This window comes from Heteronotia binoei, chromosome 4 (genome assembly GCF_032191835.1).
Source record: "Heteronotia binoei isolate CCM8104 ecotype False Entrance Well chromosome 4, APGP_CSIRO_Hbin_v1, whole genome shotgun sequence".
NCBI lineage: Eukaryota > Metazoa > Chordata > Lepidosauria > Squamata > Gekkonidae > Heteronotia > Heteronotia binoei.
Window position 1 is genome coordinate 184,539,854 of NC_083226.1, and position 71,490 is coordinate 184,611,343.

General features: G+C 46.2%; 2 protein-coding genes, 1 long non-coding RNA gene and 1 pseudogene across 3 annotated transcripts in view; all 4 read right to left on the reverse strand.

Moving 5' to 3' along the window:
• Positions 1-15,029: 15,029 nt before the first annotated feature.
• On the reverse strand, positions 15,030-17,207 carry LOC132570205 (oocyte zinc finger protein XlCOF6-like; annotated as a pseudogene).
• Positions 17,208-17,250: 43 nt separating this feature from the next.
• On the reverse strand, positions 17,251-17,799 carry LOC132569824 (uncharacterized). Its single transcript, XR_009555290.1, has 2 exons — positions 17,690-17,799; positions 17,251-17,332 (listed from the first exon to the last, which is right to left on the reverse strand). It is a non-coding gene; the product is annotated as an uncharacterized LOC132569824 (long non-coding RNA).
• A 6,936-nt stretch (positions 17,800-24,735) lies between these two features.
• LOC132570206 (zinc finger protein 483-like) lies at positions 24,736-29,922 on the reverse strand. The gene is made up of 4 exons (XM_060236637.1): positions 29,481-29,922; positions 29,041-29,217; positions 27,203-27,339; positions 24,736-24,922 (listed from the first exon to the last, which is right to left on the reverse strand). The coding sequence occupies exons 1-4, from the start codon at positions 29,901-29,903 to the stop codon at positions 24,736-24,738; spliced, it is 924 nt and encodes a 307-aa protein (XP_060092620.1). The 5' UTR covers positions 29,904-29,922.
• A 29,375-nt stretch (positions 29,923-59,297) lies between these two features.
• LOC132570207 (zinc finger protein 239-like) overlaps positions 59,298-71,490 on the reverse strand; it is a gene marked incomplete at its 5' end in the record, with an annotated part of 21,400 nt that continues 9,207 nt past the window's right edge. Inside the window, 2 exons of the mRNA XM_060236638.1 lie at positions 59,298-59,360; positions 60,500-60,720. Of these exons, the coding sequence (XP_060092621.1) occupies positions 59,298-59,360; positions 60,500-60,720 (284 nt within the window). The remainder of the gene's footprint in view (positions 59,361-60,499; positions 60,721-71,490) is intronic.

The window sequence follows — 71,490 nt, forward strand, 5'->3', positions numbered from 1 at the left end:
TGCCTAGCAAAAGGCTGGTTGTCCCAGCTAATCACAACAGCAGCTCCACGGCCACTTCCAAGTAGGGATGTGCAAAAAAAAAATAATTCGGAATTACACGGATTCGGAAGTACACGGGGAAAAAAATTCGGATTCCCCATGCACTACTGAATACCGTATTCGGAATAGCCGCATATACGGTAGATGCACGGCTATTACCGAATATACGGCCCTATTATACCCTATGGGCCATTGAAATCAATGGCAAATAGGGTATATTTGAAGCCGCCTGGAGAGGGGGGGTTGAGGGAGAGCCCCCAAATTTGCAGGGGACCTGCAGGGGACTCTCCCCTCCAACCCCCCCAAGTCCCAAAAAGATTGGGCCAGGGGATCCCATTCCAGGGGCACCCAAAGAGGGTGCCCCTATTCCATCATTATACCCTATGGGCCATTGAAATCAATGGCAAATAGGGTATAATTGAAGCCGCCTGGAGGGGGGGGGTTGAGGGAGAGCCCCCAAATTTGCAGGGGACCTGCAGGGGACTCTCCCCTCCAACCCCCCCAAGTCCCAAAAAGATTGGGCCAGGGGATCCCATTCCAGGGGCACCCAAAGAGGGTGCCCCTATTCCATCGTTATACTCTATGGGCCATTGAAATCAATGGCAAATAGGGTATAATTGAAGCTGCCTGGAGGGGAGGGGGTTTGAGGGAGAGCCCCCAAATTTGCAGGGGACCTGCAGGGGACTCTCCCCTCCAACCCCCCCAAGTCCCAAAAAGATTGGGCCAGGGGGTCCCTGTCTTTGGGCTCCCCAAAAGGCCCATTGCCAACAATGATGGGGAAAGCCCAATTAGCCACTTCCTCCACTACAATTGCTGTGGGGAAAGTGGCTCTGGCCAGAGGGGGGTTTGAGGGAGAGGCCCCAAAACTGCAGGGCAGCTTCAGGGGACTCCCCAGCATGCAACCCCCCTGGCCCCAAAAGACAGCACCCATCTGTGGGCACCCCAAAAGGAACACTGCTCCCAATGGTGAGAAAAAACCAATTAGAGCCACTTCCTCACTGCAATTGTCATAGGAAAAGTGGCTCTGGGGAGCAGGAGGTTTTGAGGAGAGCCCCCCAAACTGCTGTGCAGCTTCAGGGCACTGTCCCACACAAAACCCACAAGGTCAAAAAAAAATTGGACGAGGGGGTCCAATTCCTGGGGCACCCAAAGCCAAACCTAACTTCACACCAGAGAATCTCTGTAGGCCCCAAATGCACTACATCCCTCTATCTAATCTATGAACCCTGCAGGCCTGGCACCAATATAAACCCAGTTGCCAACATCGCTGCCACGCAAAACACAATCTGCTCAAGGTCTGCTCTGCAGACCTAGCTGCAGCAAACCCAGATGCCAGCTCACACCCTCACCAACCCCCACACCAACCAGAGGCAATTTAAAAAACCAAAACTAAACCAGCAGAATCACAAAAGGCCAAGTGTTAAAAAAGTGGCCTTTTCACCAACAAGAAAAGGGGGACAAAAGTGGCCTTTTAAACAATGGAAATTAGGCCAAACAGCACCCGCCCCAAGAACCCAAAGAAAAGAGTAGCAGCAGCAGCACAACACAGCACAGCAGCAACAAATCAAACACTGAATACTTTTAAAACAGTAAAAAATTAACTTTTAACAATACAGGAACTTTGCCACCCCCTCCCCCCCAAAAAAACCCTTCACCCCAACCCCAAGAAATCCAAGCCACCCAAATCAGGAGAAGTAAAAGGACACTGCACTTTTAAAAGTCCCCTCACTAAATTAAGATATGGGCAAATTGGCAAACCCCCCCACCCCAGGCCCCCTCCCCAAGCAGAAACCCCCAAATAAGCTACCCCACCACCACCCAAATCTGGATAAGTAAAGGGACTCTAAGTCTTTAAAAAAAGTCCTTTTACCAACAATAAATAAAAACAAGAACCTAAAGAGTGTCTTACCTTGTCTTCTGTAGTCCAGGGAAGTCTGAGTGAGAGAGCTGCAGCTTAAGCGAAGGGCCAGCCAGCCACACACAGCATGGAGGAGTCAGCCAGGAAGGGAAGACTCCTTAGAAAGCCCTTCAAAGCATGCATTTGCAATGCATTTTGCAAATGCATGCTTTGGATTGGCTGCTGGGGCTCCTCTTCCCCCTCCCCCCCCTCCCTGATCCCAGGGAGGTTAAGGCAGAGGCGGGAAGAGGCCACTGAAGGTGCCAAAGCAGCTCCTTTGAAGCTCCAGAAGCTAATTGCCGCCTTTTGAATTGACAGCTGTGTGCTTAAGAATAGCTATTCGTAACTACACAGCGAGCCTATTCGGCTGCCGTATAATGGGTGCTTATGGAAGTCGGCTGCAGGCTATTCCGTATGCGGCCGAATCAGCACTGATTCGGCTGTAAATACGGCTCGGCCGAACCGAATGCACATCCCTACTTCCAAGTTGTACTTCCAAATAAAAAGAATTCCTTTTGGCTGCAATAAACACATTTCCCTGTGAAAAGATTGTCATGCATAAAGCACACAAACTCTACATGAACTCAAGAAAGAAGACCTTCTGTTGGACTAAGGGGGGAGGGGAACAAGAAATGAACAGTGAAATGGTTTTTATATTGTAATAATAAGCCAGTATGGACTGCCCATTTCTGGTCATGCTCTCACCTATGTCTGAATGTGTGTATCTTGATCACCTAGGCTACAATATGTTATCAAAGATTTCAGGTTTTCACGGCTGGCAACATCATTAGGATTTGTAGAATCTTTCGGGCTCAAGTGCCGTGTTCTACTGGAGAAAGTTTTCCTTCCAGACGTTTCATTCTCAGCTGCGGAGAACATCCTCCAGTAGAACACAGCACGTGAGCCCGAAAGATTCTACAAACCCTACAATATATTGTTTGCCATAAAGGCACATGAATTGATTCAGTTTATAACATGTCACTTGCATATGTCCCTCAGTATTGCTTATGTGCCTATAAGTTAAGACATTCATCTAATATTTTTGCAACATAGCTAGTAATGTTTATTGATAAAAAAATGTTTCAATACCAAGACACATAGCTTTCCCTCATACATATAGAGTTTACTTTTTGGTAATTGACATTCCCATCCCCCTCTTGTCTCAACTGCATTTTAACCCTGGTTGTTTGAAACCTAAATGAGAACACATCGTGCAATTTGGCCTACTCTCTCCAGGAATGGTACAGTGCAGGAAGGGGGAGAACTGATACCAGGGTGCTATTGTATAAAGAGGGTAACCTAGCCTCAAAAGACATGGTGGGCCCTCTCACGCTAGCCTGCATACCCAGCCCCATGATGGAGAATTAAACAGCTTTGTAGTGGAAGGCTGGCCTGCCTAGCCAAAAGTATGCCTCTGAATAACCCTTCTCCCCCTATAACATGCATCTTTTCTGGACGGACAAAAATTAAATACTAAGATGTGCCAGTGTGAATGCATGAATCCATCATTGTTTCCCACCTGTGGTTTATCTTTAACCCACCTCTATATTTCATTACCCCATTGTAATGTCATCCTGTTCCTTTCTGGGAATGTCAAAACCAAATTGCCATTTTTGCTGCCCCTTGTAAGCAGTCATATAAAAGAAGAATGTAGATATCATGTAATGAGAATGGCTACTTATACCCCCCAAAACTGGAAAGATCAGGTTTTGACCTAACGACCAGCTATCAAGAGATTTGACAAGCTTGCCAATCTCTGAGAAAAAACAGCAACCTTTAAACATCCCAGCATTCCTTCTGTTTCCTCCTTTCTGCTAATGGTACTTTGGGAAGCAACAACCAGACTATTGTGAATTCTTCCACGCCAGACCTTCCCGTGATGCTCTATTTTGTCATTGTATTTTGAGACTAGAATGGTTTTGAATAACTGGTGAACATATATAAAATATAGACTGCTTGCCCAGCAACCTGAATTTCATTCCCTCCTCAAGAACTCATGTCAAAGTCTTCATTGCAACAAGAACCACATTTACTCTTTTCTCTCTCTCCTGCTTCCAGTTACTGTAGCCTTAATGTGTTATCATCTCATGCTTTCATTTAAAGTCCAAAATGTTTTCATTAAGTCAGGGGTGGCCAACGGTACCTCTCCAGATGTTTTTTGCCTACAACTCCCATCAGCCCCAGCCATCACCCATGCTGGCTGGGGCTGATGGGAGTTGTAGGCAAAAAACATCTGGAGAGCTACTGTTGGCCACCCCTGCATTAAGACTTCTCTCTTCCTTTTCCTGTTGCTCTTCTACTTTCCGTCCACTCGCTCTGTAATAAATCCCACCAGCCAGTTCATGTAGTGTTTTGATTTCCGCTATTCTGTCCCTTCCAGAACACCGTCCATGTAGCACAAAAGCAGCAGTCACATAAAATTATTTTTACAGCCCCAAAAATCATGCAGTCAAAATTAATTGATAGAAAGTTTGTATTTATAAGAATAATCAGCTATAGGTCCATCCACAACCGCAATCTGCCTGCTAACCAAGTATACCAAATGCTAAACTCTTAATCCATTTCAGCAGCTCCCGTCGTCAGTTCCAAACTTCTCCTCTTCTCCGTCGCCGCACTCAGTTCACCCCCCTTTCATCGCCCAACCACAAATTCCAAGCCGCTGCATATTCTTTAGCACATAGTAAACCACATCTCTGTCTATTGCCTTTTGTTGGAAGTCTCTTCTCAGTTGTAAAAACCTTGCTGCCCTTTCTCCTCCTCTCCGGCATTCACAGTTTCTTCGCCGTTAAGGCGTCCACAAGAACCTGGGCTTTGGGAATACCAGGAAGCTCAAAATGCAGCCGACAGCCCCAACTAGACCCTCCTCTTGCTCCCCCTGCCTTGAGAACCCCCCGACTGGGGTCCTACTGGGTCTACCTGCTTCTGGTGACCCCAAAAGCACATCCCCCGCAAGAGCGATCGGGAATGCCACTGCTCGTCGCTATGCTGAACCCGGAAGCTTTTTGTGTAACTACTTTCTGAGATTTCAACACCTGGGTGTCTAAAGAAGACCCTCCTCAGAGCCAGATATAGGAATGTTTCACCCCTCTGTAGATCCTCTGAGGAATATGACAGTCAGATCTGTGCTTCAAGCTCTTGCCACACCCTGAGCATTTATGAAGTTGCAATCTTGTGTGGACTCCTCCAGGCTAAGGAAATGTGATCTGGTCTTGAATCTCTTTCAATTGGCAGAGCCCAACCCTGCATTCTTCCCTGTGAGATCTATTTGAGGGCTTCAAACATGGCTGAAGCGCCTTCCACAATCCAAGCATTTTTAACATTTCTTCCTAGTTAGGGTAAGATTTCTGTATAGATTTATGCTTTGTACAAGAATTAATATAGTGTCAACAGCCTTTTGATAAAGTTCCACATACTACCCTTGTTGACAAGTTGGTAAAATGTGGTTTGGATCCTGTTACCGTTAGGTGGATCTGTAACTGGCTGACAGATCGCACCCAAAGAGTGCTTGTGAGTGGTTCCTCTTCCACTTGGAGTGGAGTGACAAGGGGAGTGCCTCAAGGATCTGTCCTGGGATCTGTTTTATTCAAAATCCTAATACATGATTTGGATGAAGGAATAGAGGGACCATTTACTAAATTTGCATATGATACTAAATTGGGAGGGGTTGCAAATACAGTAGAACAGGGGCGGCCAACGGTAGCTCTCCAGATGTTTTTTGCCCTCAACTCCCATCAGCCCCAGCCAGCATGCTTGATTGCTTGGGCTGATGGGAGTTGTAGGCAAAAAACATCTGGAGAGCTACCGTTGGCCACCCCTGCAGTAGAAGACAGAAACAGGATCCAGGATGATCTTGACATGCTGGAAAACTGGGCTAAAACCAATAAAATGAATTTTAACAGGTATAAATGTAAAGTTCTTCATTTAAGTAGGAAAAGTTGGAAGGAACCTCCAGGGTCATCTAGTCCAACCACCTACTCTCTCTCGGCTTGGCTTCGCGAACGAAGATTTAAGAAGAGTGCAATAGTCCACGTCTGCTGCAGGCTCGCTGGTGGCTGACAAGACCAATGCGGGACAGGCAGGTCCGGCCACAGTGGCTGCAGGGAAAAGTCTGATTTAGGGTTGGTGCTGTAGCAGTGCGATTCTTCCTCAATCTCCTTTTGTCCTAAAGACCAGCTATGCGTGCGTTCTCAAAAGAAGAGACAGCCTGGTGGATGGTGTGCCTCCATGCTTTGCGATCTGAGGCTAGGTCAGACCACTGGTATGGTTGATGCGACAGGTGCCAAGGGATTTCTTCAAGGAGTCCTTGTACCTCTTCTTTGGTGCCCCTCTATTTCGATGGCCGGTGGAGAGTTCGCCATACAGGGCAATCTTGGGAAGGCGGTGGTTTTCCATCCTAGAAATATGCCCTGCCCAGCGCAGCTGCGTCTTCAACAGCAGTGCCTCGATGCTGGTAACCTCTGCCCGCTTGAGAACTTCAGTGTTGGTCACAAAGTCACTCCAGTGGATGTTGAGGATGGTGCGAAGGCAGCGCTGATGAAAGCGCTCAAGGAGTCGCAGGTGATGACAGTATAAAACCCATGATTCGGAGCCGTAGATGAGGGTTGTCATCACAACCGCTTTGTAAACATTGATCTTTGTGCCTTTTTTCAGATGCTTGTTGCTCCACACTCTTTTGTGCAGTCGGCCAAAGGCACAGTTCGCCTTTGCCAGCCTGTTGTCGATCTCCTTGTCGATCTTAGCATCTGAGGAGATGATGCACCCCAGGTAGCTGAACTGCTGGACTGTCTTCAGTACTGATTCACCCACAGTGATGCAGGGAGGGTGATAATCTTCCTGGGGTGCAGGCTGGTGGAGAACTTCTGTCTTCTTCAGACTAACTTCTAGGCCGAATAGCTTGGCAGCCTCTGCAAAGCAGGACGTCATATGCTGCAGAGCTGATACCGAGTGGGAGACGAGTGCAGCATCATCAGCAAACAGTAGCTCTCCAATGAGTTTTTCCATTGTCTTGGAGTGGGCCTTTAGTCGCCTCAGGTTGAACAGGCTGCCATCGGTACGATAGCGGATGTAGACACCATCGTCATCATCTAGATCTACTGCGGCTCTTTGAAGCATCATGCTAAAGAAGATAGTAAAGAGAGTTGGCGCGAGAACGCAGCCTTGCTTTACACCTGTGCCTATTGGGAAGGTCTCTGAGAGGTCGTTGCAGTGTCTGACTTGGCCTCGCTGGCCTTCGTGTAGCTGGATGATCATGCTGAGGAACCTTGGGGGACATCCTAAACGTTCCAAGATTTGCCACAGGCCTTTCCTGCTAACGGTATCGAAAGCTTTGGTAAGGTCGACAAAAGTCACATACAGAGCCTTGTTTTGTTTCCTGCATTTCTCTTGGAGCTGCCTGAGAACAAATACCATGTCGGTGGTGCTCCTGTTAGCTTTGAAGCCGCACTGGCTCTCTGGGAGGAGTTCTTCTGCAATGGCGGGCACCAGTCTGTTCAGGAGTATTCTGGCAAGGATTTTGCCTGCGATGGAGAGCAGGGTTATCCCCCGGTAGTTGGAGCAGTCTGACTTTTCCCCTTTGTTCTTGTATAGGGTGATGATGATTGCATCACGAAAGTCCTGTGGTAATTTGCCTTGTTCCCAGCAGGTGACAAGTACTTTGTGAAGTGAGCTATGTAGTACTGTGCCCCCATGCTTCCAGATCTCTGGTGGAATTCCATCAACTCCTGCTGCCTTGCCACTTTTCAGTTGCTTGATGGCTTTAACAGTCTCTTCTAGAGTGGGGATCTCATCCAACTCTGTTTTCACTGGTTGAAGTGGGGTGAGGTGAATTGCTGAATCTTGAACTACGCGGTTGGCACTGAAGAGAACCTGAAAATACTCCGACCACCGGTTTAATATGGATGCCTTGTCTGTGAGGAGCACTTGGCCGTCTGCACTACGCAAGGGACTCTGAGTCTGATATGATGGACCATATACTGCCTTCAGGGCTTCATAGAACCCTCTTAAATCACCAGTGTCTGCACACAGCTGGGTTCTCTCAGCAAGCTTGGTCCACCACTCGTTCTGAATGTCTCGAAGCTTGCACTGGAGGTTGCTACATACAGCGCGAAAGGTTGCTTTTTTCCCAGGACAGGAGGGCTGAGCAAGATGTGCTTCGTAGGCAGATCTCTTTTTCGCCAGTAAATCTTGGATCTCTTGATTGTTCTCATCAAACCAGTCCTTGTTCTTCCTTGTGGAGAACCTGAGGACTTCTTCAGAGATCTGCAGGATGGTAGTTTTTAGGTGTTCCCAGAGTGCTTCTGGAGAAGGGTCTGTGGGGCAACTGGGGTCCTCAATTCTTGACTGGAGTTTTGCCTGGAAGGCAGCTTTAACTTTGGCTGACTGGAGACTGCCAACCTGAAACTTCCTCCGAGGGATACCTCCTCTCCTGGGTGTGGGTTTAAAGTGAAGACGGAGATTGCAGCGTACAAGACGATGATCCGTATGACATTCTGCACTGGGCATTACTCGGGTGTGTAAGACATCTCGAAGGTCTCTCTGGTGCACCAGAATGTAGTCGATAAGGTGCCAGTGCTTGAACCGTGGGTGCATCCAGGTTGTCTTCAGACTGTTTTTCTGCTGGAAGATAGTGTTGGTGATGGTGAGCTGGTGCTCCATGCAGAATTCTAGCAGGAGGCGCCCATTGTCATTGCAGTTGCCAATGCCGTGTTTGCCAAGTACTCCTTTCCAGGCTTCCGAGTCTTTACCTACTCTGGCATTGAAGTCGCCAAGGATGATCACCTTGTCCTCTGTAGGGGTCTTCCGTACGAGGTTGTGTAGATCAGCATAGAACTTGTTCTTTTCTGCAGGATCTGCTTGAAGGGTTGGGGCATACACACTGAAGAGTGTTGCATGCCGCTTGTTTTGAAGTGGGAGGCGCATGGGCATGATGCGATCTGAGTGACCTGTTGGCAGGTTTTTGAGTTTGGAAGCAATGGAGTTCCTGACCATGAAGCCAACGCCAGAAAGGCGGCTCTCAGCCTCTGACTTACCTGACCAGTAGAGGGTATAGCCAGCACCATGTTCTTTTTTTTGTTTTTTTGTTTTTGTTTGTTTTTTAAGATTTTATTTAGAACACAAAATACTTTATCTAAATACATTACACGAATTGAAGTTGCTTGTGGCGTATACAGACATAGATAATTCCAACATACATTATCTTAGCAACCATTTCAGCATTTCAATCTTCTTATTACACTCTTTCCTCATTCATTTTAATAAATCAAGCCAATCATGAAATTTTTTCCATTTGTCAATTGCCTCTTTTTTTGATAAACCTCTGATCATGTTAGAAAGAATATCCATCTCCGCAATATTCAAAATTTTTTGTATTAATTCATCCCTTTGGGGAATAATTTTTTGTCTCCAGACCTTGGCATAGAGGATTCTGGCGGCCATTAGAATGTAAACTGTAATGTATTCGTCTTCTTTTGGTAAATTATCCCGGACTAAAGATAAAAGCATTATCTCAGCTTTTAGCTGTATGTTTACCTTTAAAATCTCTTTTAATAAATTATAAACCATAACCCAATATTTTTTTGCTAGTTCACATGTCCACCAACAGTGGAAAAAAGTGCCTATTTTAGCTTCACATTTCCAACATTTTGGTGACATTTCCATCTTCATTTTACTCAACCGGGACGGAGTGAAGTACCACCTATGAAACATTTTAAAGAAATTCTCTCTATAGCTGACCGGTTTGATTATTTTGTAATTGTTTTTCCATAAAATGTCCCATTGGTCTAACATGATGTTTTTCTCCAGATTCTGCGCCCACTTTATCATTGTGGTCTTAACTGCTTCATCTTCTAATTCCATATGTAAAACATAATTGTATACCCTTTTAATTAATCTATATGAGCCTGATAGTAGCAGTTTATCAAAATCATAGTTCGGTCTAGTAAATCCTAAAATTTTATCTCTGTTAAATTTCGCGGTGATCTGCATCATTAACCACCAGTCAATTTTCACTCCCTGGTTGGCCAACTCTTCGTTATTTTTTAATTTATCCATATCATCCAAAAGATCAGTATATCTAATTGGTTTTGTGACTTTCCATAAGCTAGGCTGAACTACTGCTTCCTCCGGTGATAACCATCTAGGGGTCTTCCCCCTGTAAATCTTATTTTTGATTTTCATCCAGCCTTCCAAAAGGGACTTTCTAATCAAGTGGTTTTTAAAATAGGTCTGTGGCTTCCCCACATACCAAAGGTTAGCGTGCCAACCGGCCTGGAGATCAAAGCCTTCTATTGCTAATATCCGCCTGTTCTCTAAAAGAACCCAATCTTTAAGCCATAAAATCGTGCAGGCTAGGTGATATATTTCCAGGTCCGGGAGGGCTAAACCTCCGTTTTGCTTGTTGTCCAACAGAATTTTCCACTTAATTCTGGGTTTCTTACCCTGCCATATGAAAGATCTGAACTGTTTATTCATTTTAGCAAAAAACGGCTTCTTAACAGCGAAACACACCGTTTGTAACAGAAATAGAATCTTTGGTAAAATACACATCTTAATCAGTGCTGCCCTCCCCATAAATGATAGTCCTAAATTATTCCACTTTTTAAGCAGTATTTCCGTTTCTTTTAACAACGGTATAAAATTATTGTCGTAGATGGTACTACATCTATTTGTGAGGCGTACACCTAAATATTTTATTTTATGTTCTAATTTGCAGCCCATCTTCCTTTCTAATTCCAAAGATGCTGAACCAGGCATGTTTTTCGTTAAAATTTTTGACTTCAGTTTATTAACTTTTAAGCCTGCCACCTCACCATATTTAATTAATTCTGTTAAAGCTTCCTCAGCTGAGTCAAGAGGGTCCTGCAAAATCAGAACCATATCATCTGCGTACGTCAAAATCTTGTACGCCTCTCCTTTTACTTTAATGCCTTTAATTTTATCATTCATCCGAATCGAATTACTCAGGACTTCCAAAGAGAAAATAAATAGCAGAGGGGATAACGGGCAACCCTGTCTTGTACCCTTCTCGAGTGTTATTTCATCTGTTAGCTCTCCGTTCACCACAATCCTAGCCAATTGTTTGTCATAGATCGCTTGAATATTTCTAAAAAAATCTCCTCCACACTTAAGTTTCTTAAAGGTTTCAAATAAAAAATTCCAGTCAAGATTGTCGAACGCCTTTTCAGCATCAATAAAAATAAAAGCAGCCTGCTTATCCCTACATAAATCCAAATATTCCATAATGTTAGCAAGAATACGAATATTATTACGTAAGTATCTGGATGGCAAAAATCCCGTTTGATCTGGGTGGATTGTGGTGTGTAAGATCTTTTTAAGCCTGTTAGCCAAAATTAAAGAATAAAGTTTATAATCTACATTCAACAAAGATATTGGACGGTAGTATTTAATGTCATCCAATTGTCCTTTCTCTTTTGGTATGAGTGTCACATTACTGCGTCTCCAAGAGTCCGGTATTTTTGCCGAACACCAGACCTCCTGTATTAGACTTTTGAATTGATTAATTATCAGGTCTTTAAAAGTAATATAATATTCTGCCGGAATACCATCCGGGCCAGCCGCTTTATTCTTCTTTAACTTAGACCAGGCTTCCTCTAATTCAAACATAGTAATTGGCTCATTTAAAGTTTTTATTTTATCTTCCGGTATTTCCATCAATGGCTTTTTATTCAAGTAAGCTTCTTGTTCTTCCCTACAAATATCCGCCTTTTTATATAACGCTGAATAAAATTCCTTTATTATCATCTTTATGTCTTCCGAACCGACTTTAGGTCTTCCTTCTTTATCCTTTAACACTTTAATTATTCTTTTTTCCCTTTCTATCCTTATTCTATGGGCTAACCATTTTCCTGGCTTGTTAGCGTTGTCAAAATACTGTTGCTTAGAATATGCTATTTTCTTTTCCATTTCCTCCAACATCAATAAATGTAGTTTATGTTTTAGGTTCTTAATTTCCTCTTTAATTCCCCTTTGTAGGGGATTTTGCTTTAATTGGGTTTCTTTGTTTTTAATTAGATCAGTCAGCTCGGTTCTTAATCTTGCATCTTCCCTTCTCTTATTTGCCAGAAAATTAATAACCAATCCTCTACAGATTGAATTTGATCAGTACTCAAAAGAGCGGGAAGAGGGAGAAGTGGGCCAAGAAGAAGAAGGCTATTATAGAGAAACTAGGCTGCAGAAAAAGAAAAAATCTCAGTGGAGGGAGTGAAGATCAAAACTTAAAAATAAAATAAAAATAAATTAAAGGCTAGAATTAACTGAACATAATGAAAATAATCTCAGTTAATATAAACGGCTTAAATCTGCCCCAATAAAGGAAACGTGTCTTTCATCAACTCAAAAAATTTAAGGCAGATATTATCTGCCTACAGGAAACGCATATAAAAAAGAAGGATGAGCATTTATTATTGAATAAGGGCTTAGGGAAGGCTATTTGTACATCTGAGGAGGGTAAAAAAAAGAGAGGATTGGTAACCTATATTTCAGGTGATATACAAGCGGAATTAATTTTTGAAGGGAAGGATGCCCGTTTTCAGGGCATTGAGATTGTTAGTCATGATGATAAATTTCTTCTAATAAATGTTTACGCACCCAATGAGTCACAAGGTACCTTTTATAGAGATTTATGTCATAAGGTGAGAAATTGTGAATATGAAAAGATAGCTATTATGGGAGACTTTAACGCTGTGAAAGATCCACATCTGGACAGAAGTGCTTTGAACAAGGATAGGGGGAAAACTAAAAGGAAAGGAAGTAGTGTCCTCCCTCAAAATTTTATTAATTTGGCCGAAGACTATGGCTTGACTGATATTTGGCGTATATTAAATCCAAACAGGCGGGATTACACATACTTCTCAAATAGGCACAATTCCTGGTCAAGGATTGACATGATGTGGCTTTCAGCGGGTATGCTCAAAACATTACAAGAGGTAGAAATCCTTCCCTCAACGATTGCAGATCATTGTCCCTTAATGTGTGAAATGAGAAGTAAGGAGAGGAGATCTGGTTGGCGAATGTACCATAATTTAACTAATAATAAGAGGTTTGTGGAATTTATACAGAAAGAAATGGCGTTCTTCTTTCAAGTAAATGCACAGGCTGAGGTGTCTCAAACGACGTTGTGGGAAACAAGCCAGCACCATGTTCTTGAAGACTACCTTCCTCAGGGAAACGGACCTCACTGAGAGCTGCTATGTCGATATTTAACCTGAGAAGTTCGTGGGCAACTAGAGCAGAGCGTCGTTCAGGGCGACCACTGTCTACTGTGTCAAGCATGGTTCTGATGTTCCAACACGCAAGCTTTAGTCTTTGCACACTTTGTGAGGCAGGTGCATGCCTTTTCTTTGTTGTTATTTTTTGACCGCAAGTAAGGATGCCCGTTGACCGCGGCTAGCCAATTGGGGTGGAGGAGACGAGCTTTGTTTAGGCCACCTTTTCTAGGCCCCTCTCCGTGTGGAGCAAGCAGTGCTGTCCCTAGATAAGGCTGCTTGGTCGTTCAGGGTGCTGCCGAAAAATGCTTTCGTCTCCGGGTTAGCATCAGGCGACCAATACCCTGAACCGCCTACATGCAGGATCGGGACTGCGGCTTCCAGTGGCACCTTCCACCTGCCGTTTCGCCCCTTGCCCATCGCTGCAGGACTTGATGCGTTGTGGGTTGTGTATGTGGATATGCCCTTCAGGCCTGCGCAGAGGAATTTTTTAGGTGAAGCCCAGTGTGCGCGGTACTGGCTCCACCCTTTCACCTGGGGATCATCTGCCATGGCCCAGTAAGCCGGGACGCCGGCAGCGAATCCTCCAGGTGGTTGGTGTTACATTAACGAGCTCTATCTGCCCAGGTTTGATGTTAGAGTTTTCCTTCTCTTAGGCTGGCAAGGTTGGTGGGCCCAACCTGCCCATCCGGTTATACCGCCGGACAATTCGGTCGCACCATGACGTAGCAAACTCTGTGAAAAACAGGGGGGACCAGCGAGAAGGTGTTGCTACGGATGCAGTAATGCAGGAGAGGCCATTGCAGTGACCATCTGCCAGGCATAGCCAGACAGTGACCACGCGGCATTCACTACACCGGGAGAGGAGAGGCTATGTATTGCGCATAAACTTTCCCTGGGGGGGTAGGATACCCAGAGGGAGCCCACCCCCACCCACCCCAAGGCTACCCAGAAACACAAAACACTGGCACCAACCACCTACACAATGCAGGAAACTCACAAACACCTCCCCCTAAATTCACAGGATCCTCATTGCTATCAGATGGCCATCTAGCTTCTGTTTAAAAACCTCAAAGGAAGAAGAGCCTACCGCCTCCTGAGGAAGCCTGTTCCATTTAGGTAGGAAAAATCCAATACATGGTTACAGGATGGGGGAGACTTGTCTTAGCAGTAGTATGTGTGAAGAGTCAGCGTATCTACGACCCCTAGATCCTTTTTGCACATACTACTGCTAAGACAAGTCTCCCCCGTACTATAACCATGCATTCGATTTTGGAACAGGCTTCCTCAGGAGGCCTCCTTCCTTGGAGGTTTTTAAAGACCGACTGGATGGCCATCTGACAGCAAGGAGGATCCTGTGAATTTAGGGGGAGGTATTTCCAAACTTCCTGCATTGTGCAGGAGGTTGGAAAATATGACCCTGGAGGGCCCTTCCGACTTTTCCTACTTAAATTAAGAACTTTACATTTATATCTGTTAAACTTCATTTTATTGGTTCTAATGATATATGTGAAGAGTAGTTGTTTTTTAGGTGTAAAATATGAAGAAAAACCTTTTTATGGGATAAGCATATTCACCGTTTCTCTTTCTGGTGGTTCTTAGATTTTCTAGACGATTTCCATGGTGAATTAAACTGCACATTTTGAGCATTTTCCCTCTGTATTGCTACTGAAGACTTCTATTGTTAATCAGTCTATCATGAATCAGTCACTCTGAGCACTCAAAATGTTTATTCCCTGTGGTTTCTTAGGTATGGTGAACGATGGCCACTCCAAATGAATCTCTTTCCACACTCTGAGAATTAAAAGGGTTTCTCCCATATGGGTTCTTAGATGCTGTTGAAGAGTGCGGCTCCAAGTGAATCTCTTTCCACTCTCTGAAAATTCATAAGGTTTCTCCCCTGTGTGGGTTCTTTGATGCTCTTGAAGACTACTACTCCAAATGAATCTCTTCCCACACTATGAGCACTCAAAAGGTTTCTCCCCTGTGTGGATTGTTTGGTGCTGTTCAAGACTGCGAGTGTGACTGACTCTATTCCCACACTCTGAGCACTCAAAGGGTTTCTCCCCTGTGTGGGTTCTTTGATGGACTTGAAGACTGCTACTGTGACTGAATCTCTTTCCACACTCTGTGCATTCAAAAGGTTTTTCTCCCGTGTGGGTTATTTGATGCCGTTGGAGACCACCACTCCAACTGAATCTCTTCCCACACTCTGAGCATTCAAAAGGTTTCTCCCCTGTATGAGTTACTTGATGCTCTTGAAGACTGCAACTCCAACTGAATCTCTTCCCACACTCTGAGCATTCAAAAGGTTTTTCCCCTGTGTGGGTTCTTTGATGCTCTTGAAGACTGCGGCTCCAACTGAATCTCTTCCCACACTCTGAGCATTCAAAAGGTTTCTCCCCTGTGTGGATTGTTTGGTGCCGTTGAAGACTGTGACTCTGACTGAATCTCTTCCCACACTCTGAGCATCCAAAAGGTTTCTCCCCTGTGTGGGTTCTTTGATGCTCTTGAAGACTGCGACTCCAACTGAATCTCTTCCCACACTCTGAGCATTCAAAAGGTTTCTCCCCTGTGTGGATTGCTTGGTGCTGCTGAAGATACCCACTTGTACTGAATCTCTTCCCACACTCTGAGCATTGAAAAGGTTTTTCCCCTGTGTGGGTTCTTTGATGGACTTGAAGATTGCTACTCTGACTGAATCTCTTTCCACACACTGTGCATTCAAAAGGTTTCTCTCCTGTGTGGGTTACTTGATGCCGTTGGAGACCACCACTCCAACTGAATCTCTTCCCACACTCTGAGCATTCAAAAGGTTTCTCCCCTGTGTGGGTTCTTTGGTGCCGTTGAAGATACCCACTCGTACTGAATCTCTTTCCACACTCTGAACATTCAAAAGGTTTTTCCCCTGTGTGGGTTCTTTGGTGCAGCTGAAGACTGATACTCCGACTGAATCTCTTCCCACACTCTGTGCATTCAAATGGTTTCTGCTCTGTGTGAGTTCTTTGATGCTCTTGAAGACTGCTACTCCAACTGAATCTCTTTCCACACTCTGTGCATTCAAATGGTTTCTGCTCTGTGTGAGTTCCTTGATGCTCTTGAAGACTTGTACTCCGAGTAAATCTCTTTCCACACTCCATGCATTTGAATGGTTTCTCCCCTGTGTGGGTTTTTTGATGCTCTTGAAGATGACTACTCTGACTGAATCTCTTTCCACACTCTGTGCATTCAAAAGGTTTCTCCCCTGTGTGGGTTACTTGATGCCGTTGGAGAGTGCCACCCCGACTGAATCTCTTCCCACACTCTAAGCATTCAAAAGGTTTCTCCCCTGTGTGGGTTCTTTGATGGTAGTCAAGACTGCTACTCTGACTGAATCTCTTTCCACACTCTGTGCATGCAAAAGGTTTCTCCCCTGTATGGGTTCTTTGATGCTCTTGAAGATAACTACTCCGACTGAATCTCTTCCCACACTCTGAGCATTCAAATGGTTTCTCCCCTGTGTGGATTGTTTGGTGCCATTGAAGATACCCACTCGTACTGAATCTCTTCCCACAATCTGAGCATTCAAAAGGTTTCTCCCCTGTGTGGATTGTTTGGTGCCGTTGAACATACCCTCTCGTACTGAATCTCTTTCCACACTCTGTGCATCCAAAAGGTTTCTCCCCTGTGTGGGTTACTTGATGCTGTTGGAGAGTGCCACTCCGACTGAATCTCTTTCCACACTCTGAGCATTTGAATGGTTTCTCCCCTGTGTGAGTTCTTTGATGCTCTTGAAGATGGCCACTCCTCCTGAATCTCTTTCCACACTCTTTGCAGGAAAATGGTTCCTCCCCTGTATGAGTTCTCTGATGTTCTTGAAGATTTCCAAACCTCCTGAATCTCTTTCCAGACTCGGTGCATTTGAATGGTTTCTCCCCTGTGTGGGTTTCGTGGTCCACAAGGAGCTGCGATCTACTTCTGAAGTGCTTTCCACACTGAATGGATTGACTTGTTTTCATTATCCTGTGCTTAGTTATGTTAAGCTTTCTTCCATCTTCATTCTCAGCCATATGGCCACCGTACTTTCTCTGTGGTAGGTCTTGATAACTGATGTTTCCTTTCAAGTCTTCATTTTTAACTCTGACTGGCATTTGCTGATGAAGTTCCTCATTCTCCTCATTTCTCTGATCATCCTCTGCTGGAATAAATAGAGAGGCTCTTTTAGTACCTGGGAGGTTTGTAAGGTCCAAAGGCATCTATGTGACTGCATAAGGAAAGGATTGACGGCCCCTTGGCCTCATCCAGCTTGGCTAATCTTAACCAACTTTCCCCAGAATATCTAGTATTGAAGAATACCTCAGCCCCTCAAGAGCCACAGCAGAGCTCTTACCCAGAATGAGTTTCTGCACCTCCAGATTTCAGGCCCCAGAACGCCATCCTTCCTCTCTCCCTCATTTCTCAGAGGGCTTTATGATTGTTGCTCAGTAGTAAACCAGAAATCCCCTGTGGCTATTCCTTGCCTCTTCCCTTGATAACCATAAAGGGTACTCACTCTCAGCCAGCTCATTTGGGAAGGAAATATTCTCTTCGGATCCTCTTGTTGAACTCTCCAGCCTTTCTTTGGATGCAAAGCCATGGTCTGTTTCCACCACTGTCTTTCTTATACTTCTCATTTCTTTTGCAGAAAGAAAGAGAGAGAGAGAGAGAGAGAGAGAGAGAGAGAGACTGATCATTCTTATATGGGAAAGGAAAGAAAGTCAAGAGTAAAAATTCTTCTGGAAGGATGAAGTCATAGTGAAGATCAAAGTGAAGAAGAAGAGGAGGAGGAGATTGGATTTAAACCCTGCCATTCACTACCCAAAGGAGTCTCAGAGCAGCTTACAATCCCCTTTTCCTTCCCCTCCCCACAACAGCCACCCTGTGAGGTGGTGGGGCTGAGAGAGCTCTGACAGAAACTGCTCTTGAGAGAACATCTCTGACAGAGTTAGGACTGACCCAACGTCACTCCGACAGTTTAACCTGGAAGAGTGGGGAATCAAACCTGGTTCTCCCAAATAAAAGTCCACTCACTTAACGACTACACCAAACTGGCTACAAGGGATACAGATCTCTGAGGCAAAGCACCCCCTCCCCAAGGGTTAATGTGATTATTAAGTCACTTGGTCCAACTTTCAGGTGTTTGAGATTTGTGTCTCTCTGCAGCATTGTCTTTCTCAGAGCCAGACTCCAGAATGTGGCAATTGGTTAAGCATGGGAACCTGTAACCAATAGTGTATCCTGGAGGGAGGTTGTCAAGCATGCGGGTTCAATCACGAGTCGAAGTTGATACAAAGACTACATTTATTGATAGACCGATACTTTCTGTGTAACAGTTTCTTGAGAGTAATGCTGCCAATAGGGACTTCCGGTAAAATGGTGCGGTGAAGAGCATTTTGCTGGGCTCCGGTAAACGCTTCGATTTGACAGGCTCTTGAGGGGGTCCTCTTAGGAGGATACCTCTTAAAAAAGTGTCTGGGGACACTTTGCAGTCTGGGGAGCTGGCAGGGGATTCGCAGGGGAAGCGGAGGCTTACCTTTTGATCCCAGCCTTTCCTCTGACCAGAGCTTGTTAACACTCTGGCGTTAAACTGGGCTGCCAGGAAGGAGCTGACAAGGCAATAGACTTTTTAAAACCAAGCCTGTCAGGACCTTTATCACGTGCAAACCAAGAACCGGCTGGAGACAGAAGAAATATTTACTAAGAAAGAGGTACAGCAGGTCGGAAGAGCGCATGAAGGAGAGATCTGAGAGGAGAACTGAGAAGACAGGAGGCTGGAAAGCGAAGCCTAAAGCAGCGCAGCCAAAAAGCGGTCTGGCGGAGCAGCGGAGAATGCAGAGTAGCAGAGAAGCGGAACGGAAAAGACAAGAACTAAAGGTATGAGTCTGGACTGGATTTAGATTTGTATGAGGACTGCATAAGGAAGAAAAGTGATAGCCTGGGACAGAGGCGGTGGTGGAAGAGCGAGTGGAGGGAGTTGGAAAGACGGAGTCGGACTGGAAACAGAGTAGACTAAACAACAGGAAACGGAGCGGAGAAGAGAAAGAAGAAATAAGTGGGAATGTGGACTATATGAGAAAGAGGCAGAATGTTTGCAAAGAAATAGAAGAAAAGAGGAAGGAAAGCTGGAACTGAAGAGATAAAAGGATAAAGAGAAGGACTGAGCAAGGGGAAAGGAGTGGTGGAAATGGCGGCTAATCTGAATGGCAAGCATTAAGAACGGAATTAGGAAGAAAATGGCGATGGCGTTGGGAAAAGGTCTGTGAGTAGAAGTACGTACTGATTGGTTATTGCAAGTAGTAGAGGGTTTGGGGAAGAAGTTGAACGGGACTAACGCTAATGAAGGTGTAAGAGGGGGAAGCATTCAGAAGCTACTAAAGAAGCACGGGCCTTTGAATTATTGAGAAGATATAGGAAGTTTAAAGGAGGGAGAGGTGGTTCTTAGCTATCTTGTATGGCGGCTACCTCTCCCTTGAAGAGTGGTAAAGGACAGTGCTAGAAAGAAACAGAAAATATTGGGACTTTGTGGAAGAGAGAATTGGGGAAAAGATAAAGACAAGTAGTTTAAAGAAGGGGAAAGGAAGGCTGAAGATAGAAGAAGAAGAACAGAAGAAAGAAGAAGAAAAAGGGGACTGAATTTAAACCTAGTAGTAATTTAGTATTAACTTGGCATTAATTAAAATAATAGCTTAACAGTTTAAGATCACACAGCTGACCTCCTGATAGTAGTTATTTATAGCATTTATAGTATAATAAGGTATTGATAAGAATTGATATAAATTGATTTTGATAAGAAACCTGATTAATGTCTAGCTAAATTTTTGGATGGTGATGATGATTTGAGAAGGAATTAACTGAAAACGAGTGGGGTGTTAACTTAGCAGCTAATGAATTGTATTTCTTTGTAATTCATTGCCTTAAAGGAATTTTAATCGAGTATAGTTTTAAACAATAAGAAAGTTCAGGGAACTGAGTGGTGGCAGAAGAATTGGTTAACTTGAAGGAAGTAAGAGTAACGGAGAGAACTTAAAAATTTATAAAAATGGATCCTAAAATTAAAAAACTTGGTCAAGGTACCCCACCAGGGGGAAGTAAACTGGGGACCCCAGCGACAAATCAGGATGTGTTGGAAAAATTACAAAACATAATGATTGCTGGGTTCAAGCAGAACCAGGAAGCTCTAGAAGAAATTAAGACTGAATTAATGGGGGAAATCAAGAAAACGAATGAACAAGTAACCGAATTCCAAAAACAGTTGCTAGTCAACACGCAGCAAGTACACGAATTGTCAGTCAAAGTAGGAGAACTGAAGGACCAAGGAGAAGCAACATCAATAGGGACACAAGAAAACAAAGCCAACCTACTAGAACTAGAAGACAGAGTAGCTAGGTTGGAGATGGAGAAACTGGCATATATACTAAGGTTCCAAAACACCCCTGAGGAAAAAGAGGAAAATATTGAAGATAAAATTGTTGAACTGCTAGCCATAGGCGGAGAACAATTGTTGGAAAATGGGAAGATGGAGATTGAGTGGGCAAGAAGAGTGGCGTCTGCGCATACTAAAAGACTAAACATCCCAAGAGAGATTCAGGTCAGATTTACGCAAATGGCGACTTATGAGAAAATTTGGATGGCAGTAAAGCAAAAAGGCCTGAAATGGGAAGCCAAGGACGTTAAAGTCTTGAAAGACATACCTTGGTCTATAAGGAAAAGACGGGTTGAATACAAAAAACTAACGAGTTGGCTTATGAAACATTCTATAAGATTCAGATGGTTGGTGCCAGAAGGAATTTTTTTCACCTATCAAACCAGGAGATACAATTTAACGACAGTAGCAAAGATGGAGGAATTTTGGGAGAAATATGTAGAAGTACAAGGACAGGAATCGGAATCTGGAGAAGACCAAGAAGATCCTGACCTTAACAGTGCGGGGAAAAATGATCTACAGAAAAAGGAAAGAGAAAGAATAAAGACACGATCTTAAGCACAAAAAGAGAAAAGGAAAATTCCGGATAGTAACATAGCAGCAAGATGACGACTAAAGCTGGATTATAATTTTTTTCTGTTAACATAAATGGTCTGAATGAACCAAAAAAAAGGAAGAAGACTTTTTTGCAACTTCAGAAGACTGGATCTCAAATAATATGCTTGCAAGAAACACACATAAAAGAAGGGGATATAAAATTTCTACAAAATAAAATACTCGGTCAGCTCTACTACTCATGCGATATTAAGAAAAAGAGAGGTGTGGCGATCTATGTGAAAGAACACATAAAATCCGAACTGATATATAAAGATGAGATAGGTAGAATAGTGGTAATAGAAATTGAGATAAACGGAAACAAAACCATCCTGGGTAACATATACGCGCCAAATAATAACCAAGAGCAATTTTATGCATCGCCACATGAAAACTTATCAAGTTATGGTTTGGAGAATCTCTATATTGTAGGTGACTATAATGCTGCATTTGATATGGGGAAGGACAAAAAATACGAGAAAGCCAAGGCTAAAAACCCGCGTAGCCAACTGCCAAAAGCCTTTTTCAAAATGGCAGATGAGCTCAATCTAATAGACGTCTGGAGGATGAAAAATCCGCAAACAAGGGATTATACTTACTTCTCGCAAGTACATAACTGTTGGTCTAGACTAGATATGTGCTGGTTGTCGGCCTCCTTGGGTGGGTCGGTAATTCTAGCAGATATTAATCCTAAAACATATGCTGACCATAACCCAATCCAGATTATCTTGAAAGATGCTTCAAGAAAGACATGTTGGACGCTGAATTTGCAAATTTTAAAAGAAGAAGCATTTACTGAGAAGGCCAAAAAAGATATAAAGATGTTTTTTGAATATAATCTGAAAAAGGACACCTCGATGTCAGTGATTTGGGACGCCTTCAAAGCTTTCTTTCGAGGAATTACAATTAGCTATACAAGAACGAATGAAAGCTTATAATGATTTGATAACAGAATTAAAGGATCTGGAAAAACAACAAAAAGTTAAAAACACAAAAGAAATTGTAATAAAGATCTATGCACTACAGCATGAAATAAACTTATTATTGGTTGAAGAATTAGAGAAGAAGCTGAAGTGGACAAAACAAAACTATTTTGAGAATGCTAATAAGACTAGTAGGTGGCTAGCATATAAATTAAGAAAGGAAAAGGGAAAAAAGTATAAGATCACTCAAAAATGAAGATAAAGAAGAAGTCTCAGAAAAATCCCAAATGAATAAAATAATGCAAGATTTCTATCAGAATCTATACAAAAAACAAGAGATCGCTCAACAACCACAGGAGGAATATATTGAAAATATTGGGAGTAAACAAATAACAAGAGAGCAGCGGGAACGATTAGAGAGCGCTATCACTATACATGAAATAATAGAGGCATTGAAAAGACAGAAAAATAACAAGTCTCCTGGACCTGATGGATTACCGATAGAATTTTTCAAAACATTTGAAGAGGCACTGTTGATCCCATACAAAAGCGTGGTAGAAGAAATACAAGTAACAGCTAATTTGCCTCTATCTTGGAGTGAGGCATTGATATCGCTGATCCATAAAAAAGAGACGGATCCTATGGAGATTTGCAACTATAGGCCAATTTCGCTTTTAAATGCCGACTATAAAATATTTGCGGCAATCTTATCCAACAGACTTAAAAAGGTCATATCAACGGTTATTGAAGAAGATCAAACGGGATTTATTCCTGGCAGAATGATAAGACAAAATACAAGATTTTTTATGAACATCCTAGCGTACTACTGAATACATCCCGAAAAGCAGTTTGCAGGTATCGCCCTTGATGCAGAAAAGGCGTTTGACAACATCAATTGGAACCTTATTTTAAAGGCATTAGCAGCTATCGGGTGTGGTAAAACTTTTATTAAATTAGTGAGAGCCATCTATACTAAACAAAATGCAAAAATTAATGTTAATGGGCATTTCACGGAAGCAATAAGAATCGAACGGGGTACTAGACAAGGATGTCCACTATCTCCCTTGCTCTTAATTTTAACACTGGAACTTTTATTAATAAAAATAAGGGAGGATGATGGAATTAAAGGTTGCGGGGCTCTTCTCAGGTCAGTCGTCCCTAGAATCCGGTCGACTTGCCTGTTAAACTCTCCGGCCATCATAATGGTCATCGCTTGCATCTCATCCCGCAACCCCTTGGCGACCTCTTCGACTTCCTTTCGGACCATCGCTCGGAATTCTCGAGCAATCTCGTCTTCCTCCTCTTTCAGGCCCGTTACCTCGTGGGTCCCAACCACCTCGACCAGAGGTGGGTCGGCTTCCGCGCCAGTCACTGCTGCGCTCCCTTCCTCTCCAGGCTCGGCCCCCTCACCCTCTTCGTTGGCCATCTTCACCTGGCGCATGTGCCTGGTTAGGATAGCCTCTCTGCACGCGGGGCTTCATCCATCGTGGTGGTAGAGGTACGTGGTTGCCACTGACGCGGGGTGACCAAGAGTTGTTGAATGTGGAGAGGGGAGCCCTTTCCAGCGACTCTCCGGGCGTCCAGCACGTGCCACGGTGGGGTTGGTGCGTCACACCTTCTTCAGGTTCTGGAAGTTCACCGCTCCCTGGAATCTTTTCAGCCACTCGGTTATAAAGTTGACAGGGCGGTTAAACTTCTTGCAAGATTACTCTCAAAATGTCAAGCATGCGGGTTCAATGATGAGTCAAAGTTGATACAAAGACTACGTTTATTGATAGACCGATACTTTCTGTGTAACAGGTTCTTGAGAGTAATGCTGCCATTACATTGATACAATATTTTTAAGGCTTACTTCAAATGGATTCCAAAGGATGGGGTTGCAGGGTAGCTCTCACACATAAACTATCATAAATGTCTACATTCTCATAGTGTTATCAGAACTCTGTCCTTGCTTTCCCCAGATGTGTTACACTCCCTACCAGGAATGTATGGGAAGGTGCTGATTACTTCTTTTCAAGCTAGTTTCATTTCTCACTACTTCTACTTTTCAGGCAATAAAGAAAGAAGGGGGGGGGGAGAGAGAAAGAATATCATAGCTAGCAAAGCTGGATCCTCCATGATACTTCACAGACCAGTGTTAGACAGGACCCTATAACAATCAATTATCAATGGAATTTCACCATGCTTGACAGACTGAATGGACTAGGAGGGTGCTGACAACCTCTGGAGGATTCCATCAAGAAGGGCTCTTGATTGGGTCGTTAGGACCACCTGAGGTAAAGGTAGAATGTATACTATAGGTATTGATCAGAGGGAAGCCATGCTAGTACACGTTGATATTATTATCCTACTTCATCATGATGAATAGTTTTATGTAGAATAACTTAGGCTACAGCTGGTATATTCACGCTACAAGAGTTGTCATCTAATACAAAGTATTTCATGTATTAGATAGTTCAGCCAGTTTTGTGGGTCAGCCAGGCCTCAGCAGTAGTGAGGACTCCTCAGTACAACAGCTGGCTGACCAGAAGGAATATGAGCTGCAGGCTTGTCAGTATTCACAGCCAACAGCTGGTGCAGAGCCATCGAAATCCTCAGCAAGTGACCCTCAGTTGGCTGTTACGAGCCCTCCGGTATCACCCACAAAATTAAAGCACTGCAGACGGAGGCGGAGAACAGAGCTACAGACAAGATGGCAAAGTGCACGGTCTCCTGGCCTGACGCCAGCTGCTTGCTGATAACAAAGATAGGTAGTTGCAGGATTGCTCCCAGGCACCTTGCTGCAAGCATGATCCTTAGCAGTGGGCTGTAAAGCCAGCCAAGAAAGGCTGTTAGGCATGGACACAATGTGTACGAAAGATGCTCTAAGGCATCAACTCTGCCTTGCTTGGCTTCTGGTGCCCAGACCTTGGACAAAAGAACCCTGTCTTGCTTCATTCTGGCACCTGATACTCGTAGCCTGGAAGCCAGTGCAACTAGCTTTTCTTCTTTTTTTGTCGCCGAGCTGCAGAAACTGTGCTGTATAGCGATGTCTTGTTTAAAAATCTTTAAAGAACTTTAATATATTTTAAAAGAGGGTCTGCTTTATTTGTGCGCGGTCTCCTCCTGTGCCCACTGAACGGGGAGCTGCTTGGGTACAAAGAGTGAGGACTCAGGGAGACCCAGGCTTCAGTACTGCACATGCCCGTTTCCAGATCACAGGCAGGTGTGTTGTAAAGTTCAGCCACAGAGAAATAAGGATTTCTGAGGGTTCTCATCCCCTTTGCATCAAGCCAGAGCACCTTCTCCGGTTGAGGGATGGCCACAACACAGGCCTCAGTTGCCCCTGGGCGAGTACACACACACTCAAACACATGAAGCTGCCTCCTACGGAATTAGACCCTTGGTCCATTGAAGTCAGTCTTGTCTGCTCAGTCTGGCAGCAGCTCTCCACAGTCTCAGGTAGAGGTTTTTCACATCACCTCCAACCTGATCCTTTTAACTGGAGATGTTGCTGGGGGTTGAACCTGGGACCTCCTGCATGCCAAGCAGAGGCTCTGCCAGTGAGCCACAGTAGCGGGACAGGCCTCAAAATGCTGTATTGCTATTGAATCTTTTGATTCATGCCTCATCACAGTGGCAGCAATTTGAAGAAGATTTTGGATTTATAGCCTACCCAATAATCTGAATCTCAGAGTCTCAGAGCGGTCACAATCTCCTCTACCTTCCTCCCCCCCACACACACAACAAACGCCCTGTGAGGTAGGTGGGGCTGAGAGTGTTTTACAGCAGCTACTCTTTCAAGGACAGCTGTGTGAGAGCTATGGCTGACCCAAGGCCATCTCAGCAGGTGCAAGTGGAGGAGTGCAGAATCCAACCCGGTTCTCCCAGATAAGGGCCCGTGCACTTCACCACTACTCTAAACTGGCTATCAAACTTGCACCTTTGGCCCCTATGAAAGATCCTTACCCAGAAAGCCCACACTCCCATAGTTCTCCAGCATGACTTCCCTGTACAGAGCTCTTTGTCCTGGATCCAGCAAGGCCCACTCAGCCTCCGTGAAAGAGACGGACACCTCCTCAAAGGAAAAGGGACCCTGGAAGAAAAAGCAGATTCCCTCCTCAGACGTCACGCCAGGCAGAGGTGGCACCTTGGAAGGGAGTTGTCTGGGAAGGTACAGGGAAAGACAGGAGAAACGGGGTTCAGAGGAACTCTCACTCACACACCTTGCAGCGACTGCAGGAGCAAAAGCCCCCCCCAGAAAGGAAGAGGGACCCAGGCTGTCCCCCCTCCCTGCTCATCTCCCCTACCTGGACTGGAGCTGCAGCAGTCGTTTTCACATCTCTGAAAAGAGGAACACTCAACAGCATCTCTTCACTGCTTGTTACTGAGATGAAGGAAGAAGGAAGAGTGTTTGCTTGTTTCTTCCCTGCTTCACACACCTCCCCCCCTCCCCAGGAGTCTGAAACCTTCCCTGAGCAAATTCTTTAACACTTTTTATTACATTATGGGAGAAGCACCAGGGACCTAGAGCAAGTCAGAGCACTTCCTCAGTGGAACAGGCTTCCTCCTTGGGAGGTGCTGGGCTCTCCTTCCTTGGAGGTTTTTAAACAGAGGCTAGATGGCCATCTGACATTGATGAAGATCCTGTGAATTTAGGGGGAGGTATTTGTGAGTTGCCTGCATTGTGCAGGGGGGTGGATCAGATGGCCCTGGGGATCCCTTCAAACTCTTCTATGATTCTAACAAGGTTCCTCCTTGGGAGGTGGTGGGCTCTCCTTCCTTGGAGGTTTTGAAACAGAGGCTAGATGGCCATCTGACAGCAATGAAAATCCTGTGAATTTAGGGGGAGGTATTTGTGAGTTGCCTGCATTGGGCAGGGGGTTGGACTAGATGACCCTGGAGGTCCCTTCCAACTCTAGGATTCTATGACCTATGAGCCTTGGGGATTCGAAATGCTGCCAACATATTTCAAACCGTTGTGAGATGTGAGGCTGGCCTGAGAGGAGTGAAGGGGGTGGGGAATGTTGAAATGACATAGCATGACATGTTACCATCACATTCACAATCTACCAGAGAGAGGGCCTTCTTGGTAGCAGCCCCCTACTGGTGGAACCAGCTACCGGAGGACGCGATGGCCTTGAGGGACCTCACCCAGTTCTGCGAGGCCTGTAAAACCACACTCTTTTGGCTAGACTTTAACTGATCGAGAGTTACCATATTGCGGGAGCAAATGTAAGAATACTGCAGGCATCGGAAACGAAAGAACTACAACTTATATCAGCACCAGATTGTTTTAATGATTGATTTTTAAATGGTCCTTTTTGACCATTTAAATTTTTAAATTGTTTTAATGATTGATTTTTAAATGGTGCTGGTTATTAAATGGATTGTTTTCGTTTGCTGCTGTGAGCCACCCTGAGCCTGCTTCGGCGGGGAAGGCAGGATATAAATCAAATTAAATAAATTCAGCCCAGATGTGACTTGAGTGCATCTGGAAACTTGAGAGTAACAGGAATGAGTTTGCAGAGTATCTTTTGGCATGCTCATGTTACAACCAGATTTTCAACCAGATGCAACATAAACGTGACATCACACCTGCCCCAAGCCCCACCCCCCCCCAAAAAATAACTGCTGGGGGAGCAAACCATCTCCTTCCCTCGTTTAGCTTCCTGTTTCCTATAGCAGGCTGCCAGAAGCCTTTTTTAAGTTCAGGCTCGGAAGCCACATTCCTCCATTACTACTGGACCCCGGAATCTGGTTTTCAGAGCTCTGCTGCCCCAGAAAAAGGAGGCTCCCTTGGTTTACTGAGTGGAATGGCTCTTCCCAGGTTTGTCTGCCTTTTCTCTTTAAAGGGGTCGGCATACATTCGGGACCGCCTCTCCCCGTATGAGCCCCATAGGTCTTTATGATCAGTGGCCCAACACCTCTTGGTGATACCCGGCCCCAGAGACGTCTGTCTGGCCTCAACAACGGACAGGGCCTTTTCAGGCTTGGCCCCTGCCTCGTGGAGGTAGAGCGAGTTAGAGCGATTCGTCAGTGGAACAGGCTTCCTTGGAGGTTTTTCAACAGAGGGTAAATGGCCCTCTGACAGTGATGAAGATCCTGTGAATTTAGGGGGAGGTGTTTGTGAGTTGCCTGCATTGTGCAGGGGATTGGACTAGATAACTTTGGAGGTCCCTTCCAACTCTTCTATGATTCTAACAGGCTTCCTCCTTGGGAGGGGTGGGCTCTCCTTCCTAGGAGGTTTTTCAACAGAGGCTAGATGGCCATCTGACAGCAATGAAGACCCTGTGAATTTAGGGGGGAGATGTTTTTGAGTTTCCTGCATTGTGCAGGGGGTTGGACTAGATGACCCTGGAGGTCCCTTCCAACTCTATGATTCCATCTCAACAAGGACCAGGGCTTTTTCAGCCTTGGCCCCTGCCTGGTGGAATGAGCTCCTCCAGGGAGATCCAGGCCCTGCAGGATTTAATTCAGTTCTGCAAGGCCTGTAAAACAGAGCTCTTTCACCAGGCTTTCAGCTGAGACAGTGAATATCACCCATCACTTCTTATTGGCCTTCCCCATTTCAGTCCATCCCAGCTGGACCTGGACAAGAGGCCATGTTTGTGAGGCAGAATCTGCCATTCTAGTCTCTACTGTTTTCTGAAATTTTGGATATTTTATATATATTTTAACTGATTTTAATTGTTGGTTGTTTTTATGATGTAGCCCACCCTGCGCCTGTCCTACGGGAAGGGCGGGCTAAAAATCGAACAAAGCCACCTTGAGTTTCTCTTCCGGAAGGAAGGTGAGATATGAATATTTAAATGAATAGGAGGAATCACCATGAATTTGTGTGATCTCCTTATAGGGGCATCACAGTGAGTGGACATGGAGTGCCACAAATTAACTCTGTGTTGCTTGAAGAAGGATTTTAATGCTCTTCCTGACCCCCCCAACTAGTTTCTCCCCATCAGTTTCACAGTGTGCCACGGTTGCACCCAGCCACGACAGGTCTTTACCACAGCAGAGGGCATCTTGGGCCTGCTCCGTGGCCTGCGCCCTCTGCACTTGCTCCAAGGAAGCTCCTTCTGCCTCAGGAATTGCAGCTTCTGTCTTCATGGATGGTGCCCACATCTGAAACAGCAGCGAGGGAGAGGGGAAAGAGATGGAGTGGAAGAGAGACCAAGGAAGACATCTTGCCCCACTCCCAGACTCTGCACCCTCCCATCAGCAGATCTGGTCAGTTATCTGGAGGGATCAGAAATTCTCTAGTAGAAGAGCCTGTTCAATCTCCCATTTGGATGATTAGCACCTGGACAGATGTCTGGCAGGGAACCTTTGGGAGAAGGCCAGACATGATTGCTTGAATTGGACATACCTGGATGGAGTCCCCTCACCTGTTCTGCCTGCCTCTTCTCCTCCGCCTGACTCAGGAGGAAGCCTTCGGCCAGGGCCACCGCCTGGGAACTGGTCTCCGGCCCACATCCTCTGACCCAGCTCTGCATTTCCTGGGGCACTACAGTCAGGAACTGCTCCAGGATCACCAGGTCCACAATCTGCTTCTTGGTGCGCCTCTCCGGCCTCAGCCACTGGCTGCAAAGTCCATGGAGCTGGCTGCAGACCTCTCGGGGCCCATCAGCCTCATGGTAGCAGAATTGCCGGAAGTGTCTGCAATCTACATCTGAGATGGCAGTGAGCTGATCATGGATAACTGTCACCAGGGGTTCCCAGAATTCAACATCACTCCCGGCTTGGGTGGGATGGAGGCTTTCAGTTGCTGCCTTGCCAGTCCCAGGTCCTTCTGGGTTCTGCTCTTCCATCTCTTTCCCCTTCTCTCAGGTCACCTGACTGGGTAAAGATGCCTTTAGTCCCTTGTGTATGAAGAGCGGCGTCTCCCTGGAGGAAAGCAAAGTCACAGACAGTCACATGGAAAGTCAAAGGGAATGGAGATACAGCACTGCATTCTCCACTGCAGGGGAAGCCAAAGTGCTCGGCATTCCGGCCAGCCAATCAGCATGAATGAGTCATCCCATTGTATCCCACTTGGGCCTCCTTTCTGCATTTAAGTAAGAAAAGTTGGAAGAGACCTCCAGGAACGTCCCTTCTGCGCATGCAGAAAACTCACGAATTCCTCTCCCTCAATTCACAGGAGCCATCTAGCCTCTGTTGAAAAACCTCCAAAGGAGAGCCCACCACCTCCTGAGGAGGAAGCCTGTTCCACTGAAGAACCGCTCTAACGGTCAAGAGGTTCTTCCTAATGTCGAGCCAGAAACTCTTTTGATTTAATTTCAACCCATTGGTTCTGGTCCTGGGGCAACTTCTGGGGCCACAGAAAACAATTCCACCCTATCCTCTATAGGACAGCCCTTCAAGGACTTGAAGATGGTGATCCTATCACCTCTCAGCCGCCTCCTCTCCAGGCTAAACATGCCCAGCTCCTTCAACCTTTCTTCATAGGACTGGGTCTCCAGACCCCTCACCATCTTCGTCGCCCTCCCCTGGACCCTTCCAGCTGGTCTAGACCCTTCTTCAAATGTGGTGCCCCAAACTGAGCCCCATTTGTCTCCAGCTCCAGCTGCCCCTTTGTCTCTAGCTGCAGACAGAGCCAAGGTGTGGCCAGGGAGGCGCTTCCCTCCAGACTCCCATCCCCCCACTGCAAACGGGGTTGCCAACCTCCCGGTGGGATCTCCAGCTCTCCCCCCAGGATGACCACCCACCTTCCGCCGGGAGAGACCATTTTCTGGGGGGGAAGCACGGGCCCCGGAGGGAGGGAGGGAGAGGGGTGGCTGTCCCCGTCTCGGGTTCCCTTCCCCAGCTGGCCCTTCCCGCCATGCACCCCTCCCCCAATGCCCGGGGACTTCCCGCCCGGGAGCTGGCAACCCCTCCCTGCCGCTGCCAGCCTGGGCCTCCCCCCGAGGCCCCCTGCCCGACACCCTCCGGCTGCTGCTGCCTGCTGGGGTTGCCAACCTCCAGGGGGGTCTCCCGCTCTCCCCCGGGAGGACCACCCACCTCCGCGGCTTCCCGCTCCTCTTCCGCGGGCTGCAGAGCCTTCTCCGCCCCCTCCCCGCCTCCCCGGTCCTCCCGCGGCCGCTCCAGCCGCCCACTCGCTGGCTTTAACCCTCTCGGCGCTGCAGAGGGAGGCAAGGGGCGCCCCGCCGTCTCCTGCGCCGAGAGGAGCTCCGGCTGCTGCTCAGGGCTTTGGGGCTCTTCTGCACCAGATCTGGGGAGGCTGCAGGGCAGGAAGGGACAGAGAGCCACGAAGCAGACAGATGGACAGTGGCTGGATGCTGCTGCTGCAGCCCTCGCCGGGTCAGGGGAAGGACCTCAGAGAAGCCCTGTTGCCTCCTGCCCCAGCACCAAGAATACAGAGCATCCCTGCCCCACACAGAAGAACATAAGAGAAGCCCTGTTGCATCAGCCCACTGGCCCCTCAACTCCAACACTCTGTGTCACACAGTGGCCAAAAACCCCAAGTGCCATCAGGATGTCCACCAGTGGGGCCAGAGCACTAGAAGCCCTCCCACTATTTCCCCCCAAGCACCAAGAATACAGAGCATCACTGCCCCAGACAGAGTTCCATTTATACCCTTAGCCTAAGAGCCAGATGGAGCTATGCTTCAGATGTTTATCCAGTCCTCTCTTCAAGCTGTCTATGCTTGTAGCCACCACCACCTCCTGTGGCCGTGAATTCCACGTGTTAATCCCCCTTTGGGTGAAGAAGGACTTCCTTTTATCCGTTCTCACCCGACTGCTCAGCAATTTCATTGACTTTACCTTAACGAAAGTCTATTCTTCTTTACACCGATCTCTTTCCATTCAGATGTTATTATAATCAATAGAAAGTTGGAATCTTGATGAGTTTATGTCAATTTCATGTATGTCAAACAACAGTTATTTTTCTGCACTTTCCTGTTTATCTTAAATCCCCAAAATTCCAAATTTACCCCCTTCTTCTTTTTTATTCTGGATTGCCTGGGGGGGGGGGGGATTCAAAGGTTTTCTGAATGTGTTAATTTTACAATTCTGCTATTGGATTTTCACTTGGTACCACTTTGCATTCTAAACCCAACCAGCTCTATGTAGCTCTGCTCACTGCACCTCATTCCTCGTCTGAAGAGGTGTGCTTCTAGCACACGAAAACTTCCATTCTAAATAAAACGTTGGTCTTCAAAGTGCCACTGGACTCCTGCTTTGTTCTACTGGAGAGCCAGTTTGGTGTCGTGGTTGAGTGCATGGACTCTTATCTGGGAGAACCCGGCTTGATTCCCCACTCCTCCACTTGCACCTGCTGAAATGGCCCTGAGTTAGCCATAGCTCTGGCAGAGGTTGTCCTTGAAAGGTTAGCTGCTGTGAGAGCCCTCTCAGCCCCACCCACCTCACAGATTGTCTGTTGTGGGGGGAGAAGATATAGGCGACTGTAAGCTGCTCTGAGTCTCTGATTCAGAGAGGAGGGCGGGGTATAAATCTGCAATTTTTCTTCTTCTTCTTCTCGGCTTCAGACCAACATGGCTGCCCGCCTGGATCTTTCATAGAATCATAGAGTTGTAAGGGACCCCCAGGGTCATCAAGTCCAACCCCCTGCACAATGCAGGAAACTCACGAATTCCTCTCCCTACATTCACAGGATCCTCAGTGCTGTCAGATGGCCATCTAGCCTCTGTTGAAAAACCTCCAAGGAAGGAGAGCCAACCACCTCCCAAGGAGGAAGACTGTTCCACTGAGGAACCACTTTAATGGTCAGGAAGTTTTTCCTAATGTTGAGCCGGAATCTCTTAATTTCAACCCGCTGGTTCTAGTCCAATCTTCTGAGACCACAGAAAACAATTCCACACAATCCTCAAATTAACAGCCCTTCAAGTACTTGAAGATGGTGATCATATCATAGAACCATAGAGTTGGAAGGGACCTCCAGGGCCATCTAGTCCAACCCCCTGCACAATGCAGAAAACTCACAAACACCTCCCCCTAAATTCACAGGATCCTCATTGCTGTCAGATGGCCATCTAGCTTCTGTTGAAAAACCTCCAAGGAAGGAGAGCCCACCACCTCCCGAGGAGAAAGCCTGTTAGAATCATAGAAGAGTTGGAAGGACCCTCCAGGGTCATCTAGTCCAACCCCCTGCACGATGCAGGAAACTCACAAATTCCTCTCCCTAAATTCACAGGATCCTCATTGCTGTCAGGTGGCCATCTAGCCTGTGTTTAAAAACCCCCAAAGAAGGAGAGCCCACCACCTCCAGAGGAGGAAGCCTGTACAACTGAGGAATCGCTCTAACAGAGCCAGCATCTAATGTTCCTTCTGCATGAGATTCCCCGTGGAAAAGGACCTAATTGGGGGGGGGGGGTGTCCAGGGTGATGGGAAAGCCCTGGGCTGAGACACTGCCAGTGAGTAGAGGCAGGGCTGACCTGAAGGGACAGAGTGGGGTTGTCTGGTTCAGTAGAAGAAGGCAGCTTCATGGATCCATCTAGGATCGCTTCAGCTTTTGCACCTCCTTTCTTGGGCCCGAACATTATGAGCACTGGTGAGATGCGGCTGAGGCCAGCCAGCCTGGGAGAGCAGCTGGGTTCAAAAGCCCGGTATATTATAGTGGGTTCTATGGAACGATGAGGCGAGGTGGTAGTCAGCTCTTTATTGATTTCAGCATAGTACAGGTGAAGCAGAAGACTGAAGACTAGGCCAACAGAGCCAACTATACACTCGCACACATCAACGTGTTGTGCGAAAAGGATCTAGGCGTCTTAGTGGATCATAAGCTGAACATGAGCCAACAGTGTGATGCGGTGGCTAAAAAGGCAAATGCAATATTGGACTGTATCAACAGAAGTGTAGTGTCCAGATCACATGATGTGATGGTATTGCTTTACTCTGCTCTGGTAAGACCTCATCTGGAGTATTGTGTTCAGTTTTGGGCACCACATTTTAAGCCCCACCAAACAATGGGCACATCCACAAACCTATTGCCCTTTCATCACAGCCCCTCCAGCCTAGAAATAGCAGGTCTCCAGCAGCCCTGGCCCCACTCAATGCACAGCAGCCAAGAAGGTCAGAGCGCCTGCTCCGGCTGCAACGCCACTGAGGATGTTTTCCGCAGCTGAGAACGAAACGTCTGGAAGGAAAACTTTCTCCAGTAGAACACGGCACTTGAGCCCGAAAGATTCTACAAACTCTAATGATGTTACCAGCCGTGAAAACCTGAAATCTTTGATAAAAGCTCAAATAATTTGTTTACAAGAAACACATATTAAAAAATGACACAAAATACTTACAGAATAAAAAATTGGGCCAGCTTTACAATTCAAGCGACTCTGGGAAAAAAAGAGGAGTGGCTATATATGTGCAGAACCTGATAAAATCCAACTTGCTATATAAGGATGAGGAGGGGAGAATTTTAATAATAAGAAATGGAAATTAATGATAAAAAAGTAATTGTGGCTAATATATATGCGCCAAATGATAAGAGAAATTCTATAGAGTTACATGGAAAATTATTGGAATTGGGTGTGGAAAATTGTTGTATTATTGGTGATTATAATGCTGTGTATGATGTAGAAAAAGATAAAAAGTTTGAGAAATTAAAATCTAGCAAATCACATAGTGTTCTACCTAAATCTTTTTTTTAAATGGCGGATGAATTTAATTTGATAGATATTTGGAGAGTGAAAAACCCACAAACAAGATTTCACCCATTATTCTCAAGCACATAAATGTTGGTCCAGAATAGACATGTGTTGGATGTCGACTGCCTTAACTTTGTTAGTTAATCAGGCAAGTATTTTACCGAAAATATTTGCAGATCACAACCCAGTACAAGTGAGTTTACAAGATTTTCCAAGAAAAAATCATTGGACTTTAAACTTACAAATTTTAAAAGAAACAGCATTTGTAGAAAGGGCTAGAAAGGAAATTAAGACCTTTTTTGAATTTAATTTAGAGAAAGATACGTCAATGCATATAACCTGGAATGCTTTCAAAGCATTTTTCAGACGAATTGTAATCAGTTACACAGCAAGAAGGAAAAAAGAACGGATGAAGTCTTACAGTGATCTGGTGACTGAACTTAAAAAACAGGAGAAACAACAAAAAAATCAGGAACACAAAAGAAATAAAACTAAACATTCAAGCTATACAACATGAAATTAACTTATTGCTAACGGAGGAATTAGAAAAGAAACTGAAATGGGCAAAGCAAAATTACTTTGAAAATGCCAACAAGACTAGTAGGTGGTTGGCGTATAAACTCAAGAAAGAAAGGGAAAAGAGAATTATAAAATCATTAAGAAATGAAGATGGAGAACAAGCCACCCAAAGCGATCAGATGGAAGTAATTGTTCAAAATTTCTATAGGCAGTTATATAAACAGGAGATTTCTGAATTTTTACAAAAGAATACATGAAAAATATTAAGATGGAAAAATTAACGAAGGAGCATCAGGATATGCTAGAGAGCCCTATTACTATACATGAAATAGTGGAAGCAATTAAAAAACAGAAAAGTAATAAAGCACCTGGCCTGGATGGATTACCGATAGAAGTTTATAAATCTTTTGAAGAATTCCTTCTGATTCCCTATAAAAAGTGATAGAAAAAATACAAGAAACGGCGGTGATGCCAACATCGTGGAGGGAGGCACTGATCTCATTAATCTACAAAGAAGGGACGGAACCATCAGACATTAGGAATTACAGACTGATTTCTCTCCTGAATGCTGATTATAAAATCTTTGCAGCAATATTATCTAATAGGCTTTAAAAAGTTATTACTAGCATAGTGCATGAAGAACAAATGGGTTTTATCCCGGGAAGAATGATGTGACAGAATTTAAGGGTTTTTTTGAATATTTTAGAATATTACCAGGAGCAGCCGGAGAAGCAATTTGCGGGCATAATATTAGATGCAGAAAAGGCGTTTGATAACGTCAATTGGAAATGTATTAATAAGACGTTGGAAGCGGTCGGCTGTGGAGAGAGTTTTAGAAGGTTGGTGGAAGCTATTTACACCAAACAAAATGCGAAAATAAATTTTAATGAAGGTATCACGGAGTTGATAGATATAGAGCAGGACACCAGGCAAGGGTGCCCCTTGTCTCCCTTACTTTTTGTACTAACTTTAGAATTTTTGACAAAGAAAATAAGAGAAGATGCTGAAATTAGAGGCACAAAAATTATAAAGGAAGAATTCAAAATCCAGGCATTCGCGGACGATTTGTTATTTACACTGGAAGATCCTAATTCCTCAATTGATTATCTGAAGAAAAGATTAAAACAATTTGGAGAAGTATCTGGATTTAAAGTCAATGTACAAAAAACTAAATTTCTGACTAAAAATATGAGTAAGAAGCAAATTACACAATTAGAAAGAAGATCGGGGTTTAAGCATGAAAATAAAATAAAATACTTAGGTATTTATTTGACGAATGAGTTGAAGACAATACGAGATAATTATGGGAAAATATTAAAAGAAATTGGAGCAGATTTGGTTACATGGAAAGACCTGCAAATCTCACTTTTGGGGAGAATAGCTACAATCAAGATGAACACCCTGCCTAAAGTTCTGTTTCTGTTTCAGATGGTCCCAATTATTTTACCAAAAACTTTCTTCCAGCAGCTTAACAAAATGGTTATGACATTTATCTGGCAAAATAAGAAGTCGAGGATAAAATTAAAAGTACTGCAAGATAGTAAATCAAGGGGAGGACTTGCATTACCGGAATGAAGTTTATATTACAAAGCATGTTGTTTAACCTGGGTAAAAGAGTGGTTGACACTGGAGAACAAAAGATTGTTAATACTCGAAGGTGCAGGGCTGGCTAAAGGTTGGCATGCGTATATTTGGTATCAGGCCCCTCAGAAGAACAGTTCTTTTTTGAATCACGAAATAAGAAAATCAATTTACAATGTGTGGAAGGAGGTCAAAAGTAGATTTTATACTTATACACCATAGAGGCTTCCATGCATCCAAATTTATATGAGTGGCGGAGCGGTCATAATTATGGTACGTTGTTGGATAACGAAAATAATTTAAAATTAGATGGTAATATAATAATGGATTGGTGGGTCAGATGCCAACTAAAGTCAAGATATCGATCTGATAAAGAATTACGTTTTCCAAAAAAATTAAATAAATTTGATACATTAATACAAGATTCCCAAAAACTTATTTCAAAAATTTATAATTGGTTATTGCAGACTAAAATGCAAAATGAAACTGTGAAAGAAAGTTGGATAAAATGGTTAAAAGATTTTGGATATACTATCGATCTGGCGGAATGGGAAAAAGTCTGGAAACAAAACGTAAAATTAACAAAGTCAGTGGTTTTCAAGGAAAATTTATATAAAATGATGTACCGCTGGTACCTTATGCCAGAAAGATTGGCTAAAATATATCCAAGCTACACAAATAAATGTTGGAAATGCAGGAAAGTCAAGGGAACGTTATTCCATATATGGTGGAAATGTGAGTGTGCTAAAAAATTTTGGACACAGATTAGTATCTGGATCCAAAAATTTTTGAAAAAAAGGTTTCAACACTCTCCAGAGCTGTATTTATTGAGTATATGTAAAGAGCAATTACCTATAATTGGGACGGAGACGGTGCTGGTCGCCTTGGTGGATGACCTTCAGCGGCAACTGGATCGGGGCGGCGCTGCGGTACTGATGTTATTAGACCTGTCGGCGGCATTTGACACAGTCGACCATCAGTTGCTAAAGCACCGCCTCGCCGACATAGGGGTTGGGGGGTTGGCCTTGCAATGGCTTTCCTCCTTCCTCTCCGGTCGGGGACAAAGGGTGGCTATTGGGGGTGAGCGATCCCAGAGGCACACACTTGATTGTGGGGTGCCTCAGGGAGCAGTTCTCTCCCCAATGCTGTTTAACATTTATATGCGCCCCCTTGCCCAGAATGTCCGGGCTGGGTTGCCATCAATATGCAGATGACACCCAGCTCTATCTACTAATGGATGGCCGGCCCGGCTCCGCCCCAGGGAACCTAGATCAGGCTCTGCAGGCTGTAGCGACGTGGCTCAGATTGAGTGGGTTGAAGCTGAACCCAGCGAAGACAGAGGTCCTTTGTGTGGGTCGCGGCACCCTAGGAGGGGAAATAGCTCTCCCAACTTTCGACGACGCACCATTGAAACCAGCACGCCAGGTAAAGAGTTTGGACGTTTTACTGGAGCCTTCATTATCAATGGAGGCCCAGATAGCAGCCACTGCCAAGTCAGCATTCTTCCACCTGAAGCGGGCAAGGCAGTTGGCTCCCTTCCTGGAATGTCGCGACCTCGCAACAGTGATCCATGCAACGGTCACCTCAAGATTGGACTACTGTAATGCCCTCTACTTGGGGCTACCTCTGTGCCGAACCTGGAAGCTGCAGCTGGTGCAGAACGCGTCGGCCAGGCTACTATTGGGGCTCTCGAAATGGGAACACATACGGCCGGGGCTGCGCGGACTGCACTGGCTGCCAATCACCTACCGAGTCCAGTACAAAGTGTTGGTTATTACCTTTAAAGCCCTATATGGCCGAGGACCAGCCTACCTAAGGGACCGTCTCTCCCCATATGAACCCCAGAGGGCACTGAGGTCAGTGGGTAAAAATAAACTGACTATCCCTGGGCCGAGAGAGGTCAAACTCCAAAACACCAGAGCACGGGCCTTTTCAGCCGCGGCTCCTGCACTGTGGAACCAGCTTCCAGAGGAAGTGCGGGCCCTGCGGAACCTTGACCAGTTCCGCAGGGCCTGCAAGACCGCCCTTTTCAGACAAGCTTATACTGATATCGACTGCTGAGTTGCTAGGAATAAAAGAACCGCCATCTATAATATTATCATTGAACTATTTAAACTGGCAGAACCAGCGCCAGAATATTTTTATTGCTGCCAGATTCATTTAATGTAACTTAAATTATGTATTTTAACTCAACTAACTGGTTTTTATATGTTTAATTTTTAATTGTTAAATTTAAAGTTTTACCTATCTATGTTAATGTATGAAATGTTGTTAGCCGCCTAGGCAGGGAGGGCGGGATATAAATAAAATCTATTATTATTATTATTATTATAACTGAGAAAAAGTTACTCCTCCATATGATTACAGTTGCTAGAATTCTATATTCTATTAACCGCCATCTATATTATTTGGATCTATTAAACTGGCAGAACCAGCGCCAGAATATCTTTATTGCTGCCAGATACATTTAACTTAATTTAAATTATGTATTTTAATTCTATTAATTGGTTTTTATATGCTTAATTTTTAATTGTTAAATTTAAAGTTTTTTACCTATGTAAATGTATAAAATGTTGTTAGCCGCCCTGAGCCGCCTAGGCGGGGAGGGCAGGATACAAATAAAATCTATTATTATTATATGCAAAATATTGGAAAATCTCCAAATTACCTGATAAAGAAGAATTTTTATCAAAGTTATTGGAAACTGCTGAAATGGATATGTTGACTACAAGGTTAAGAGATGGTTAAGAAACTTACAGGAATGCAGAAAGACGTGGGAGCCAATATACGTATGGGCCAAAATTATGGGAATTGTTATGAGAAAATAGGAGAGAGAAATTGTATATAATTAAGCCCCCAAGCTTCTTGTACGAATGGGTGGTGGATGGTGGGTGGGAGATGGTGGAACGTTGTTTATGTGTATGTTTGTATTCGGTTTATATACAATAAAGTTTTAATTACAACAACAAAAAGAGCACACGAAAGCTGACGTTCTAAATAAAAATTGGTTGGTCATAAAGGTACCACTTGACTCCTGCTTTGTTCAACTGCTTCAGAGCAACACAGCTGCCCGCTTGGATCTATCTGGCCTGCTAAAGGGCACTCAAAGTCCTTCCAAGCCTCTTGTGATTTAATGAAGACCAGCTCATTAAAAACCTACTGAACACAGATTTGCCTGATGCAAATAATCATCTCTTTAACCTGAGCTGTGCCCCTTCCTAAACTGAGTTTTGTTTTCTAGGGTGGCTCACTGCCTGGAGGGGGGGAAAGCATTCTCTCCCTTTAACAGAGGCATGATGGGCTGTTATTTATCTCTTCAGATGCCCATTTCCACCCACAAAGCCTCTGGGGAAAAGACAGGATCCCCACCCCCCACCCCCTTTCAGGCCTGTTAGCAACCCTAATGCAGATACCACTCCAAATTAAAGCAGAGAGATGAAATCTCTCACCCTGCTGCATGGTCATAATCTCCAAGGAGGAATTCAAGGGGACCTCTGAGGAGTCAGAGGTAGGGAGTAACCTTGGCCCAGGGCTTCCTCCAGGGCATTACTGGCTCATGGTTTTTGTCAGACACTGCAAAGTTATCATGGTATAATATAATGCTGGATCTGAAATGTAATGAACTGCTTAGCTTAACTGACTCCATTTTCTAACATATGTCATTAACCCCAAGTAGAAACCTTGCATATCAAAGCAGAAGTAAAGTTGCTACTAACACTGGTGTGAATTCCTGTCTATGATACTAACAAAGGCAACCTCCCTTTGAAGATAAAATGCCTCAGGGAAGGCCAGTCGAGCCGTCCCTGTGAGAATGGGAACCACAACGAGATAAGAGACAACAACCGTGTGAAATGTATCACTCTATTGTGGGAATGTAGATTTGTTTAGAAACCTTTGATGTACAACTCGTTAAAATATCTATGCTTCTAGGGAAGAGTATCAGTTCCAATGTTTTGCTACGCTCAGAAACTATGAACTATCAAATAAAGGCTTAACATTGTATCAAATGGAGTTTGCTTAATTTGAGGTTCTGACAGTTTTAGGGGGAGGGGGAAGGAGCAAGAAGAGAGAAACTTGCTTCTCCTTCCTGGGAAAATCTGGCGGTGGGAGGAGAATCAGGATTAAGGAACATGTTCAGCAGTACTGCAGTCAGAACTCTCTGCTCATGACCTGAGTTCGATCCCGGCGAAAGCTGGTTCAGCCTTCCATCCTTCCGAGGTCGGTAAAATGAGTCCCCAATGTAAAAGACTGGGGAAGGCCATGGCAAACCACCCCGTAAAAAGTCTGCAGTGAAAACTTGTGAAAGCAACGTCACTCCAGAGTCAGAAACGACTGGTGCTTTGCACAGGGGACCTTTCCTTTCCTTCCTTCACCTTCCACAAGGTTCACATGCCAACTCCATAGATACTATTCCATTTCCACAATACTGGATAATACTGTGTGTGTGCATCTGACCTCTTAGAACTTACTGAATTGTTGGGTAAGGAGACACAAGGCTTTCTTTCCAACCCAAATAAATCCTATTGCCAGAACTCTTTGGGCTTTAAGGTAATAACACTCAAAAAACACACACAGCAGGCTGTACATGGGAGATGATAGGGTTGTGTAATGCCTCTCAAGATCTACTGGCCGATTTAAAAAGTTTCTGAACTAAGGCTGCCGGTTGGTCACACGATGTTTTTTTCCCATAGCAGAGAGGCTGCAGGGATCTCTTATCCTCAACTCGTCCATTGGAAAAGGAAATGTTTTGTAGATATCAGAAAAACTTAGATTGGCAGATCACATGAAGCAGCAAGTTTCACTGGGGGGGGGCACTAAAAAAGCCCTCCTTTGTGTAACTACTTTGTGAGCCTTCAGCACCTGGGTGTCTGAAGAAGACCCTCCGATCTGATCCATTAGATTGGCCTGCATCTGACTCAATGCTTATTTAACAAAAATGATATATCTCCCCCTTTCCCTGCTCAGAATCAAATTAAACTACTCAATTCATTGGTTGACAGGATCACGCTATGCCAACTTAAATTATCTATTTCTTTTTAAAGTAATAAATTACAGTTAATCAAGTACTGATTACATCTTTAATTACAATTAGTTATAATCAAACTTAACCATTAATTACTTCTATTTTGCTGTGGTTAAACACCCAAAACTGTTCACAATATCTCAGTAATAATTACTTCTATTTTCTAATAATTAAACATTCATATCTATACACCATGTCTCTCATTCCCTCTTCTCTTCCCTCATGATCTATCATTGCATCCTACACCAATCACTCATCCATGTTAACCCAAGCACTCCAGCTTCCTCTCTTTATCAGTCATCCCACACTCTCTTCTATACAGTCCAGTATCTCTCCAGAAATTGAAAGTTCAAATAAACACATCTTGCTGTCAGCCACTTTGAATCTTCCAACCTTGTTCTTTCTTCCTTCTTCCCGCCTTGTTCCTTCTACAGTTTATAGTTTAACTATCATAAATCTAGTTCCACCAATTCACTGTATCCCCGTCTATAATTTTTCCACTTCACAGATATATTTATTAAGCAACCAACCACACCTAGTCACATAGCTTTCCACTCACACAAAACCAACCACATTTACTCTTTTCTCTCTCTCCTGCTTCCAGTTACTGCCACCTTAACGTGTTATCACCTCATGCTTTCATTTAAACTGCAAAATGTTGTCATTAAGTCAAGAGTGGCCAACAGTAGCTCTCCAGATGTTTTTTGCCTACAACTCCCATCAGCCCCAGCTATCAGCCATGCTTTAAGTCTTGCATTAAGTCTTCCTCTTCCTCTTCTACTTTCCGTCCACTCGCTCTGGAATAAATCCCGCCAGCCAGTTCATTTGGTGTTTTGATTTCCGCTATTCTGTCCCTTCCAGAACACCGTCCATGTAGCACAAAAGCAGCAGTCACATAATTATTTTTACAGCCCCAAAAATCATGCAGTCAAAATTAATTGAATAGCAAGTTTGTATTTATAAGAATAATCAGCTATAGGTCCATCCACAACCGCAATCTGCCTGCTAACCAAGTATACCAAACGCTAAACCTTTAATCCATTTCAGCAGTTGCCGTCGTCAGTTCCAAACTTCTCCTCTCCTCCGTCGCCGCACTCAGTTCACCCCCCTTTCATCGCCCGGCCATAAATTCCAAGCCGCTGCATATTCTTTAGCACATAGTAAATCACTTAGCTCTGTCTACTGCCTTTTGTTGGAAGTCTCTTCTCAGTTGTAAAAACCTTGCTGCCCTTTCTCCTCCTCTCCGACATTTACAGCTTCTTCGCCATTAAGGCATCCACAACAACCCGGGCTTTAGGGATACCAGGCGGCTCAAAATGGAGCCGACAGCCCCAGCTCGACCCTCCTCTTGCTCCCCCTGCCTTGAGAACCCCCCGACTGGGGTCCTACTGGGTCTACCGGCTTCTGGTGACCCCAAAAGCCCATCCCCCGCAACAGCGATCGGGAATGCGACTGCTCGTCGCTATGCTGAAACCGGAAGCTTTTTGTGTAACTACTTTCTGAGCTTTCTTTGTGTACAACAATTTTATTATTCTGTAATATATGTAAATATTCATAAAACAAATTAATACGAAATTAATACATTTTCCTCTTCCCCTCCCCTTTCCATGACCCCCGCCAGTGTTTTTTTACTTAAATTTCTAAATACAAGGTAATTTATCAATTATAGAATCTTCATATTAAAAACCCTACACCAAATAACTGAAAAATACAAAGATAAGTATATAAAAAATCCATATAAAATAATTATAATGCATCTTCATTCTTATCTTTTATCTCTTATCAAAAGTAACATAATAGAAAACAAAAGTGTTCTTTTAATTTTAGTCCATTCTTCCTCAAAACGTCAACTATTGTCAAAAAACTACTTTCTGAGCTTTCAACACCTGGGTGTCTAAAGAAGACCCTCCTCAGAGCCAGATATAGGAATGTTTCACCCCTCTATAGATCCTCTGAGGAATATGACAGTCAGATCTGTGCTTCAAGCTCTTGCCACACCCTGAGCATTTATGAGGTTGCAACCTTGTGTGGACTCCTCCAGGCTAAGGAAATGTGATCTGGTCTTGAATCTCTTTCAATCGGCAGAGCCCAACCCTGCTTTCTTTCCTGTGAGATCTATTTGAGCGCTTCAAACATGGCTGAAGCTCCTTCCACAATCCAAGCATTTTTAACATTTCTTCCTAGTTAGGGTAAGATTTCTGTGTAGATTCATGCTTTGTACAAGAGTTTATATAGTGTCAACGGCCTTTTGATAAGGTTCCACATACTACCCTTGTTGGCAAGTTGGTAAAATGTGGTTTGGATCCTGTTACCATTAGGTGGATCTGTAACTGGCTGACAGATCGCACCCAAAGAGTGCTTGTGAGTGGTTCCTCATCCACAAAGGGAGCGCCTCAAGGATCTATCCTGGGACCTGTTTTATTCAAAATCCTAATAAATGATCTGGATGAACGAATAAAGGTATCACTTACTAAATTTGCAGAGGATACTAAATTGGGAGGGCTTGCAAACACAGTAGAACAGGAGTGGCCAACGGTAGCTCTCCAGATGTTTTTTGCCTACAATTCCCATCAGCCCCAGCCAGCATGCTTGATTGCTCGGGTTGATGGGAGTTGTAGGCAAAAAACATCTGGAGAGTTACTGTTGGCCACCCCTGCTGTAGAAGACAAAAACAGGATCCAGGATGATCTTGACACGCTGGAAAACTGGGCTAAAACCAATAAAATGAATTTTAACAGGTATAAATGTAAAGTTCTGCATTTAAGTAGGAAATATTGGAAGGGACCTCCAGGGTCATCTAGTCCAACCTCCTGCACAATGCAAGAAACTCACAAACACCTCCCCCTAAATTCACAGGATCGTCATTGCTATAAGATGGCCATCTAGCTTTGTTTATAAACCTCCAAGGAAGGAGAACCCACCGCTTCCTGAAAAAGCCTGTTCCATTTAGGTAGGAAAAATCCAATGCATGGTTATAGGACGGGGGAGACTTGTCTTAGCACACTCTGAGCATTCATAAGGTTTCTTCCCTGTGTGGGTTCTTTGATGCTCTTGAAGACGACTACTCCAACTGAATCTCTTCCCACACTCTGAGCATTCAATCCCCCGTGTGGATTGTTTGGTGCTCTTGAAGACTGTGACTGTGACTGAATCTATTCCCACACTCTGAGCACTCAAAAAGTTTCTCCCCTGTGTGGGTTCTTTGATGGACTTGAAGACTGCTACTGTGACTGAATCTCTTTCCACACTCTGTGCATTCAAAAGGTTTCTCTCCTGTGTGGGTTACTTGATGCCGTTGGAGACCGCCACTCCAAATGAATCGCTTCCCACACTCTGAACATTCAAAAGGTTTCTCCCCTGTATGAGTTACTTGATGCTCTTGAAGACTGCAACTCCAACTGAATCTCTTCCCACACTCTGAGCATTCAAAAGGTTTTTCCCCTGTGTGGGTTCTTTGATGCTCTTGAAGACTGCAACTCCATCTGAATCTCTTCCCACACTCTGAGCATTCAAAAGGTTTCTCCCCTGTGTGGATTGTTTGGTGCCGTTGAAGATACCCACTCGTACTGAATCTCTTCCCACACTCTGAGCATTCAAAAGGTTTCTCCCCTGTGTGGGTTCTTTGATGATCTTGAAGACTGCGACTCCAACTGAATCTCTTCCCACACTCTGAGCATTCAAAAGGTTTCTCCCCTGTGTGGATTGCTTGGTGCTTCTGAAGATACCAACTCGTACTGAATCTTTTCCCACACTCTGAGCATTCAAAAGGTTTCTCCCCTGTGTGGGTTCTTTGGTGGACTTGAAGATTGGTACTCTGACTGAATCTCTTTCCACACTCTGTGCATTCAAAAGGTTTCTCTCCCGTGTGGGTTACTTGATGCCGTTGGAGATTGCCACTCCAACTGAATCTCTTCCCACACTCTGCGCATTCAAAAGGTTTCTCCTCTGTGTGCATTGCTTGGTGCTGTTGAAGATACCCACTCGTACTGAATCTCTTCCCACACTCTGAGCATTCAAAAGGTTTCTCCCCTGTGTGGGTTCTTTGATGGTATTCAAGCCTCCTCCTCTGACTGAAACTCTTTCCACACTCTGTGCATTGAAAAGGTTTCTCCCCTGTGTGGGTTACTAGATGTCGTTGGAGAGTGACACTCCGACTGAAGCTCTTCCCACAGCCTGTGCATTCAAATGGTTTCTGCTCTGTGTGAGTTCCTTGATGCTCTTGAAGACTGCTACTCCGACTGAATCTCTTTCCACACTCCATGCATTCAAAAGGTTTCTCCCCTGTGTGGGTTTTTTGATGCTCTTGAAGATGGCCACTCCTCCTGAATCTCTTTCCACACTCTTTGCAGGAAAATGGTTTCTCCGCTGTATGAGTTCTCTGATATTCTTGAAGATTTGCAAACCTCCTGAATCTCTTTCCAGACTCAGTGCATTTGAATGGTTTTTCCTCTGTGTGTGTTCCTTGGTCCACAAGGAGCTGCGATTTACTTCTGAAGTACTTTCCACACTGAACGGATTGACTTGCCTTCATTATCCTGTGCTTAGTTATGTTATGCTTTCTTTCATCTTGATTATCAGCCATATGGCCAAAGTACTTTCTCTTAGGTAGGCCTTGATAACTGATGTTTCCTTTCAAGTCTTCATTTTTAACTCTGACTGGCATTTGCTGATGAAGTTCCTCGTCCTCCTCATTTCTCTGATCATCCTCTGCTGAAATAAATAGAGAGGCCCTTTTAGTACCTAGTAGGTTTGTAAAGTCCAAAGGCATCTGTGTAACTGCATAAGGAAAGGATTGATGGCCCCTTGGCCTCATCCAGCTTGCCTGATCTTAACCAACTTTCCCCAGAATATCTAGTATTGAAGGGTACCTCAGCCCCTCAAGAGCCACAGCAGAGCTCTTGCCCAGAATGAGTTTCTGCACCTCCAGATTTCAGTCCCCAGAAGGCCGCCCTCCCTCTCTCCCTCCTTACTCAAGAGGGCTTTATGATTGTTGCTCAGAAGTAAATCAGAAATTCCCTGTGGCTATTCTTTGCCTCTTCCCTTGACGTAACGATAAAGGATACTCACTCTCAGCCAGCTTATTTCGGAAGGAAATATGCTCTTCGGATCCTCTTATTGATTGAATGCCAGCAGGGGGGTGGGGGCTTTCCAGTGTTTTGCACTGAGTGTCACATGTACGACTATCTGCCCAAAGGACAGAAGTCTTGGGTGTGTGCTCGATGCAAGGGCTCCCGGTCCTCAGGGAATGAATTCGTACCCTTGGGGCCGAGGTGACTGCCCTGGGGAAGCAGAGACGGTCAGTTAAGCACTTGGGGAAGACTCTCGGGGTCGTATTAGATGAGTCCCGCTCTGAACGTAGCAGCCCTGTTGCTGCCAGAGAGCGTGAGGGTCGAGAGGGAACGGCACCGTGCTGAGGATAAGGGGAATGCGCCCTCAGAAGGGACCTCTTCTTCGGTTGGTGAGCGGGAATCCTTTCGTGCCAAGGAACCATCCCTGAGCAAGGGGAGAGGGCGAGTTTTGGTAGTTGGTGATTCGATCCTTAGGCAAGTAGACAGCTGGGTGGCGAAACCGCGTACTGACCGTATGGTGACTTGTCTGCCTGGTGCGAAGGTAGCAGACATTACGCGTGTAGTAGATAGGCTGATAGACAGTGCTGGGGAGGAGCCTGTGGTCTCTGGTTCGGAAGGACTCGTCTCAAAGAGATGAAGGGTTGGCTATTTTTCTACAGGGTAACGGATCAGAGTTGTCCACTGTGATGGTGACAAGCAGTATGGACTGTCTGCCGGAGTCTCGAGGCGGCAGGAGGAAGGTGGTGGGCCTAGCTTGCCTGGGAAATTATAGATGTTTATATGCAAATGCTAGAAGCGTTCGAAGTAAAATTGGTGAATTGGAATGATTAGTGTTGGGAGAAAACATAGACATTGTGGGAATTTCAGAAACTTGGTGGAATGAGGAGAATCAGTGGGACACGGTGATTCCTGGATATAAGTTATATCAGAAGGATAGGGAGGGAAGGGTTGGAGGTGGGGTGGCTCTGTATGTCAAAGAGGATATACAATCCATTAAGACTGACAGAGAATTAGATTCCCTTTTAGAAATGCTTTGGGTTGAAATAGAGGGCCCAAAAGGAAATTTAACTATGGGAGTTTGTTATCGCCCATCAAATCAAAAGAGAGAGGACGATTATAATATGATGGAAGGCTTAAAGATAGGGGCTAAACGTAAAAACTGTGTCGTAATAGGTGATTTTAACTACCCGCAGATTGATTGGATCAATATGTGTTGTGGACGAGAGAAAAAGATTGAGTTTCTTGATGCTCTTAATGACTGTGCTATGGAGCAGATGGTCTCAGAACCTACCAGGGGTGGGGCGATCCTGGATTTGGTCCTAAGTAATGCCCAAGACTTGGTGAGAGATGTAAAAGTGATCGCACTGCTTGGGAGCAGTGACCATAACGTTACTGATTTCACCATTTGTATAAATAGGGAGTTGCCCCAAAAGACCAGCACAACCACGTTTAACTTTAAAAGGGGTAAATTCTCTGAGATGAGGAGGCATGTGAGGAGGAAACTGAAAGGAAAGGTAAATAAGGAGGATAGGGAAATGGCTGAGAAGCTCAATGCATTTTTTGCCTCCATCTTCACTGTGGAAGACGAGAAGTGTTTGCCCGCTCCAGAACCACTAAGTTTGGAAGGGGTGTTGAAAGACTTGAGTCAGATTGAGGTGACAAAAGAGGAGCTCCTACAACTGATTGACGAATTAAAAACTAATAAGTCACCAGGTCCGGATGGCATACATCCGAGAGTTCTGAAAGAACTCAAAGTTGAACTTGTGGATCTTTTGACAATAATTTGTAATCTTTCATTGAAATCTGCCTCCGTTCCTGAGGTCTGGAAGGTACAAATGTCACCCCCATCTTTAAAAACGGTTCCAGAGGAGATCGGGGAAATTACAGGCCAGTCAATCTGACTTCAATACCGGGAAAGTTGGTAGAAAACATTATCAAGTACAGAATGAGTAGGCACATTGATGAACACGGGTTATTGAGGAAGACTCAGCATGGGTTCTGTAAGGGAAGATCTTGCCTCACTAACCTGTTACATTTCTCTGAGGGGGTGAACAAACATGTGGACAAAGGAGACCCGATAGATGTTGTTTACCTTGACTTCCAGAAAGCTTTTGATAAAGTTCCTCATCAAAGGCTCCTTAGAAAGCTTGAGAGTCATGGAGTGAAAGGACAGGTCCTCTTGTGGATCAAAAACTGGCTGAGTAATAGGAAGCAGAGAGTGAGTATAAATGGGCAGTCTTCGCAATGGAGGACGGTAAGCAGTGGGGTGCCGCAGGGCTCGGTACTGGGTCCCATGCTCCTTAACTTGTTCATAAATGATTTAGAGTTGGGAGTGAGCAGTGAAGTGGCCAAGTTTGCGGATGACACTAAATTGTTCAGGGTAGTGAGAACCAGAGAGGATTGTGAGGAACTCCAAAGGGACCTGTTAAGGCTGGGTGAGTGGGCGTCAACGTGGCAGATGCAGTTCAGTGTGGCCAAGTGCAACATAATACATATTGGGGCCCAGAATCCCAGCTACAAATACAAGGTGATGGGGTGTGAATTGGCAGAGACTGACCAAGAGAAAGATCTTGGGGTTGTGGTAGAGAACTCACTGAAAATGTCAAGACAGTGTGCGTTTGCAATAAAAAAGGCCAACGCCATGCAGGGAATTATTAGGAAGGGAACTGAAAACAAATCAGCCAGTATCATAATGCCCCTGTATAAATCGATGGTGCAGTCTAATTTGGAGTACTGTGTGCAGTTCTGGTCACTGCACCTCAAAAAAGATATTAAAGTATTGGAGAAAGTCCAGAAAAGGGCAACTAGAATGATTAAAGGGCTGGAGCACTTTCCCTAAGAAGAAAGGTTGAAACGCTTGGAACTCTTTAGCTTGGAGAAACGTCGACTGCGGGGTGACATGATAGAGGTTTACAAGATAATGCATGGGATGGAGAAAGCAGAGAAAGAAGTACTTTTCTCCCTTTCTCACAATACAAGAACTCATGGGCATTTGATGAAATTGCTGAGCAGACAGGTTAAAACGGATAAAAGGAAGTACTTCTTCACCCAAAGGGTGATTAACATGTGGAATTCACTGCCACAGGAGGTGGTGGCGTCCACAAGCATAGCCACCTTCAAGAGGGGTTTAGAGAAAAATATGGAGCAGAGGTCCATCAGTGGCTATTAGCCACAGTGTGTGTGTATATATAAAAAATTTTTGGCCACTGTGTGACACAGAGTGTTGGACTGGATGGGCCACTGGCCTGATCCAACAGGGCTTCTCTTATGTTCTTATGTGACAGAGAGTGTTGGACTGGATGGGCCACTGGCCTGATCCAACAGGGCTTCTCTTATGTTCTTATGTGACAGAGAGTGTTGGACTGGATGGGCCACTGGCCTGATCCAACAGGGCTTCTCTTATGTTCTTATGTGACACAGAGTGTTGGACTGGATGGGCCACTGACCTGATCCAACATGGCTTCTCTTATGTTCTTATGTGACACAGAGTGTTGGACTGGATGGGCCACTGGCCTGATCCAACAGGGCTTCTCTTATGTTCTTATGTGACAGAGAGTGTTGGACTGGATGGGCCATTGGCCTGATCCAACATGGCTTCTCTTATGTTCTTACGTTCTTAACTCTCCAGCGTTTCTTTGGATGCAAAGCCATGGTCTGTTTCCATCACTGTCTTTCTTATACTTCTCATTTCTTTTGCAGAAAGAGAGAGAGAGAGAGAGAAAGAGACTGATCATTCTTATATGGGAAAGGAAAGAAAGTCAAGAGTAAAAACTCTTCTGGAAGGATGAAGTCGTGGTCAAGATCAAAGTGAAGAAGAAGAGGAGGAGGAGATTTGATTTATACCCTGCCATTCATCGCCTTTTCCTTCGCAGTGGAGGACAGTAAGCAGTGGGGTGCCGCAGGGCTCAGTACTGGGTCCCATGCTCTTTAACTTGTTCATAAATGATTTGGAGTTGGGAGTAAGCAGTGAAGTGGCCAAGTTTGCAGATGACACTAAATTGTTCAGGGTGGTGAGAATCAGTGAGGATTGTGAAGCACTCCAAAGGGATCTGCTGAGGCTGGGTGAGTGGGCGTCAACGTGGCAGATGAGGTTCAATGTGGCCAAGTGCAGAATATCAGCTACAAATACAAGTTGATGGGTTGTGAACTGGCAGAGACTGACCAAGAGAGAGATTTTGGGGTCGTGGTAGATAACTCATTGAAAATGTCAAGACAGTGTGCGATTGTAATAAAAAAGGCCAACGCCATGTTGGGAATTATTAGGAAGGGAATTGAAAACAAATCAGCCAGTATCATAATGCCTCTGTACAGATCGATGGTGCGGTCTCATTTGGAATACTGTGTACAATTCTGGTCACTGCACCTCAAAAAGTATATTATAGTATTGGAAAAAGTGCAGAAAAGGGCAACTAGAATGATTACAGGTTTGGAACACTTTCCCTATGAAGAAAGGTTGAAACGCTTGGGGCTCTTCAGCTTAGAGAAACGTTGACTGCGGGGTGACATGATAAAGGTTTACAAGATTATGCATGGGATGGAGAAAGTAGAGAAAGAAGTACTTTTCTCCCTTTCTCACAATACAAGGACTCGTGGGCATTCAATGAAATTGCTGAGCAGTCAGGTTAAAATGGATAGAAGGAAGTACTTCATCATCTAAAGGGTGATTAACATGTGGAATTCACTGCTACAGGAGGTGGTGGCAGCTACAAGCATAGCCAGCTTCAAGAGGAGGTGAGATAAAAATATGGAGCAGAGCTCCATCAGTGGCTATTAACCACAGTGTGTGTGTGTGTGTATATATATATTGGCCACTGTGTGACACAGAGTGTTGGACTGGATGGGCCATTGGCCTGATCCAACAGGGCTTCTATGTTCTTATGTGACACAGAGTGTTGGACTGGAGGGGCCATTGGCCTGATCCAACACGGCTTCTATGTTCTTATGTGACATAGAGTGTTGGACTGGAGGGGCCATTGGCCTGATTCAACAAGGCTTCTCTTCTGTTCTTATGTGACTCAGAGTGTTGGACTGGATGGGCCATTGGCCTGATCCAACATGGCTTCTCTTATGTTCTTAAGTTCCCCTCCCCACAACAGTCGCTCTGTGAGGTTGTGGGGCCAAGAGAGCTCTGATAGAAACTGCTCTTGAGAGAACAACTCTAACAGAGTTAAGAATGGCCCAAGGTAACTCCAACAGTTTAACCTGGAAGAGTGGTGAGTCAAACCAGGCTCTCCCAGATAAAAGTCCACTCACTTAACGTCTACACCAAACGGAGGCTGAGAACAGAGCTAGACAAGACGGCAAAGTGCGCCAGCTGCTTGCTGATAACAAAGATAGGTAGTTGCAGAACTGCTCCCAGGCACCTTGCTGCAAGCATGATCCTTAGCCATGGGCTATAAAGCCAGCCAAGATAGGATGTTAGGCATGGACACAATGTGTATGAAAGATGCTCTAAGGCATCAGCTCTGCCTTGCTGGGCTTCTGGAGCCCTGACCTTGGACCAAAGAACCCTGTCCTGCTTCATTCTGGCACCTGATACTCATAGTCTGCAAGCCAGTGCAACTAGCTTTTCTTCTTTTTTTGTTGCTGAGGTGCAGAAACTGTGCTGTTTAGCAATGTCTTATTTAAAAGGAGGTGGTGGCGGCTACAAGCATAGCCAGCTTCAAGAAAGGATTGGAAAAAAATATGGAGCAGAGGTCCATCAGTGGCTATTAGCCAGTGTGTGTGTGTGACATGATAGAGGTTTACAAGATAATGCATGGGATGGAGAAAGTAGAGAAAGAAGGACTTTTCTCACTTTCTCACAATACAAGAATTCGTGGGCATTCAATGAAATTGCTGAGCAGACAGGTTAAAACGGATAAAAGGAAGTACTTCTTCACCCAAAGGAATTCACTGCCACAGGAGGTGGCAGTGGCTACAAGCATAGCCAGCTTCAAGAGGGGATTGAATAAAAATATGGAGCAGAGGTCCATCAGTGGCTATTAGGCAGTGTGTGTGTGTGTGTGTGTGTGTGTGTGTATTGGCCACTGTGTGACACAGAGTGTTGGACTGGATGGGCCACTGGCCTGATCCAGCATGGCTTCTCTTATGTTCTTTAATGAACTTTTATATGTCTTAAAAGAGGGTCTGCATTACTTGTGCACACTCTCCTCCTGAGCCCACTGAACTGGGAGCTGCTTGGGTACAAAGAATGAGGACTTGCTTTTGCACATGACCGTTTGGTTCTGCTTTGGTTCTGCACATGACCGTTTCCACATCACAGGCAGGTGTGTTGTAAAGTTTAGCCACAGAGAAATAAGGATTTCTGAGGGTTCTCATCCCCTTTGGCTCAAGCCAGGGCACCTTCTCCACAATACTGGCCTCAGTTGCCCCTGGGCGAGTACACACCCACTCAAACACATGAAGCTGCCTGCTATTGAATTAGACCCTTGGTCCATTGAAGTCAGCCTTGTCCGCTCAGTCTGGCAGCAGCTCTCCACAGTCTCAGGTAGATGTTTTTCACATCACCTCCAACCTGATGCTTTTAATAAAAATAATAATAAAAAATAATAAACTTTTATTTATACCCCTCCCTCCCCGCCTAGGCAGGCTCAGGGCGGCTAACAAGACATGGTAAAACCATGATACAGATAAACAATAGATAATATAATTAATAATTTAAACAATAAAACCAATAAAACAGTATGACATTAAAATACAGTCGAATGGCGTATAAGATGGCTCGGTATTACTGATCTTATCAGGAGTTCTGTCTTAAAAAGCTAGCAGTTTTGCAGGCCCTACGGAACTGGTTAAGATCCCGTAGGGCCCGCAGCTCTTCCGGCAATTGATTCCACCATTGGGGGGCCTTTGTAGAGAACGCCTGTTCTCTGGTAGCTTTTAATTTAGTTTCTTTTGGCCCAGGGATTTCAAGAAGATTTTTTGAACTTGATCGTAGTGCTCTCTGGGGAACATATGGAGAGAGGCGGTCCCTAAGCTAGGCAGGTCCTCGACCATATAGGGCTTTAAAGGTAATGACCAGCACCTTGTAACGAACCCGGTAAACAATTGGCAGCCAGTGCAATTCCTGCAGCCCAGACTGCACATGTTCCCACCGAGGCAGTCCCAGTAGCAGCCTGGCTGCTGCATTTTGCACTAGCTGCAGTTTCCGGGTTTGGTACAGGGGCAGCCCCATGTAGAGGGCATTACAGTAGTCCAACCTCGAGGTGACTGTTGCCAGGTCACCGCGCTCCAGGAAGGGGGCCAGCTGCCTCACCCGTCTAAGATGAAAAAAGGCGGACTTGGCAGTAGCTGCTATCTGGGCCTCCATTGTCAAGGGAGGCACCAGTAGAACTCCCAAGCTCTTAACTCTGCGCGCTGCTACCAGTTGCGCCCCGTCAAAAAACTGGGAGAGAGACCCCATTCCCTAAACCGCTGCGACCCAAGCAAAGGACCTCTGTCTTCGCTGGATTCAATTTCAGCCCACTCAGCTTAATCCAGTCTGCCACGGCTTGCAGCGCTCGGTCCAGATTTTCCGGGGCATTGCCAGTCCGGTCGCCCATCAATAGATAGAGCTGGGTGTCATCAGCGTACTGATGGCAACCCAGTCCATGTCTCCGGGCAATTTGGGCAAGGGAGCGCATAAAGATGTTGAATAGCATCGGACAGAGAACTGCTCCCTGCGGCACCCCACAGTTAAGTGAGTGTCTCTGGGACAGCTCTCCTCCAATTGCCACCCTTTGTCCGCGACCCTCAAGGAAAGAGGAAAGCCACTGTAAGGCTGACCCCTGAATCCCTGTGTCGGCAAGGTGGTGGGCCAGCAGCCGATGAGCGACCATATCGAATGCAGCCGATAGGTCTAACAGCAGCAAAACCGCCGCGCCGCCTCAATCCAGGTGCCTTCAGAGATCGTCCATGAGAGCGACCAAGACTGTCTCCGTCCCATGTCCTAGGCGGAAGCCGGACTGGAATGGATCTAAGGCAGAAGCGTCCTCCAGAAACCTCTGCAGCTGCAGCGCAACAGCCCTCTCAATAACTTTGCCCAAAAAGGGCAAATTTGAGACCGGCCGGTAGTGTGCCAATTCGGTCGGGTCTGATGTAGCCTTTTTTAGGAGAGGACGGACCACTGCCTCCTTCAGAGGGACAGGAAAACGACCCTCTGAGAGGGATCTATTTATGATGTCCCGTACAGGACATCTTAATTCCTCCAGGCAGGCTTTAATAAGCCAGGAGGGACATGGGTCAAGATCATAAGTTGTTGCACGTGCAGCAGAGAGGACTCTGTCAACTTCCTCCAAGCTGAGCGGGTCGAAGTGATCCAGGATCAAACTGGAAGGCAGGCACGGAGCCTCGAGTATACATACTGAATCCAATATGGCAGGGCAGTCGTGGCGGAGCGATTGGACTTTATCTGCAAAATAACTGGAGATGCTGCTGGGGGTTGAACCTGGGACCTCCTACGTGCCAAGCAGAGGCTCTGCCAGTGAGCCACAGTAGCAGGACAGGCCTCAAAATGCTGTATTGCTATTGAATCATTTGATTCAAGCCTCATCACAATGGCAGCAATTTGAAGAAGATTTTGTATTTATATCCTACCCAATACGCTGAATCTCAGAGTGGTCACAATCTCCTCTACCTCCATCTCAGCAGGTGCAAGTGGAGGAGTGGGAAATCCAACCCGTTTCTCCCAGATAAGAGTCCGCGCACTTCACCACTACACCAAACTGGCTCTCAAACTTGCACCTTTGGCCCCTATGAAAGATCCTTACCCAGAAAGGCCACACTCCCATAGTTCTCCAGCATGACTTCCCTGTACAGAGCTCTTTGTCCTGGATCCAGCAGGGCCCACTCAGCCTCCGTGAAAGAGACGGACACCTCCTCAAAGGAAAAGGGACCCTGGAAGAAAAAGCAGATTCCCTCCTCAGACATCATGCCAGGCAGAGGTGGCACCTTGGAAGGGAGTCGTCTGGGAAGGTACAGGGACGGACAGAAGGAATGGGATTCAGAGGAACTCTCACTCACACACCTTGTAGAGACTGCAGGAGTAAAAGGGCCCCCCCAGAAAGGAAGAGTGCCCCAGGCTGTCCCCCCTCCCTGCTCATCTCCCCTACCTGGACTGGAGCTGCAGCAGTCGTTTTCACATCTCTGAAAAGAGGAACACTCAACAGCATCTCTTCACTGCTTGTTACTGAGATGAAGGAAGAAGGAAGAGTGTTTGCTTGTTTCTTCCCTGCTTCACACACTTCCCCCCCTCCCCGGGAGTCTGAAACCTTCCCTGAGCAAATTCTTAACACTTTTTACTACATTATGGGAGAGGCAGAAGAGAAGTATCAGGGACCTAGAGCGAGTTAGAGCGATTCCTCAGTGGAACAGGCTTCCTCCTTGGGAGGTGGTGGGCTCTCCTTCCTTGGAGGTTTTTAAACAGAGGCCATCTGACAGTGATGAGGATCCTGTGAATTTAGGGGGAGGTGTTTGTGAGTTTCCTACATTGTGCAGGGGGTTGGACTAGATGACACTGGAGGTCCCTTCCAACTCTATGATTCTATTATTCCTGACTGTTAGAGCAATTCCACAGTGGAAGAGGCTTCCTCCTCAGGAGGGGGTGGGCTCTCCTTCCTTGGAGGTTTTTCAACAGAGGCTAGATGGCCATCTGACAGCGATGAAGATCCTGTGAATTTAGGGGGAGGGATTTGCGAGTTGCCTGCATTGGGCAGGGGGTTGGACTAGATGACCCTGGAGGTCCCTTCCAACTCTATGATTCCTGACCGTTAGAGCGATTCCACAGTGGAAGAGGCTTCCTCCTCAGGAGGTGATGGGCTCTCCTTCCTTGGAGGTTTTTCAACAGAGGCTAGATGGCCATCTGACAGCAATGAAGATCCTGTGAATTTAGGGGGAGGTATCTGTGAGTTGCCTGCATTGGGCAGGGGGTTGGACTAGATGACCCTGGAGGTCCCTTCCAACTCTAGGATTCTATGACCTATGAGCTTGGGGATTCAAAATGCTGCCAACATATTTCAAACCTTTGTGAGATGTGGGGCTGGCCTGGGAGGAGTGAAGGTGGTGGGGGATGTTGAAATGACATAGCATGACATGTTACCATCACATTCACAATCTACCAGAGAGAGGGCCTTCTCGGTAGCAGCCCCCTACTGGTGGAACCAGCTACCAGAGGACGCGAGGGCCTTGAGGGACCTCACCCAGTTCTGCAAGGCCTGTAAAATGACACTCTTCCGGCTAGCCTTTAACTGATCTCGCGTTACGGTATTGTGGGAGCAAATGTAAGAATACTGAAGCCATCAGAAGCGAAAGAATTACAAATGATATCAGCACCAGATTGTTTTAATGATTGATTTTTAAATGGTCCTATTAATGTCATGCTGTTTTTAAATGGATGGTTTTTGTTTGTTGCTGTGAGCCGCCCTGAGCCTGCTTCGGCGGGGAGGGCGGGATATAAATCAAATCAAATAAATTCAGCCCAGATGCGACTTGAGTGAATCTGGAAACTTGAGAGCAACAGGAATGAGTTTGCAGAGTGTCTTTTGGCATGCTCATGTTACAACCAGGTTTTCAACCAGATGCAACATAAACATGACATCACACCTGGCCCAAGCCCCCCCCCCAAAAAAAAATAACTGCTGGGGGAGCAGACTATCTCCTTCCCTCATTTAGCTTCCTGTTTCCCACAGCAGGCTGCCAGATGCCCTTTTTAAGTTCGGGCTCAGAAGCCGCATTCCCCCAGTATTACTGGACCCCAGAATCTTGTTTTCAGAGCTCTGCTGCCCCAGAAATGGGGGTTCCCTTGATTCACTGAGTGGAATGGCTCTCTCCAGGTTTGTCTGCCTTTTCTCTTTAAAGGGGCCAGCATACCTTCGGGACCGCTCTCCCTGTATGAGCCCCTTAGGTCTTTAAGATCAGAGGCCCAACACCTCTTGGTGATACCCGGCCCCAGAGATGTCCGTCTGGCCTCAACAACAGACAGGACCTTTTCAGCCTTGGCCCCTGCCTGGTGGAATGAGCTCCTCCTGGAAGATCCGGGCCCTGCAGGATTTAATTCAGTTCCGCAGGGCCTGTAAAACAGAGCTCTTTCGCCAGGCTTTCAGCTGAGACAGTGAACATCACCCATCACTCCTTATTGGCCTTCCCCCTCTCAGTCCATCCCTGCTGGACCTGGACAAGAGGCCATGTTTGTGAGGCAGAATCTGCCATTCTAGTCTCTATTGTTTTCTGAAATTTTGGATATTTTATATATATATTAACTGATTTTAATTGTTGGTTGTTTTTATGATGTAGCCCACTCTGCGCCTGACCTACGGGAAGGGTGGGCTAAAAATTGAACAAAATAACTAAGTAAAGCCACCTTGAGTTTCTCTTCCGGAAGGAAGGTGAGATATGAATATTTAAATGAATAGGAGGAATCACCATGAATTTGCGTGATCTCCTTTTAGGGGCATCACAGTGAGTGGACGTGGAGTGCCACAAATTAACTCTGTGTTGTGTGAAGAAGGATTTTAATTCTCTTCCTCACCCCCAACTAGTTTCTCCCCATTAAATTCACAGTGTGCCACGGTTGCACCCAGCCACGACAGGTCTTTACCACAGCAGAGGGCATCTTGGGCCTGCTCCATGGCCTGCGCCCTCTGCCCTTGCTCCAAAGAAGCTCCTTCTGCCTCAGGAATTGCAGCTTCTGTCTTCACGGATGGTGTCCACATCTGAAACAGCAGCGAGGAAGATGGGTAAGAGTTGGAATGGAAGAGAGACCAAGGAAGAGATCTTGCCCCACTCCCAGACTCTGCACCCTCCCATCAGCAGATCTGGTCAGTTTTCTGGAGGGATCACAAATTCTCTAATAGAAGAGTCTGCTGAAAGAGCCTGTTCAATCTCCCATTTGGATGATTAGCACTTGGACAGATGTCTGGCAGGGAACCTTTGGGAGAAGGCCAGATATGATTGGTTGAATTGGGCATACCTGGATGGAGTCCCCTCACCTGTTCTGCCTGCCTCTTCTCCTCTGCCTTACTCAGGAGGAAACCTTCGGCCAGGGCTACCGCCTGGGAACTGGTCTCCGGCCCACATCCTCTGACCCAGCTCTGCATTTCCTGGGGCAGAACAGTCAGGAACTGCTCCAGGATCACCAGGTCCACGATCTGCTTCTTGGTGTGCCTCTCTGGCCTCAGCCACTGGCTGCAAAGTCCATGGAGCTGGCTGCAGACCCCTCGCGGCCCATCGGCCTCCCGGTAACGGAATTGCCGGAAGCGTCTGCAATCTGCATCTGAGATGGCAGTGAGCTGATCATGGATAACTGTCACCAGGGGTTCCCAGAATTCAACATCACTCCCGGCTTGGGTGGGATGGAGGCTTTCAGTTGCTGCCTTGCCAGTTCCAGGTCCTTCTGGGTTCTGCTCTTCCATCTCTTTCCCCTTCTCTCAGGTCTCCTCTGACCGGGTAATGATGCCTTTAGTGCCTTGTGTATGAAGAGCGGCGTCTCCCTGGAGGAAAGCAAAGTCACAGACAGTGACATGGAAAGTCAAAGGGAATGGAGATACAGCACTGCATTCTCCACTGCAGGGGAAGCCAAAGTGGTCGGCATTCCCGCCAGCCAATCAGCATGAATGAGTCATCCCATTAGATCCCACTTGGGCCTCCTTTCTGCATTTAAGTAAGAAAAGTTGGAAGAGACCTCCAGGAACGTCTAGTTCAGCCCTGCACAATGCAGGAAATTCACAAACACCTCCCCCTAAATTCACAGGATCCTCATTGCTGTGAGATGGCCATCTAGGCTCTGTTTAAAAACCTCCAAGGAAGGAGAGCCCACCACCTCCTGAGGAGGAAGCCTGTTCCACTGAGGAATCAATGTAATGGTCAGGAAGTTCTTCCTAATGTTCAGCCGGAAACTCTTCTGATTTAATTTCTACCCACTGGTTCTGGTCGTACCTTCTGGGGCCACAGAAAACAATTCCACACAATCCTCTATAGGACAGCCCTTCAAGTCCTTGAAGATGGTGATACTATCACCTCTCAGCCGCCTCCTCTCCAGGCTAAACATGCCCAGCTCCTTCCACCTTTCCTCCTAGGACTGGGTCTCCAGACCCCTCCCCATCTTCGTCGCCCTCCCCTGGGCCCTTCCAGCTGGTCTGGACCCTTCTTCAAATGTGGGGCCCCAAACTGAGCCCCATTTGTCTCCAGCTCAAGCTGCCCCTTTGTCTCTAGCTGCAGACAGAGCCAAGGTGTGGGCAGGGAGGCGCTTCCTTCCAGACTCCCCTCCCCCGCCCCCCATTGCAAACGGGGTTGCCAACCTCCAGGGAGGTCTCCAGCTCTCCCCCCGGGATGACCACCCACCTCTCGCCGGCAGAGGCCAGTTTTCTGGGGGGGAGGAGGGAGAGGGGTGGCTGTCCCCGTCTCGGGTTCCCCCGCCAGCTGGCCCTCCCCGCCATGCACCCCCTCCCCAAATGCCCAGGGACTTCCCGCCCTTCAGCCCGGGAGCTGGCAACCCCCCCTCCCTCCCTGCAGCTGCCAGCCTGGGCCTCCCCTCCGAGGCCCCCTGCCCGACACCCTCCGGCTGCTGCTGCCTGCTGGGGTTGCCAACCTCCAGGGGGGTCTCCAGCTCTCCCCCGGGAGGACCACCCACCTCCGCGGCTTCCCGCTCCTCTTCCGCGGGCTGCAGAGCCTTCTCCGCCCCCTCCCCGCCTTCCCGGTCCTCCCGCGGCCGCTCCAGCCGCCCACTCGGTGGCTTTAACCCTCTCGGCGCTGCAGAGGGAGGCAAGGGGCGCCCCGCCGTCTCCTGCGCCGAGAGGAGCTCCGGCTGCTGCTCAGGGCTTTGGGGGCTCTTCTGCACCAGATCTGGGGAGGCTGCAGGGCAGGAAGGGGCAGATGGACAGTGGCTGGATGCTGCTGCTGCAGCCCTCGCCGGGTCAGGGGAAGGACCCAAGAGAAGCCCTGTTGCCTCCCGCCCCAGCACCAAGAATACAGAGCATCACTACCCCAGACAGAAGAACATAAGGGAAGCCCTGTTGGAGCAGCCCAGTGGCCCATCCGCTCCAACACTCTGTGTCAGACAGTGGCCAAAACCCAGGGGCCCTCATGAGGTCCACCAGCAGTGTCAGAACCTCACTTTCCCTCCTGCTGTTGCCCCCCACCCCAGCACCAAGAATACAGAACATCCCTGCCCCAGACAGAAGAACATAAGAGAAGCCCTGTTGCATCAGCCCACTGGCCCCTCAACTCCAACACTCTGTGTCACACAGTGGCCAAAAAACCCAGGGGTCCTCAAGAGGTCCACCAGCAGGGCCAGAACCTCAGAATCCCTCCTGCTGTTGTCCCCCCCCCCCCAGCACCAAGAATACAGAGAATCCCTGCCCCAGACAGAATAACATAAGATAAGCCCTGTTGGATCAGCCCAGTGGCCCATCCGGTCCAACACTCTGTGTCACGCAGTGGCCAGAACCCAGGGGCCTTCAGGAGGTCCACCAGCAGGGCCAGAACCTCAGAATCCCTCCTGCTGTTGTCCCCCCCCCCCCAGCACCAAGAATACAGAGCATCACTGCTCCAGACAGAAGAACATAAGAGTTGGATCAGGACAACTGGCCCATCCAGTCCAACACACTGTGTCATACAATGGCCAACAAACCCAGGTGCCATCAGGAGGTCCACCACTGGGGCCAGGACACTAGAAGCCCTCTCACTATTCCCCCCAAGCACCATGAATACAGAGCATCACTGCCTCAGACAGAGTTCCATTTATACCCTGTGGCTAAGAGCCATGGATGGAACTCTGCTCCAGATACTTATCTAATCCCCTCTTGAAGCTGTCTGCACTTGCAGCTGCCACCACCTCCTGTGGCAGTGAATTCAACGTGTTAATCACCCTTTGGGTGAAGAACTTCTTTTTGGCTGGCAGATAGGGCTGCCAACTCTGTGTTGGGAAATTCTTCGAGATTTGCGGAGACCACGGAGGAACCTCAGTGGGGTCTAATGCCAGAGAGTCCCCCCCTCCAAAGCAGCCATTATCCCCGAGAGAACGGATCTGTGTCCTCAGGACATACCTTGTAATTCCGAGAGATCTCCAGTCCCCACCTGCAGGTTGGCAACTCTCACAGGGCAGGGTGCCAGCACACTTTGCAGAACAGGTGGCATCTTGTCACCTAGAACAGAGCCCTACTTTTTGGTTTATCACTGGAAGTGCCCACCTTTACGCCAAATGCCAGAAAATCAACAACTGCATACGACTCAGACTTTGACACACACACACACACACACCCAGGAAATATTCAGAGTCTGAGTAGAAAATATTAAACCAGAGGGGCTGAGGCAGCATAAGGCACCTTCAAGAGTTCCTGCATAAGAACATACGAGAAGCCATGTAGGATCAGGCCAATGGCCCATGCAGTCCGACACTCTGTGTCACACAGTGGCCAACAAACCAGGCGCCATCAGGAGGTCTATCATTGGGGCCAGGACACTAGAAGCCCTCTCACTGTTGCCCCCCCACCAAGCACCAAGCATTCAGAGCATCCCTGCCAAAGAGATTAGAACATAAGAGAAGCCATGTAGGATCAGCCCAGTGGTCTATCCAGTCCAACACTCTGTCACACAGTGGCCAACAAACCAGGTGCCACCAGGAGGTCCATCAGTGGGGCCAGGACACCAGAAGCCCTCGCACTGTTGCCTCTCCGAAGCACCAAAAATACAGAGCATCACTTGCCCCAGACAGAGAGTTCCATCTATGCCTTGTGGCTAATAGCCACTGATGGACCTCTGCTCCATATGTTCATCCATGTGTTAATCCCCCTTTGGGTGAAGAAGGGCTTCCTTTTATCCATTCTAACCCACCTACTCAGCAATTTGAGTGCCCACAAGCCCCAAGCGCTTTAACCTTTCTTCATAGGGAAAGTGTTCCAACCTTTGAATCATTCTAATTGCCCTATTCTGCACATTTTCCAATGCTGTAATATCTTTCTGGAGCTGTGATTACCAGAATTGTACACGGTACTCCAAATGAGGCTGCAGCATCGATTTATACAGGGGCATTATGATACTGGCTGATTTGTTCTCAGTTCCCTTCCTAATAATTCCCGGCAGAGCATTGGCCTTTTTTATTGCAGTCGCACACTATCTTGACATTTTCTGTGAGTTCTCTACCATGTTCTCAAGATCTCTCTCAGTCAGTTGTCTCCAAGTCACACCCCATCAGCTTGTAGTTATCGTCAGGATTTTTGGCCCCAATATGCATTACCTTGCACTTAGCCACATTGAACCTCATCTGCCACGTTGACGCCCACTCGCCCAGCCTCGACAGATCCCTTTGGAGTGCCTCACAATCCTCTCTGGTTCTCACCACCCTGAACAATTTAGTGTCATCCGCAAACTTAGCCATATCACTGCTTACTTCCAACTCCAAATCATTAATGAACAAGTTAAAAAGTATCGGACACAGTACAGAGCCCTGCGGCACCCCACTGCTTACCACCGTCCACTGAGAAAATTGCCCACTTATACTCACTCTCTATTAATTCGCCACTTTTTGATCTGATCCCCGTGGCACAGAGTGTTAAAGCTGCAGTACTGCAGTCCTAAGCTCTGCTCACGACCTGAGTTCAATCCCCGGCGGAAGCTGGGTTTTCAGGTAGCCGGCTTGAGGTTGACTCAGACTTCCATCCTTCCCAGGTCAGTAAAATGAGTACCCAGCTTGCTGGGCGGAATGTGTAGAAGACTGGGAAAGGCAAAGGCAAACCACCCCATAAGAAATCTGCCGTAGAAACACTGTGAAAGCAACGTCACCCCAGAGTCGGAAAGGACTGGTGCTCGCACAGGGGACCTTTCCTTTCCTTTTGATCCACAAGAGGACTTGTCCTTTTATCCCATGACTCTTGAGTTTTCTTAGGAGCCTTTGATGAGGAACTTTATCAAAAGCGTTCTGGAAGTCAAGGTATATAACATCTATTGGGTCCCCTTTGTCCATATGTTTGTTCACCCTCTCAAAGAACTCTTAACAGGTTAGTGAGACAAGATCTTCCCTTACAGAACCCATGCTGAGTCTTCCTCAATAATTTTTGTTCATCATGCACCTACTAATTCTCTTCAATAATGGTTTCCACCAACTTTGCTGGTATTGAAGTCAGACTGACTGGCCTGTTACTTCCTGGATCTCCTCTGGAACCCTTTCAAAACATGGGGGTGACATTAGCTACCTTCCAGTCCTCAGGAACACATCACAGGGGAGGGGCAGTGGGTGAGCTGCACAGCATCTGCTTGGCACGCAGGTGGTCATAGAATCATAGCATTGGAAGGGACCTCCACGGTCATCTAGTCCAACCCCCTGCACAATGCAGGAAACTCATGAATACCTCCCCCTAAATTCACAGGATCCGCATTGCTGTCAGATGGCCATCCAGCCTCTGTTGAAAAACCTCCAAGGAAGGAGAGCCCACCACCTCCCAAGGAGGAAGCCTGTTCCACTGAGGAACCGCTCTAACAGTCAGGAAGGTCCCCAAGTTCAATTCCTGGAATTCCCAGTTTAAACGGACCCAGGGGTTTGTGTGTGTCAGGGGTGATGGGAAAGACCTTGGGCTGAGACGCTGCCAGTTGAGGTGGGGCTCAGTTTTGGCAGGGTCAGGAAACCCCCCATGCCCCGCGGAGGCCTGAGGCCCTGCAGTGCGCCCACCAACCCTGCCAACCCAACGGGTCTCTTAAAAAACCACTTCTGGTGACCCCGAGAAGACAAGATTTTAGGACAGCCTTGCGTTCCCTTGGGTAGGCGTGCTGTGCTGCTGGAGCCCCTCCAGTCCCCGTGGTGGTGGAGGGCTGTCTTGCCCAGCAAGGGGGCATTGGATTGCGCACTGGAAAATCACGTCAAGGGCTGGCCCTAGAGCCTTTTGCTTTCACGTTTTCATGGCAGACATTTTTGTTTTGTGTTTTTATTGCATGATGCGTTATGTAATATAAATTTAATAAAAATGGAAATGGAAAGAAAAAGAACTGCTCTTGAGAGAACATCTCAGAGAACTGCAGCTGACCCAAGGTCACCCAGCAGCTGCATGTGGAGTGGGGAATCAAACCCAGTTCTCCCGATTAGAGTCCTAACCCCTATACCAGAGGTGGCCCACAGTAGCTCTCCAGATGTTTTTTGCCTACAACTTCCATCAGCCCCAGCCAGCATGGCTGGTGGGAGTTGTAGGGGAAAAACATCTGGAGAGCTATCGTTGGCCACCCCTGCACTATACCAAACTGGCTCAGAGGGGAAAGTGAGGTCCCTTTCCCCACAAAGTCCTGGAGGGCCTGACCTAGTGGCCGGCAGCTCAGAACTGGACTTTACTTTTCCAAGGTAGAGGATGCTGAATGGGGAAAGAGGAAGGAAGAAGATATTTATACCCTGTCCTATACTCTGAATCTCAGAGTGACTCACAATCTCTTTTACCGTCCTCCCTCACAACAGACACCCTGTGAGGCGGGTGGGGCTGAGAGGGCTTTCACAGCAGCTGCCCTTTCAAGGACAACTCCTGTGAGAGCTATGGATGACCCAAGGCCATTCCAACAGGTGCAAGTGGAGGAGTGGGGAATCAAACCCGGTTCTTCCAGATAAGAGTCCGTGCACTTCACCACTATACCAAACTGGAAAGCTGAAGACAGGCGGGGCAGAAAATATAGGTTGGCTATGGGGTGGGAAGGAGAGAAGGAAGCATGAGAAAAGGAGGTCTTTCAGGAAAGGGAAATTTGAAACAGTTTGTGTGTGGGGGGGAATGAGATGCATCCCAAGTCCCTGCCCACTTAGAAATAAATAAATGCAAAAGTCATGAGATTTCCACACCTATCTAACATATCTCTTTGAATAAGGGCTCCCCCTCCCCCCCAAAAAAATCAGTCCTTAAAGCTATCTGGCAAGGTCTGTTAGCCTGAAAAAGTAAATTAGGTGGACAAGAACATCACTATCCAATGTGTTTCTCTTTTAGCTGCATTGACACACTCAAACAGGGACTTTGTTTGCTTATCCCATTACATATATTGAACCCGTCTCCCATTGTCATTGACAGACAATCTCACATTTTGACATACTGCTGTTTTGTTGCTTACGCATGCTCATGCTACTCAGATCAAAGGTTTGCTCAATTTGTTAATTCTAGTATTCTGTCATTGTACCATTTTACATTCTAAACCACTGCCTACCAGATAATTTTACTTCATTGTCATTGGTTCTTAAATCTGTACAATGGTGCATTCTGGGCCACTGCCTACCAGCTCTGTATGGCTCTGTTCTGCTCTGTAGGGCTTTGCTCACTGTGCTGGATTCCTCGTCTAATGAAGTGGGCTTAAGAGCACAGGAAAGCTGACGTTCTCAATAAAAACTGGTTGGTCATGAAGCTGAAACTTGACTCCTGCTTTGTTCAACTGCTTCAGACCAACACGGCTGCCGCTTGGATCTATCTGACCTGCTAAAGGGCACTCAAAGTCCTTCCAAGCCTCCTGTGCATTTAATGAAGACCAACTCATTAAAAACCTGCTGAACATAGAAAACACGTCTGATTTGCCTGATGCAAATAATCATCTTTAATCTGAGCTGTGCCCCTTCCTAAACTGAGTTTTGTTTTCTAGGGTTGCTCACTGCCCGAAGGGGGAAAAAGCATTCTCTCCCTTTAACAGAGGCTGTTATTTATCTCTTCAGATGCCCATTCCCACCCACAAAGCCTCTGGGGAAAAGACAGGATCCCCCCCCCCCACCCTTTCAGGCCTGTTAGCAACCCTAATGCAGATACCTTTCCAAATTAAAGTAGTGAGATAAGAACATAAGAAAAGCCATGTTAGATCAGGCCAATGGCCCATCCAGTCCAACACTGTTGTCACACAGTGGCCAAAAAAATTTATACACACACACACACACACACATATATACACTGTGGCTAATAGCCACTGATGGACCTCTGCTCCATATTTTTATCTAACCCCCTCTTGAAGGTGGCTATGCTTGTGGCCGCCACCACCTCCTGTGGCAGTGAATTCCACATGTTAATCACCCTTTGGGTGAAGAAGTACTTCCTTTTATCCGTTTTAACCTGTCTGCTCAGCAATTTCATCGAATGCCCACGAGTTCTTGTATTGTGAGAAAGGGAGAAAAGTACTTCTTTCTCTACTTTCTCCATCCCATGCATTATCTTGTAAACCTCTATCATGTCACCCCTCAGTTGACATTTCTCCAAGCTAAAGAGCCCCAAGCGTTTCAACCATTATTCATAGGGAAAGTGTTCCAGCCCTTTAATCATTCTAGTTGCCCTTTTTTGGACTTTCTCCAATGCTATATTTTTTGAGGTGCGGCGATTAGAACTGCACACATTACTCCAAATGAGACCGCACCATCGATATATGCAGGGGCATTATGATACTGGCTGATTTGTTTTCAATTCCCTTCCTAATAATTCCCAGCATGGCGTTGGCCTTTTTTATTGCAGACGCACACTGTCTTGACATTTTCAGTGAGTTCTCTACCATGACCCCAAGATCTCTCTCAGTCAGTTGTCTCCAAGTCACACCCCATCAGCTTGTAGTTATCGTCAGGATTTTTGGCCCCAATATGCATTACCTTGCACTTAGCCACATTGAACCTCATCTGCCACGTTGACGCCCACTCGCCCAGCCTCGACAGATCCCTTTGGAGTGCCTCACAATCCTCTCTGGTTCTCACCACCCTGAACAATTTAGTGTCATCCGCAAACTTAGCCATATCACTGCTTACTTCCAACTCCAAATCATTAATGAACAAGTTAAAAAGTATCGGACACAGTACAGAGCCCTGCGGCACCCCACTGCTTACCACCGTCCACTGAGAAAATTGCCCACTTATACTCACTCTCTATTAATTCGCCACTTTTTGATCTGATCCCCGTGGCACAGAGTGTTAAAGCTGCAGTACTGCAGTCCTAAGCTCTGCTCACGACCTGAGTTCAATCCCCGGCGGAAGCTGGGTTTTCAGGTAGCCGGCTTGAGGTTGACTCAGACTTCCATCCTTCCCAGGTCAGTAAAATGAGTACCCAGCTTGCTGGGCGGAATGTGTAGAAGACTGGGAAAGGCAAAGGCAAACCACCCCATAAGAAATCTGCCGTAGAAACACTGTGAAAGCAACGTCACCCCAGAGTCGGAAAGGACTGGTGCTCGCACAGGGGACCTTTCCTTTCCTTTTGATCCACAAGAGGACTTGTCCTTTTATCCCATGACTCTTGAGTTTTCTTAGGAGCCTTTGATGAGGAACTTTATCAAAAGCGTTCTGGAAGTCAAGGTATATAACATCTATTGGGTCCCCTTTGTCCATATGTTTGTTCACCCTCTCAAAGAACTCTTAACAGGTTAGTGAGACAAGATCTTCCCTTACAGAACCCATGCTGAGTCTTCCTCAATAATTTTTGTTCATCATGCACCTACTAATTCTCTTCAATAATGGTTTCCACCAACTTTGCTGGTATTGAAGTCAGACTGACTGGCCTGTTACTTCCTGGATCTCCTCTGGAACCCTTTCAAAACATGGGGGTGACATTAGCTACCTTCCAGTCCTCAGGAACACATCACAGGGGAGGGGCAGTGGGTGAGCTGCACAGCATCTGCTTGGCACGCAGGTGGTCATAGAATCATAGCATTGGAAGGGACCTCCACGGTCATCTAGTCCAACCCCCTGCACAATGCAGGAAACTCATGAATACCTCCCCCTAAATTCACAGGATCCGCATTGCTGTCAGATGGCCATCCAGCCTCTGTTGAAAAACCTCCAAGGAAGGAGAGCCCACCACCTCCCAAGGAGGAAGCCTGTTCCACTGAGGAACCGCTCTAACAGTCAGGAAGGTCCCCAAGTTCAATTCCTGGAATTCCCAGTTTAAACGGACCCAGGGGTTTGTGTGTGTCAGGGGTGATGGGAAAGACCTTGGGCTGAGACGCTGCCAGTTGAGGTGGGGCTCAGTTTTGGCAGGGTCAGGAAACCCCCCATGCCCCGCGGAGGCCTGAGGCCCTGCAGTGCGCCCACCAACCCTGCCAACCCAACGGGTCTCTTAAAAAACCACTTCTGGTGACCCCGAGAAGACAAGATTTTAGGACAGCCTTGCGTTCCCTTGGGTAGGCGTGCTGTGCTGCTGGAGCCCCTCCAGTCCCCGTGGTGGTGGAGGGCTGTCTTGCCCAGCAAGGGGGCATTGGATTGCGCACTGGAAAATCACGTCAAGGGCTGGCCCTAGAGCCTTTTGCTTTCACGTTTTCATGGCAGACATTTTTGTTTTGTGTTTTTATTGCATGATGCGTTATGTAATATAAATTTAATAAAAATGGAAATGGAAAGAAAAAGAACTGCTCTTGAGAGAACATCTCAGAGAACTGCAGCTGACCCAAGGTCACCCAGCAGCTGCATGTGGAGTGGGGAATCAAACCCAGTTCTCCCGATTAGAGTCCTAACCCCTATACCAGAGGTGGCCCACAGTAGCTCTCCAGATGTTTTTTGCCTACAACTTCCATCAGCCCCAGCCAGCATGGCTGGTGGGAGTTGTAGGGGAAAAACATCTGGAGAGCTATCGTTGGCCACCCCTGCACTATACCAAACTGGCTCAGAGGGGAAAGTGAGGTCCCTCTCCCCACAAAGTCCTGGAGGGCCTGACCTAGTGGCCGGCAGCTCAGAACTGGACTTTACTTTTCCAAGGTAGAGGATGCTGAATGGGGAAAGAGGAAGGAAGAAGATATTTATACCCTGTCCTATACTCTGAATCTCAGAGTGACTCACAATCTCTTTTACCGTCCTCCCTCACAACAGACACCCTGTGAGGCGGGTGGGGCTGAGAGGGCTTTCACAGCAGCTGCCCTTTCAAGGACAACTCCTGTGAGAGCTATGGATGACCCAAGGCCATTCCAACAGGTGCAAGTGGAGGAGTGGGGAATCAAACCCGGTTCTTCCAGATAAGAGTCCGTGCACTTCACCACTATACCAAACTGGAAAGCTGAAGACAGGCGGGGCAGAAAATATAGGTTGGCTATGGGGTGGGAAGGAGAGAAGGAAGCATGAGAAAAGGAGGTCTTTCAGGAAAGGGAAATTTGAAACAGTTTGTGTGTGGGGGGGAATGAGATGCATCCCAAGTCCCTGCCCACTTAGAAATAAATAAATGCAAAAGTCATGAGATTTCCACACCTATCTAACATATCTCTTTGAATAAGGGCTCCCCCTCCCCCCCCAAAAAAATCAGTCCTTAAAGCTATCTGGCAAGGTCTGTTAGCCTGAAAAAGTAAATTAGGTGGACAAGAACATCACTATCCAATGTGTTTCTCTTTTAGCTGCATTGACACACTCAAACAGGGACTTTGTTTGCTTATCCCATTACATATATTGAACCCGTCTCCCATTGTCATTGACAGACAATCTCACATTTTGACATACTGCTGTTTTGTTGCTTACGCATGCTCATGCTACTCAGATCAAAGGTTTGCTCAATTTGTTAATTCTAGTATTCTGTCATTGTACCATTTTACATTCTAAACCACTGCCTACCAGATAATTTTACTTCATTGTCATTGGTTCTTAAATCTGTACAATGGTGCATTCTGGGCCACTGCCTACCAGCTCTGTATGGCTCTGTTCTGCTCTGTAGGGCTTTGCTCACTGTGCTGGATTCCTCGTCTAATGAAGTGGGCTTAAGAGCACAGGAAAGCTGACGTTCTCAATAAAAACTGGTTGGTCATGAAGCTGAAACTTGACTCCTGCTTTGTTCAACTGCTTCAGACCAACACGGCTGCCGCTTGGATCTATCTGACCTGCTAAAGGGCACTCAAAGTCCTTCCAAGCCTCCTGTGCATTTAATGAAGACCAACTCATTAAAAACCTGCTGAACATAGAAAACACGTCTGATTTGCCTGATGCAAATAATCATCTTTAATCTGAGCTGTGCCCCTTCCTAAACTGAGTTTTGTTTTCTAGGGTTGCTCACTGCCCGAAGGGGGAAAAAGCATTCTCTCCCTTTAACAGAGGCTGTTATTTATCTCTTCAGATGCCCATTCCCACCCACAAAGCCTCTGGGGAAAAGACAGGATCCCCCCCCCCCACCCTTTCAGGCCTGTTAGCAACCCTAATGCAGATACCTTTCCAAATTAAAGTAGTGAGATAAGAACATAAGAAAAGCCATGTTAGATCAGGCCAATGGCCCATCCAGTCCAACACTGTTGTCACACAGTGGCCAAAAAAATTTATACACACACACACACACACACATATATACACTGTGGCTAATAGCCACTGATGGACCTCTGCTCCATATTTTTATCTAACCCCCTCTTGAAGGTGGCTATGCTTGTGGCCGCCACCACCTCCTGTGGCAGTGAATTCCACATGTTAATCACCCTTTGGGTGAAGAAGTACTTCCTTTTATCCGTTTTAACCTGTCTGCTCAGCAATTTCATCGAATGCCCACGAGTTCTTGTATTGTGAGAAAGGGAGAAAAGTACTTCTTTCTCTACTTTCTCCATCCCATGCATTATCTTGTAAACCTCTATCATGTCACCCCTCAGTTGACATTTCTCCAAGCTAAAGAGCCCCAAGCGTTTCAACCATTATTCATAGGGAAAGTGTTCCAGCCCTTTAATCATTCTAGTTGCCCTTTTTTGGACTTTCTCCAATGC

Coding starts and splice junctions, on each gene's coding strand:
- LOC132570206 (XM_060236637.1), bottom strand. CDS start 29,903: ATGGAAGAGCAGAACCCAGAAGGACCTGGGACTGGCAAGGCAGCAACT. Junction 29,218..29,480: donor AGAAGAGGCAGGCAGAACAG/GTGAGGGGACTC, acceptor CTGCTGTTTCAG/ATGTGGGCACCATCCATGAA. Junction 27,340..29,040: donor AAACTGATGGGGAGAAACTA/GTTGGGGGGGTC, acceptor CGATGCCTGCAG/TATTCTTACATTTGCTCCCG.